Raw genomic sequence first — 72,089 nt, 5'->3', positions numbered from 1 at the left:
CTGCTCTGGACACATTGAGTCTGGGGCTAGAATGAGGGAGAAACAAGACAAGGCATGATGAGAAACAGAAAAAAAGGAATGGAGAGGACAATACTGACTTGGAAGGGCACTCTGGAGAGCATTTGTTCTAAACTGTTGAAGGTAAAGTGTTAGGTTAGATTATCAAGTCCCCTGACAAGCCAAGCCCTGAATAATCCACCACTTCCGTGGCTAACATGTTGCTAAAAAGTTAGGATTAACTTCATGGTATTAATGGTTACTGAAATGTGAAAGGAAATACTGAAGTATTTTCATAATAACTTCACAAAATTTGCTGAATTGTTTATAGCGTCTTTACAAGAATGAGTGAGCTGCAGCATGTGTAGGAAGTAAGACAAAATATATTATTCTTCATCTCTATGGTGGCCTCTATAGCACTTTAGGATTAGTGTTTTTCTTTGCCTCATGAAGTTTGCATTTCAAATGGAACCCTTGTACTAACTCTGGAGGGGGAAAAAGGGGAAAAGGACAGATAACTGTCATCCTAGCATGGTTTATAAAATTCAGGACTAGGGGCATTTCAGTACTATTTTTCTCACAGACTGGATCAAAGGCTGTAGGGCTGCCAAAACGCTTCCACTTTATCTCAACTACTAAAGTGTTCAAAAGGAAAAGCCATGTTTAAGGTTACTAAGACACAATACTTCCAAGAAGCTGCCTGTCAGGTTGTCTGCACTGAGCTTTGAGCTCACTTACAAATGTAGTAGTGATAACAATTTCAAACATGGCTTAGTTGGTCAGATGACAATGTCAAAGTTTCCAAAACTCTTTTCAGGCATGCTATTTGAGCTCCAATGATATGTAACAGAGACATGGAAAATGTGTTTAAAATATTATAGCCTATTTAAGGTAGAATTACATGTCAAGTAAGTTCAAATTTGTTATTTAAATATGACTCAAAGCAGACTGAAAGAGACAGGCTGTCCCATAGTAATATGATGAAATATTTTCTTTAGTGTTTATAAATGATGAGGAATAGACAAAAGATACATATTTTGAAAAAAATACTAATTTAATAAATATAATTCATTGATGGCAAAATTTTCAGTCTTTGAAAGGCAAAGAATTTGCTGCAGCTGTTCTTCTCCATCTTAATAAAGTTTATGTAGTTCAGATGTTCTAAAATATTGAGACCTTCACTAAGGATGCCCAAAACTCCTCTGATTATTTTTATGTTCTACTTACTGATCTCTAATTAAGACCCTAAATGGTTTCAAGTGACATACACAAAAGTAAAGGAGCACTGCTTCCAACATAACTAATCTTGCCAAGGATTTATGAGATGTAAGAACAAAATTAAATACCACCAGATATTTTCTTAAATATCAAAATATTTACCTGTTGTAAGTCTCCCACTGGTTTTTTTTGTTTCGAAGCCTCAAGTTGCAATTTTAATACTTGACATTCAGAGCTTCTTAGCAATAGGTTAACTGTTTTTTTTTTTTCAAAAATAGATATAATATATACAGATATAATAAATACATCTTATTTACAAATTAGCAAAGCATCTGAAAGTTTTGGTGTAGTAATGTTCCAAGAAATATATTCTATATTTCAGTCACATGTCAGAAATGTTAGATAGCTGGCATCCTATATTTTTTTAGGCAATAAAGTGAGGAATTTAGATGGATTGTATTGATAAGTATGAACTTTTAATATATTTTACTGATTAATACTTTTTAGTGCTACGAATACATTTTGGATAGGCCTGTCTTTTATAATACATTTCCTCTCAGGACTGTAGTATTTTTACTGCAATTGTACATTTGGTTTTTTTATAAGCATGAAATGTTGTTTAGGGCTCTAAGTAATCAGCCCTAAACAGAAGGTACAATAGGTACATTAGATACAGAAGGCACAATGTGCTCATTAACATAAAATGTGTATTTAGTCATCCATTATATAAAAGAATTTCCAGGTTAAAAGGTTAAAAACACGAGCATAAGTTCTCCTAAAAATTTGTCCCTGAATTAAAAAAATAATGGAGAAAGAGAAAAACATATCACATTATTCATGACACAATTTGCTTTGGAAGAGACTTTTTTTCCTGCAAAGAATATATCCAATCATTTAGCATATAACTGTTATGTGTCTGTCTTCTCTTCGACAGTTGCCTGCAGGGTGAAGAGCCTCAATAGATGTAGGATTGAGCAGGAATTACTCAAGGGAACAGAGAAAAAAGGAATTATTATAAAGAAGCTAATAAAAAAAAATATCAATGTGCTATTCCTCTCAGTCTATAAATGTAAATTTTATTGTTTAAAATTTAGAATTATAGTCAAACATAGCTTTATATTGGAAAGGTTGTATCACCTATCAACAACTGTCATTGTGCAAGCTGACATTATCATCAAGGCCGCTGAAACAACTGTGGCACATCAGACCAAATGTATATAGTCATCCATCCTACACTAAGTACACAGTAAAAATACAGTCAATTAAGAGGCAGTGTTAATTGACTGGAAAATCATTCTGCTGCCTGTGTGTCTTCCAAGCTAAACAAGGTAGGATAAGAGACATCTGTCCCTTGCATAGTATTCAAGTGGCCCGTGAAATATCACCTTCAATTCGTAGTCTGGTTCTCATATCCAAAGGTCTTTGGCCTATTTATCTTGCACACTTTTCCCAGCACTCCAGCCATATCACAACTCAAGTGTTTTATTCACCAAATTTAAATGTCAGCAACAAGAATCCTTGAGTTGGAGACTGCAGCTACTCAAAGTTATCAGTGTAAATTAGCCATATTTTAAAACAAATTTGAAGCTCAAAGAATTCCTGGAGAAATGGTATGTAATGGATATGGCCAATCTAAATTGATAAATAAAATAACATTTTAGGTAATACTTAAGACTATGTTTTAAGTTGTAGAAGAGAAACATAAACATTTTCATGAGATAGGGGCAACTGACTGTGCAGCTGCGTAACAATTTAAATGCAGCAAGCCTCAGAACATTGCCCTGTTCTGACCATTCTTCTGATCAATTTTTGCTTCAGGGGGAGTTGGCATGCAGTGTCTGGAAATGATGGCAGTGATATTTTGGAACGTCTAAGTTTAGATGAAACTTTTTGAACTTTAGGGCTAAGTCAGTATAGCAGAAGTATTTTAACCCAGCAGAAGTCCAGGCAGCAGAGTGAAATAATGTTGATCCTTGTAAGGTGACAACACACAAAATTAGAAAAGGGGTACATAGAATTTTTAAGCTGAAAGTTTTTGTATTATCACTGAAAACAGTGATGTTCTCCCACTGTTGTTTACTTCTTAAGATGAAGCTTTTAAAATTCTAGTCAGCAAAGCTCTTATCAGATAAAATGACACTACACAGAAATAATTAGCTGATTCTATCAGACAAAGTAAAATTAAGATCTGATTCAGGCACTGCAATTGATACATTATAGGTCATATTCAAATGAGACAACCTACTGTTGTGTCAAGTATAAGTCTGGAAAAACAAGGACTTCAAAATCCAAGAAAAAATTCTCATTTGGTCATATATGTTCTAATTCAAACTTTAATATAACAGTTGGTAGTACTATGAATAAGGTAAATAGAAATAAATAGAAATAATAGAAATAAAACATGTGAACGATTTATACTAAAAGTAGAGACTGTACCTTCTTTCAGGAATTGCTTTTAATTGCACTGCCAGTGTTTAAGGGTATTATTTGCAACTTTATGAATTGATGATATTTATGTTAAGAGAAAACTTCTCAATTAAAGCCCTAATTAATGAATTTTATCCATTCAGAGAAGAGAAATATTTTCACAATGACCTCCACAATGAAACCTATAATGAAGAAAGAACCCTTACTTGGCCATCTCTCACAAGGCATCTAGAAGATGGTGTCTCACCTTCATTTTAGGGAAAAAAGATGTATAGCTACGAAAAAACCCACAAAGAAAATCTCAGAAATAAAAAAATAGTCAATTAAAACTAACCCTTAAAATTGCAGATGGATGCATAACTAAATTAATTTACTAAACTGGTACACTGGTAATCTATAGGCGAGATTTTTCAAACATTAATATCTACTAAAAACTAAAAGTTAAATTGACATGCTAAAGAATGGATTTCTCTCTTTCTGGACAATTAAGCAGAGTGAGCTTAAATTTGGGGTCATACGGAATTCTTGGTTAGCCAAGCCAAACTTCTCATTTATTTGTCATTCCTGCATATCTTCAGAATTCAACAAGCATAAGTGTTATAGCATGGAAATATAGACTGATGTTATAATAGCATTTTGCAAGGGCATAAATGCCCAATGCTGAACCAAAATCAAAATTCACATTTTATGTTAAACAAAGTGTTTTTCTGCTGACACATTCTGCTGGACTCCAGCTCTAAATAATACGCGAGTGGTAAATTACTTGCCAAGTTACCAGGCTGCTGAAAGCATTTTAGACATATTACTATAAGCAATAATTTTTATACTGTTGTCAATGAAAACATATCAAAATTAATCAAAGCATGCCAGTTCTTGTGTTAGATGCAGAGATTTTTCAAATCCCAAATATAAATTTCCTTGACATTTGACATCTTTAAAAAAAAGAAAAAATGAAGGAAAGAAAAAGACCAAGAGGCCATCACTATCCTAAGCTGCTTAGAGATAAGGAGGTATTAAAAAATAGAGTTCTGTGACCTGGGGTCATTAATTGATTGTTAGACCAAAAATGAATCTGTGAATAACTACTTTGATTCCCTGTATCATCACAAAAGCATCCTTCCCACATAACGAGTATACTGATAGGAAAGTTTTCATAGCCGTTTTATCACTCCTTTTACCTCAAGCACCACAGGTTTTGGGCTAACATGAGGTACAGTTCACTAATATACCCTGTATCAATGTACTGACCTTTTACTGTGACTCCTAGCTCCAGGAAGAACTCAGACTTACAATAAGAGTTTAAATTTGAGAGAGGTTATTTTCCAGATCTCTCTTGTTGCTGTTTGGAGGTCAATTGGTTGCAGTGGGGAGAGTAAAGGGTATTTCTAATCATTCTTAGAGCAATGTATTCTGTTAGAGGGCAGTAATATTAAGAAGGAATGTAGGGAAACAGATAAAATGTAATGAAAGTTGCACAGCATAAAGATTTTAACTAAACATCTACTACTTCTAGATTGTTGAAATGGCTTAACAAGCTGTGGGTTGACCTGTGAAACCCGATGTTCCAAGGGACTGAGATTGACAGTTGGGTTGGGAACGGTAACCCTGTTAACCCAATGAGGTTTTCAATTCTGAAGCACACTGCAAAGTATCAGTCCTTCTCATTTTCCTGGGTGGAAGTAGCAAGAAAGAGAGCACCCAAGTTTGAGCAGCCTTGACCATTAAGGAAATGTATAAAATTGGTGCATAATGATGAACATTACTGGAATCTATTACCAAGGGGAGCATGCAGTACATATATGGGATAACACTGTGGACACTACTGTTGAACATCTTAGACAAAGACACCACTATGTAACAGAAAGTTACATATGCATTTCCACAGGGATTCAAAAGACTATTATGAATCATCTTCATGCTAAATATTGGAAAACCACTTGAACCTTTCACCTGCTGTCATAAATAACTACTAGATTTTTATTAAATTTGCAATGAATGTGCTCTGACGTGATCATATTCATGATCTTAAAGAATATACCAAATATTTTTTCAGGAGTAGTAATCTAAAAAGTGAGCTGCAACTTATTAATGTGGTTATAGATAGTAGAATACACTTCTGTACTCAAATTCAGTCATTCCATCATTTCAGTAATAGCTTTGCCAAAATTACCTTTGCTATAAATACCAAGAGATGCTGTGTACAGAGGACCAACTCACTGGGTACATTTAGAGAATCAAAGTGGTACTCAAGAGTAATCAAGTATTTGCTAACTGATGGATTAAATGAAGCTTCATCTCCTCTTTTAAAATTAGTGTTAAAGTGATGTTAAAAACCACAACGCTGGGAAAGAAGTGAAACAGCAGATAGATATCTTCCTACTAATGCCAGCAGTTATGCACTTTATATCTGATAATCACATTATGCATCCCCTACATCTGGATTACTCTGGCAGGAGCACAGAAACACAACTGCAATTTTCCACACCTTTGAGATGAAACATTCTTCTGACTAAGGTGCTTTTATATCTTCTCTCCCAGAGTCTCTCCTCCTGTCTATCTTCCTTGTACAATAAATAGCTGGTAGCCACCTCTACATACCTCACATGTTGGGATGAAGGAAGCAGAGATAATGATCTTATTTCTTATCAAAGAAATAGGTCAAATGAAGACAAGTTAAGGAAAGAAGTAGAAGGGTGAAAGTTTCTTTACATATTCACCTCTTATGCCTTTCTGTGGGTTGATCACATGCAGCAAATGCAGCAAATGCATGCAAAAAAATGATAGATCTAAAAAAAATTACAGGAAAGGAAGCATTTACCAGTTGAAATATGAGTTTCTAGTTAATCACTTTGACTTCAAGTGTTTCAAGGTAAAGTTTATAAACCATATTTTAGGAGCTTTTCTTTAGCATCTGTAAATCAGATACGTCACAGAAGAGTTGGGAAGAGACTTTTCATTTTCTAGTCACTCATGAACCATTAAGACCATTTGCAAAACACTTTTTGCTCTTCAGTGTAGAAGACATACTTGAAATAAAAATATACATACTAACAACTTTAATCACAAAAGGCATTTTTTTGAAAAGAATATTTTTCTTATGTGATTTTAATGCTCAGTCACTGCATTTGAAATATAAAAATATGGAATAGGGTATTTTGCGACTCTGATGGAGAATTCAGACTCTGTTTGCTATCAGACACTATCTTCTCAAAAACTGTCTCAGTGGAGTGGGATGTGGAAAGTTAGTAAAAATTAGGCTCTTCTGCAAAAGAATCTGTTGTTTACCTGTTCCCTTCCAGTAAGATGGTACCCCCTCACAAAAATTTGCCATTATAAGGAGTCCATTTGAGCAGTGAGACTATTTTGTAAATAGCCACCAAATTGTGTATAGGACAATATATCTCACAATTAAATAAAACAAAAACGATATGTTCTTGGAAGATTTTTGAATCCTGAAAATATGACTTTAAAAAATCATCAGTCACCTCAGATTAGTCTGATGTGAACATTTCATTTTTATGACTAGGCAACAGAGAGAAAAAAGGAACAAGGACAGCAATGTCAGAAGAGAGCTGCAGTCAAAAAAAACCTCTCACTGCAGACAAACCCAGCAATGAGTGGTAACTAAGGACTTGCTACGCTTTAGGCCTCTAGGCTGAATGAGCAAATTGTAACAGGATTCATATGCATACAATAATGGGTAACACAATTAATGTGTGCAATTGTGTTGTGCTGGCTGGATCCCTCATGAGCACACGTATAAGTACATATATTCAAAAAGCTGTATGGACATGCCCCAGAAAATTTGAAGAATCCTTTCCAAATCAGCTTTCCACAGTTTCTACCTTCTTCTCCCTTCTGAATTAAAACTATTCAAACAATTAAACTTGAATATTATTATTCTCAGATTCTGATTACTAAAACCAAATTTATGAATCCTCTAAAATTTAACCTGACATTACAAAGGGCTATGTGCTTACCAGTACAACTCATTATTGCAAGTCATTATAAAGGTAAGCATACCAAATAGCTATATTCCATATTTTATATTCCATTACTTTCTGCTTGGTCAAACATATAATAAAAATAACTTTTCTTGCTTTTTTTTTTTCCTGAGACTGTTTCCATGAAAAAGGACTCACAAAACACCAAGAGAGGCCCAAAAATTCCTTTTAAGAATGTTTTATTTCTATTTGACAAAAATATGGCTTATACTTTTTTTTTGAAGCAGAGTTCAATTTACACATGACTTCATTCCGCTTCTCCTCGTCTTTGGAAGGTAATCACAGGGTCCAGATGCCAAGCTATGAAAGATCTTCTCCTTTCAGTTTCTTTCTGAATTAAATTAGATTTTGACTTGAGAAATGTGACCACATTATCTGTTTGAACATAAGGAAACTGCACAAATCCCTCATAAGACCTATGTAAAACTCCTTTTATGTTTAAGAAGGAGCAATTTTCTCATGTTCACATTTCTTAGAAAGGAATCTATGCTGCCCTTTAAGGAACTTGCATTCCAGTGCATATTTTTCTGGTGCAAGTTGAATTTGGAAATCAGTAGGAAAATGCATAATCAATTGGTTATGCAGTGTAGCAATTAGATCAAGTTTTGTGAAGATTCCTAGTGCAATGATGATTCCATAATATAGCTAAGGTGCCACAGTAAGCTGTAAATATAACTAGGGCTATGCATTTTATGTAAACCTTACTTGAAAAAAATGTAAGACTTGTCAAAACAATAAATAAATAAAAACGGTAACCCCCAGAAAAGAACCCCAGGACTTCAGTCTGAACCTCCACTGCACCTCTATCAGTGTTCACTCACATTTTTCAGTAGCATATATTAGACCTGTAGAAGAACAAATGCATACTCTCTAACTTCATTTAATGGGAGTTTTGAGGTGGACCAAAACGTAGTAAACCTGCAGTAAAAAAGTGTAAAATGATAGTTTCAATACTTCTATTGCATATAAATCTTTAAGTAGTATCTCTGTATTAAGATAATACTTGTAGTAGGGAAATTATAACTCTCAGAGAAGAATTTCTATTTTTTTAATATATCTTTCCTTTTTTGCTGTACACTGATTTGTTCTTGACAGTTATGAACTATGCTGCCCAATAGAATTGAAAAAATATCTTTGTGAGGATTGTACTCATAACTGTTTTTAAACTATATTTTTATTTCTGAATTCAGTTTGATTTTATTGAATGCTTCACATTTACTACCTCTAAGTCTGTATTTTTTTCTAACAGAGAATACAATTTATAAACATAGAGGTTGAAAAGCACTTTTAGTATCACTCACAACGTTATTGTAATTGTGAATTTTAAAGTATATCTACGACATGGGTAGCAGAAAAAAAAATCATAACAGTGTGACAACCATTCTCTGGTACAGTAGTATAACAGATAAAGGTTCAAAATAAAAGATCAAGAATAATCATGGCTTTGTTTTCCATGATCCAATAAAGGTGAAATAAGCTGTGAAAGCAAGCATTATAGACATATGAGCCAGCAGGAATATTGCCAAGAATAATTCACGGGGCACTGAGCAGATGGATAAAAATCACTGCTTTTTCAGAACCTTTGGACATTTCTCTAGGCCAGGGGCTCAGAAGCAACCCTACCTAGTTCGTGTTCCTTCAAAGTACAGCTCATAAATATAAATCAGCTGCTACTTAAGTTGGAAACAGCAACAGTTCAAAATCGTAGAAGTACTGCATTTACTTGTTGGCATTTAAAAATGCATTAATTGGCTGATTCTTGTTCTGGATGAGAGGGAGAATCTGGGCGGAGGTGATGCATTGAAATTATATAACCATTTTTCCCAACCTCCCAGTACGTTGTGCACTTCTAGCAAAAAACATTGAGTGTGACTGATGAGCTAGGCACCTCTCTGCACCAAATGTCCCAAGGAAATCAGTAGCTAAAGGTTGTGACTTAGTTCAGAGCATGTGTATCCAACAGGTGTGATGGAGAAGCTTAGAATTCAGACCTTCATTGTTCCTAAATTATGTAAAAACACTTATAAAATCTGTGCAAGAAAGCAGATGAAGGCAAATTCTCAACATTAAATTCTTAGTCCCCATAAAACTCTCCACACAAAATAGACAGTCATTTTTGAAAGACAGGATCCATAAAAAAATACTACAATTTGATAAGTTAAATAGTAAATATATTTACAAGTTCAGTGAGTAAGCCAGAATAATTTGCCTTTCTCAGCCATATAAAATCAACAAACTAGAGGACTGAATGTTTGAGGAAGACATGCTGCTCTGCAATCTTCCTGAATTCCTTGCTAGATAGATTTGTGTTCTAGCGAGAATCTTTAAGAAATATTTAGTAAGAACTTCTAAATAGCAGCTCCACCATCCACAGTGACAATACTTCAGTATCACACCTTAGGTAAAGTTCCATCTCTTGTACAGGCAGTCACCAGGCCCCTGGGCTTGGGCCATTCTTCACTATTTTCTGAAATGTTCATGCATATTATAAATCACTTTTTCTAAGGATCAATTTTTACAACAATCAACAATATTTCCAGCATCATCAAAAGAATAGCTATTCATTTTCAAATCAAAATCAAAAGGTTTTCAGCCTTTGTAATGTTAGTTGACTTAATTATAGAAGAAAATTAGTATGTAAGATTAGCAATTTGGAGTCATATCTGTACATATCCGTTAAAGAGGAATATGAAGTAAAAGAAAAACTCGAATTATTGGGATAGATTAAAATATTCAGAATTAGAACAAACCAAAATTCTATGACTGATCATTATCTTCAGGCCTTCAGTTACTTAATAAGGCCAGGAAATTTAATTTGCATTGTATAAATGTTATAGGATTCTAATCATTATATGATACAAACCAAATTTAAACAACTACAACTCATTAAAAACATTTTAAAAAATTTACTGGGGTGAAATTTTCATGAACAGTAATATAGTTGGGGAGGGGGAGAAATTGTTAATGTGGTTGTACCTGCTGGCAGTCTTTGCCTGAAGACTTGATAAGACCTTTTAGCCTATATTGCTCTGTATTATTTCTAAACTCTCTGAGTTTAATATTGAGACAGAATGCATCAGCTGTTATATTAAAATGCAAATCAGAGACAAAATAGAAAGAATGCAGAAACAGTCTCAAGGCTAGCTCTGTGCGTGGATTGTATTTGTACATGTTTATGTTTGGCTGTAAACAAAAGTCATCTCCCTAGCTAGCATCATCTGGAAATGTGCTACAGTATGAATGGAAGAAATAAAAAAACTGGAAAGGAAAGTACTTACAATTATTTTAACCATGCTGATAAATATCACCCAGAAAATCATTATATTATTTCACTCTTACTGATTTTCTTTATGAATTCCAATCCCAAACCCCCCAAAGCGAAACAATTAATGACCACCAATGATTACTTTCATATTTCTAAATTTAAAATGAAAGAAGTATCTAACACATATAATTCCTGTAGTGTGATAAATTTCCAAAGGATTAGTTTTCTTGAAAACATATTTAAAATTCTTGCACAGAGATATTCAATTTGATCAAATACCTTTTTATCATAAATAGATAAAAGGTGACAGTACTAGTGTAAAGCTGAGGCTCTTATAGATTCATACAACTTATGGAGAGAGGTGAGGCAAAAAGTTCTTTGACTTTATTGGCCAACCTCACTTTTAATCTTTTTATGACCTAGAAAAAGTTATTTCAAATGTGACTTTACTTCAGCTACCAATACTCATCAATAACTAAATAACAGGAACCTATTGCCTTATCTAAAATTCTCATCCTACACTAAAGATCAAATCCCCACAGAATCCTTTATTTTTGCCTTTCTTTATCAGCAAAGTAAGTGATCCAATATATCTGTTCTATGTTTATTTGAAGCATGGGTAGAAAAGTACTCTTGGTTACTTTATTGGCTTTTATACACACTGACTCATCTAGTCACCCTATGCCTATGTCATGTTCATATTTTGAAAATGCTATCTTCTTGCTAAATGCAGCCTTTAAAGGTAAATGTTCTTAAGAAATATTCTACTTTTGATTCTAATTGTGATTTATTTTACAACAATCTGGATGATTTATAATTTCTTCTTCTGTGTCATTTTGTGTATTCTAAAGACACAAAGATGTAGATGTGCCCTCTTCTGATAGTAACTATGTCAATGAGAAAGTTCCAGTTACCTTACTCTCCCTGTGACATTTGGTACCACATCCTTCTTCTGAAGATTATCACAGGCTGGTGTCTGCTAGCTGAGGGGTGCATAGGGTTTCTTCCTCACTCATTTCAATTAAATAAGGTGGTTTCGTTAAGAGAATTTAAATAACGACTCTGTACTTGCCCATCAAATTTGGATCAAAATGGATTAGGAAGAAATCACACAAACATTTCTGCTGGCATAGCTGATGAGGCAGTAACCTATTCAGACAGCCCAGCTGCAGGTATGTGGTTGTGTGACAGCATTGTTGAGAGTCTGAGAACTTTCTACAACAATAAACCATAGATTAAATAACTCCTATTTACTTAGAAAACATGTCAACCATCCCTTAAAAGCACCAGACACCAGCCTTACAAAATAAAAAAATATAGAAAGAAGTGACAGATTCTGACCCCATTTACATTCAGGCATATATAAAAGCTTAAACATTTAAAGTTATACTTTACAGAATTACAATTAGGCAGATTTTACAGTGCAACAGTCTGGATATATTGGTCTGTATATATTGAAAATATACAAACAGCAGTCACAACACTCAGAAACATCAAGATGGTGGAAAGGTTTTGCAAGCACTTTAAAATTCCCATTTGCTCTATGATATGAAAAATCCTTGCTCATTTGATGGTCCCATGGAAAGTAATGGGAGTGTTGCAAAAACTAATGACTGCATAACAGAGCTGCTAAATGTGCAAGAGAGAATATAGCAACTTAAGATCATATACCATTTTGTTAGGTGCAATTTAATATTCCAGAATTGATAATGCATATCTTTAACTGAGTTAATAATGACAGAGTTGGAGTTGGTGCACGTTGTGTTCAATTCTTACAATAAAAAGCTTTAATCTGAAAATAAAATACATTGAGAAGCTACTATTAAGTAAATATTCATCTTGATGAACCTCCATGAGCACCATAGAAATAGCAAAATAATCAATGAACAGGATAAATTTACTGACAGAAAAGGAATATAATCTCCAATTATGGATTTCTAAGCCTGGATTAAGTCTTTAAATCTTAACTTGCATTAACTAACTTGCTGTGATTATACTTCAAACGTAGGAAACTCCACATGTCCAGTCATTTACTGAATGCATTTTTTACTATAGATCAAGCAGATATATTTTCAGGAATAAATAATAAGCTTTTTTCTTCTAAATTATACAGATAAAACTATAAGTAGCACCTATGACTAAAAATAATTTCTAGAGCTTTTTAAGAATCACTCCATAAATAAAGTAGAATCTGAAATCATTAATGCACTAAAGCCACTCTTCACTTTCTGATTTCACGACAAAACTTCCATCCAGTAGAGTCAAATACCAGGGCTCCCATTAAGGTGGAACACTACCAGGTGTTTGAGAGAACAATTCCAAAAATCACGTCTGGTGAGTGCTGTTCAAATATTTCTTGTTACAGCTGAAGATTGTTTAAACTTAGTTTCCCAGATGTATCAATATCAATAATTTGTGGTGTTTTCTGTCCTTAAAACTGCAGAGTGTAGTATTAGCTACATTTCTGAAAACAAAAATATGAAAGCTTTGGGGATTTTTTTATCACTCAGAATTTTAATCTTTGAAAATGAAGAAATTCAAAAATTTTAGTGCACCACATTTTCTCCTTAAACTTTAAGTTTATTTTTTAGTGGTTTTTTTTGGTGCCTCATATTTTACCACTTGACTTAGTAAATAGTTTAAGATGTCTGATATCACAGAGGACATAGGATAAGCTCTAACACCATCTTTTTATCATGTTTAAATTTAATTTATCATAGTATTTCATACTGACAATGACATATTAATGGAAACTTGAAATGTGTGATTCTTTCTTGTAAAATTCTTCCTAAATATAAAGTTATTTTATCTGTTATACAGAAAAAGGGTGAAATAACAAATTTCAATATTACTGTATGAAATATTCTGCTCTTTCAGGCATGTTGTAAAAGTAGCCGTGGCATTTTGTTGTCTTTCCTCATGCATTGTTCTAATACCCATTTATACCAAATTAAGCACGCTAATTATTGAGGTGACTGTAATGTGGGACATACTGGTTCTCCCAAGCAGACCCTTTGACTCACAGAGACCATACTATAACTTCTGCATATGAAATGGAATATGTCTCAGTACTCAGCCTCTCTTCCTTCTGAATTTAGGAAATTGTGAAATAGATTTGGAAGTTAGCTTTTGCTTCCAATTTTTTTTGTATAAAATAATTAAAATTTTACACTAAAGGTATAATCTTCCTTCTCCTCTGCATTGTTTTTTCCTTTCACAAATTCCAAATAATATCATTTGCCTATTAAATACCAACCCTAGCTCTTTGTATCTGCCAAAGAGGTGACTGGGAAGTTTAAAAAGCAGCAATCTTGGGGTTTATGTCCTTTTTCTAAATAATGCAATCTTTTTAATTAAAAACTGTAAATGGAATAGATATGACCAACATACCAAAACAGATATGTATATGGAATATATTTTAAATGGGATAACATAAATTAGTAATTTAGTACTGGTACTCAATGGTTGAAATTAATTCCACAAAGAGATCTTCTGTTTGAGGAAACTTTGAGTTGGAAATTGTCTTGTTTATTTTTAAAAGCAGTTATTATTGTCATTAGTCTGACTCAGCCTTTATAGATTCCATATGAGAATTTGAAGATTCTAATTTATAAAAGTATTTTCTTTTTATTTGCACTGATAAGAGACATTCATGACTTCTGAAGAAATAGAGTTGGCTATGTCAAAAAACTAATGAGTTTTTACCCTCTTTTTTACTCCTAAATGCAAAAATGCTTCCAATTTGGAAAAGGGAAAATGAAAACCATACAAATGTATATGGAGGTAAGAATGCCTTGGAGTAGAAAGAAAGCTTTGCTTCAAAATTGCATGCAAATGCTCCCTTTTGCACCTTTTAGCACTTCCTTTGCAAGGGATACTCTTCTGGCATGCTTAAGATGCATCCACATTACTGCAATATTTCTTGCAGCAATTTAACTCCAATACTCTTTTTATTGCTCATGACTTGCTTTGAGCAATCTGTGTGAAGGAGCTCGATGGGGACTGAAAGTGGAGGGGAAGTCAAGGATAATGTTCTTGTTCCAGATTCAGCATTATTTCTGAAAAAGCAATTGGCAAAAAACTGTTTGCAAAATTAACTTCTAGAATAAGTGAGAAGCGTGAATACTTTTTGCAGCTGATTTTATCTTTTGGGGCTTTGCGGTGTCTGTGTAATGGGAACTAATGGTCTTGGAAAAAAAAATAGCTTTTATTACTGCAAGTTGACTTGCTGCCAGAAATTCTTCAACCTCTGCGCCTTGCAGTCAATCAGCCACTTGAATAGCCTGGACTTACAATCTTAGGAAAATTTTGCCTGAAGGCACAGTAAAAATCCTAACACACTCAAACAGTAGAAATACTTTGGTATTGCTTCCCTTTCTGAAGACATAAAAAAAATCAGAAACAAAAAACTAAATAAAGACCCATCATGCCTAAATAAATAAGGAATACCTGAAAAAAAAAAAAAAAAAAAGAAAAAAGAAAAAGAAAATAAGTTTTTTAAATGTAGTGGAAGTAAAAATTATTACATAAACAACATATCTCATTACTGTTTGGGAGTCCTTTCCAATACACTTTTTACAAGACCACAAAGGCAAAAATAATCGTGGATGGAGGTCCTAATCTATCATGGCAGGTGTTAGAGAGCTTACCAGGAAGGGACTGGTAACTCTGCCAATAGCTAGCTACAAATTTAACTAACTTTAGAAGTCTTCAAATTTTCCCAAACTTCTTTTGTAGTACTCTGATCCCTGATTTGGATTTAGCATCTGGAGTCCCTGCTTGTAATTTATTATTTTGTCGGTCTGAAGTAACCCTTAAGGAGCAGTAAGTGAGTTGCCTTGGAAGCCTTGCTATTGATGGCAGCAAGACTGAGTCTCCTCCCTGATTCCTGCTCGTTTGACTTAACAGGTCTGCACAGCTGCCAAGAAGTTAATTGTACTCAAACTCTTTGCTGGATTGCAAGCCCTAGCAGCAGACCCGTTTTTTGTGTTCAGGTAGTTCATGATACTTCCTTTCTCTTTTATCTGCTGCATAAATTAACTTCACAATTGTACAGGTTTTGGTTGCAATAGACCAAATTCTCTTCATACTAGCTTGTAGGATGCTATGTTTTGGATTTGTGACCAAAACAGTGTTGATAACTGTCAAGATTTGACCCAAGCTGGCCACACAGCCACTTGCTCACTCCCCCCAGGTGGGACAAGGGAGAGGATAGAAAGAGTAATAGTGAGAAAACTCATACGCTGAGATAAAAATGGTTTAATAGAGAAAGCAAAACCCACACGCACAAGCAGAACAAGGAATTCATTCACCACTTTCCATGGGCAAGCAGGTGCTCAGCTATCCCCAGGAGAGCAGGGCTCCAGCAGGCATAGCAGAGGCTTGGAAAGACAGACACCCTCACACGGAACATCCCCCACTTCCTCCTTCTTCCCCCAGTTTTATACGCTGAGCATGACGCCATATGGTCTGCAATATCCCTTTGGTCTGTTGGAGTCAAAAGCAAAATGAAAACATCCCTTAATTATCAACACCGTTTCCAGCATAAATTTAAAACAGAGCCCCATACCAGCTACTGTGCAGAAAATTTACTCTGCCCTAGCCAAAACCAGCTCAATAGCTCAGAGATATTTTAGTTACTGCTGAGATTGCACAGCATCAAGGTCTTTTCTGCACCTCATTCCACCCCACCAGCAAGGAGGCTGGGGGTGCACAACGACTTGGGAAGGGATACAGCTGAAAAAGATTACTTCTTCTGACCAAAGGGATATTCCATACCACATTGTGCTTTTCAATAAAAGCCAGAGGAAGAAGAAGAAAGGGAGAGACACCTGGGATAAAGTACTTTTCTTCCAAACGAACCATTATAAAGCATAAATTCCTACTTTCTTGGTGGGTTGATTTTGAACAGTCTGGTTTTGGGTAGCAGGGAGGCCACAGAGGTGGCTTCTGTGAGAAGCTGCTGGAAGCTTCCACCATGTCCAGCAGAGCCAATCCCTGATGGCTCTGAGGATGGACATGCTGCTGGTCAAGGCTGGGCAATGAGAGACGCTGGTAACACCTCTGTGATAACATAGATCAGAAGAAATCAAAACAAAGGGGGCCAGGTGCAGTTTTTTCCTTCTAGTCAAAGAAAAGGAGGAGGTGATAACGTGAGGGAAACAACACGGAGACATGGAGGTCAGTGCAGGAGGGGCAGGAGGTGCTGCAGGCTCAGGAGCCGAGATTCCTCTGCAGGCCATGGTGAGACCATGGTGAAGCAGCTGTGCCCCTGCAGCCATGGGGATCCATGGGGATGGGGAGATCCATCCACTGCCCATGGAATCCACAGGGATGCAGAGATCCACCCACAGCCCGTGGGGATCCACAGGGATGCAGAGATCCACCCACAGCCTGTGGGGATCCACAGGGATGCAGAGATCCACCCACAGCCCATGGGATCCACAGGGATGCAGAGATCCACCCACAGCCCGTGGGGAAGGTGCCCATGCTGGAGCAGGTGATGCTGGAGGAGGCTGTGATCCAGGGGGAGACCCAGTGGAGAGAGGGGCCCTGCTTCCAGGCTGGAGCAGCCTGTCCTTGGAGGGCTGCACCCCATGGCAGAGAGACCCACGGCACAGCAGTTTTGGGAGGACTGTGTGCCCATGGGAGGGACTCACGTTGCAGCAGTTTTGGCAGGACTGCTGCTTGTGAGATTGGAGCCACGCTGGAGAAGCTCCCAGGGAACTGTCTCCTGTGGGAGGGACCCCAGGGCCTCACAGGGGAAGGACTCCTCTCCCTCAGCAGCAGAAGAAAACCTCGGGTGATGAAGTGACCAGAGCCCCCATCCCCACTGTCCCTGTGCTGTCGCTGGGAAGGAGGGAGGGGTTGGGGGAAGAAAGGGTGGTTTTTAAGGGCTGATTTTAATTCTCATTATTCTCATCTATTAGTAATAAATGCACTTTTTGATGAGCCTGTTTTGCCCTTGGAGTGCTTTCTCCTGGTGCTTATCTCCTCATGAACCTTTCGTTAATTTTTTTCTCTCCCCTGCCCAGCTGTAGCAGGGGAGGGTTAGTGAGAGGCTTTTGTGGGTGCCTGGCATTTGGCCAGCATCTCAAACCACGAAACTTAGAAATGGCTAAACATCTGGAAAGCAGTAAATAGATTCTTTATTTTGTTTTGCTCGTGTGTGAAGCTTTTGCTTTACGTATTAAACTGTGTTTATTTCATCCCACGAGTATTCTCACTTTTACCCTTCTGATCCTCTCCCATATTCCACAGGGAAGGTAGTGAGAGATCAGGTGCATGGTGCTGAGCTGCCTGCTGGGGTTAAACCACAATAACAATTATACAGTTTTATTTAAAGAAAAGTTTCATTGGCATCTACTATGGAGTTGGGTATTTTAGTTTTGAAATAAAATAATGAAAATTTTCAATTCCTACATTTTTATAACAATCAGGGCCCCCATAGAGGAGGTAAATTTGAGTGATCACTTTAGGATGCCAATTAAAAATTAGTTTGCTGCATTATATTAATAACCTGAATATTATAACACAGAAATGTAAAGAAACTAATTGCAAAGCGCATCAGAAGGCACATGCAGATGCAACATGGCATAAAAAGAAAACAGTAAAATATTTCAGAAATAATGACAAAGATATATAAAATATTTTTCAAATTGTATAACCATTCTCTTTATAGCAGTGTTTTGCATTTGCATGTAAACACAAGTCTGTATGGAAATGTAAGCAAGAACCTGGGTGACAAAGTTGTTTAATCAGCAATTATTTTCCTTTAGCTGAAGAAAGAAAACCAGCATCAAGGTTAGATATGTATAATTTTTTTGCTCCATACAAACTGTGCTCTAAAAGACACTTTTCTCCTCTCAAGCACCAACATATAACTACATTTTTCAAAGTAACATCATTATCACATGCCAAACCTGATACTGTATTCCACTCATTAGAGTGAGACATTTGTAGTGAATCTCAAAAAATAAATTTTTGTCATGATTTTTGCCATGTTTTATTTTAATTTGACGACTAGAAAAATAGTTTTGTTCTATTCAGTTCCTCACTTATAAATTATACTGTATTCCTTTAAGATTCTGAGGAACCTAAGAATTGATCCCCTGTGACTGGAAAAAGGGAAAAATCACACCCATTTTTAAAAAGGATTAAAAGAGGGCCCTGGGAACTACTGGCCATTCAGCCTCTGTGCCTAGTGACCTCATGGAAGAGATCTTCCTGGAATCTGTGTCAAGGCATGTGAATGACAAGGAAGTGACTAGAGATGTCAACATGGCTTCATGAAACAAAAATTCTGACTAATCTCTTCTATAATGGAGTGGCTATGCTGGTGGGTAAAGGGTAACAGATCACTTCAGTAAGGCCTTTGGCACAATCCTACACAACACTGCTAAACTGGACATATATGGTTTGATGGATGGGCTTTTCAACAGGTAAGGAATTGGAAGGAGGCATCCAAAGAGTCGCTGTCAATGGCTTAATCTCCAAATGGAGATCAGCACCAAGTGGTGTCCCACAGGGGTCCACATTTGCCCTGTCACATAGTGGGAGTGAGCATCTGCAGCATCTGGATGACCCCAAGCTGAGTGGTGCAGTTGATATATTGAGGGAAGGAATCCCTAGGGACCTTGACAGACTTGAGGGTTGGGCCTGTGTGAGCTCCAAGAAGTACATCAAGGACAAGTGCAAGGTCTGCAGCTGGGTCAAGACAAACTGATGTATAGGCCAGGTGTTGAATGGATTGAGAGCAGCCTAACAGAGAAGGAATCCCAATTACAATAGCAGTAGATGTTGGTAGCTATTTTTTAAACTGAAAGAGGGTAAATTTTGATTAGATATGAGGAAGAAATTTTTCACATTGAGGATGATGAGACACCAGAATAGGCTTCCCAGAGAAGTTGTGGTTGCTCCTTCCATGATGGCAAAGGTCAGGTTAGACAAGGCTTGAAGCAACCTGATCTAGTGAAAAGCATCCCTGCCTAAGGCAGGGACTGGGGTGGGATAGGAACTTGGTGATCTTCAAAGGTCCTTTACAACCAAATTTTTTCTATGATTCTATGAATCTGCACGAAATATCACATGAGGCTTTATGGTGTATTTCGTGGAGGGTTTTCTTCAGATTTGTTTTCAGCATTGTGCTGGAAGACTATAGAGTCTTAACAGAGCCAAGTTTTCCTACATTCTCTTAAAATTATTATTTTATTTATACATATATTTTTTCTTTCTACATCCTTGATATGTAACTGTAGTCAGTTGCTTTTAGTAAAAACTCCTTCAAAAAGAAAATAAAGCAGTAAATCTTAAATTCATGCACATATGCATTTACACACATCATTCACAAAAAAAGTAAGCGAGAAACAAACTTTTGCTTTCTAGACAATCTGAGAGAAGAATAAGGTAGTCAGGAATTATTTTAGGTATCAGATGATGTGAAATAAAGTGTAGTGTGTCACAATGGGCCAAATCAGATTGTCAAGGTGCTGTGTCAGCTTGGACCACCAGTCTGATCTGACAGTGATCCACCCAATACTCAGGGAGAAAGGGCTTGGTAGCTACACACTCACTGTACATGGCAAGTTCAGACAATGAAGCCCACTCTATGAACTGCAGCTCTCCAGTGGCAAATATGAATAGAACCCTCATTTCCTACTTAGAAAGGATTCTTACTGAATTAAAGATGAAGAAAATACACTGAACTCTGACAGCAAGTCTGCCTGTTAGGCTGTTTCCCTTAAGGACTATTTTACTTTGCTCAAACTTACAAATGACAGCTTTAAAATACACAAAAGTGTTTAACTATGGCACACATGCCTTAGTTTAAAGGATCAATACAACAAAGAATTGCTAATATGTATTCTTCCTAAGTACAGTCATTGTATGCCAAACTGCTTAATTTATTTATGAACATCAGCTGCTTTTGTAGATGTTTTCATTTCCATCTGTATTGCATACTTTTTTTTCTACTTCATGAAAATTCACTAAAACAGAATTCTGCAAGACCAATAATTGGCACATAATATAAACACCAACTTGCTGGGGTAAAAATTAGCAAGAGCATGGAATTAAATAGAAAATTCATAGCAGTTCCTTTTCACTTCTCCTTTTTCCTGCTTTCTCTAGCCCCCCACTTTTCCTGAACTGTCCTGTGACACATGCAGGTTTAGCAGCACTAAATGCTTGCCTAGCAAATTACCCTGGGTGCACTGCAATATATTTGAAAGTGCTGCAAGCAGTAATCTGCAGTTATTTCCAGTACCACTGAAATGCATCTATTACAGTTTTCAATTCTCACTACCACAGTTCACTTGTGTGAATTTTGGGTTCAGTCCCCATTACACCACTGATTGCAATAAGAATTTTCCTTGCTGTCTTTAGTGTGAATATAAGATAAAGATCATGGTCAGTGTAGCAGCTCCACAATCCATGATCTAAAAATCTCTATTTCCATTAAGAGTACTGTTGTATAGAGTGCACAAAACAGTTTCTGAGTCTCCATGATGACAATAAGTGAATAGAGAAATTTTGCAGTAATACTAGTGGCAGAGAGCCTAGTGGTGTTTCTTTATTATGTGAGAGAAGGGGTGAAGTTATAGAATATTTTCTCAGAATAGTTATGAAAAGTCTATCAGTAGTCCAACAGCTGCTGTGCAAAGGAAACATGAACATGCTGAAAGACCAGTTTTGGAAATATAGTCCTGGTGTCCTCAGAGCAAAGCACTTAAAATACAAAAATGGCCAAGTTGGGTGTCCTATCATAAAAGTCATGCAAACATTGGATTTTAACAGACTTGAACTAAATACAATGAAAATTCATAATGCTCAGTGTTTTCATCACTGGATTTAATCTCTAACAAAGTCCAGACCATAAGCAAGAAAAAAGTAAATTCTATTAAAAATGACACTGAAGAATCCTCATAAGAAAGACACAGGTGATATATTTCAATATCACTATATGAAGAAATAAAATGGACATATATAATTTTTTTACTGAAATCAGTTCTGGTTTTTGTTTTCTTTTTTCCTTTTTTTAAACAACATCTCAGTTTCTATTTGCTTATAAGCTAAGAGAAAACAGACGTTAAACTAAATAGCACACAATTGTGGGGGTTTTTTTCTGTAAGGTCAACTGTCAAAATCTTTTCGTGCAGTGCCAGTCCCAGATATTTATGCCAACCTGGGCTATGTCCTTTCTTCCTCTTTTCAGCTTACTGATTAATAACCAATTCCGTGGCCTGTGGTGGTATACATATCTGTGGTGGCATGCATGCACTCCATTACTGTCTGAGATATCAAAAGTTTGCTTAATTTGAGACGTGGTTATTTCTAAAAGAATGTGAGCTGTGGTAACACATGTACATGAAATTGCATGCATTGCAGGAATGTTTCCAGTTACGTGACAGAGGGTGTGCATCTTTCAAAGGAAGGGAGAAATACATAAAGGAGTGGCAGTTCCAAGAGAAAAGAAAAAAAAAAAAAAGGGAAGAAAAAGGTTAAATAAATTTGAAAAGCAAATACTTTCAATGAGAAAAAAATAAACATAACTTACAGTTGACCCTGGCCAGCTTTAATTTATGGGGTGAAAATGGGACACGCTCAAGCTATCTTATACAACCATAACAGTGAAAACCATACACACATTTAGGACTCAATAAGTGCACTATTTACTAGGCAGGTATTTTCATAACTATACTACATGCATATCTTATTTCAGTTTAACATTACTATGACTACAATCAACTAATATCAGTTTGGAAAATATACACACACTGAATCATAGTATGTGGTGTCCAGAACAGAAATAAAAGCTTGTGAAATTACCTTGAAAACACTTCTTCAGAGTAAACTTGATACACTGAGTAGTATTAGAGACATTGTTTTTCAATAAGTAAACACCACAGTCTTAGTACCTAACACCTCATCAATATTACTATATAATACTGTTAAATGTGCAAAATGACAGAAGAACAGTTAAACTAAAACATAATGAAGATGGAAAGTTGCACAAAATGAAGCAATACGGAAAGAGTATTGCTTATTTGTTCATTCCATAAGAAGTACGAAATTATATAAAGCAGCTCTGCTACTCAGAAAAGTCTCATAAAAGAGAATTTAAAATTGTTTTGTGGACCCGATGACCTCTAGATCTGACCAGTTTCCTGATGAAATTTGCATCTTTAAAAAAAAAAAAAAAAAGCTCTACTTTCTCCTCATATCATTCTGGTCTTTTTTTTTTATTAATTGAATTCAAACTAAAAAATAATATCCAATAAAAAGATGACAAGATAACATTTCTAAAAGAAAAATTCTGCTTCTAAGTATGCTTAGATAAAACCTCATCTGCAACATTATTACGTAAAATATTGCAGCCACATGGGACGCTATAATTATTTTGTAAGTTCCATGGGGTGCTACAAAAACCCAGATGGCATTAGGCTTTACATCTTTGCAACTCATTTTGTTTTATACATTTTACCACAACGTGTTTTGATAATACCAAATAAATATAAAAAATATAGCCACTGACATGCCTTAAAAGAAAATTAAACTGTGTCCCTTCAGATTTTTTCAGGAAAGCCACGAAGAAACAACTTTCTTAAAAAAACCAAACAAGCAAGGAGGTCATTGTTTAGTACACTAAAGGTCAGCTCAATGTGCTGAACTCAAGGGAAAAGCTTGAAAAAAATTAAGCAAATTTGAAATTCTTTGATCTCTATGGGAGCTGCAAATTCTTAGTAGATAAGACCTCAAATGAAGAATGTTTCAGACAATGAGTTATGTTCTAACCATTAGGAAATACACATATTTGAACTCTCACAGATAGAAGTATTCCATTATAATATAACAAAGCATATTCTCTGCATGGTGTTTCTCATGTATTAAACATGACAGTGTAATGATTTGTGCACTGTTATTTCTGTAAAATTATGAGCTGCACATTCTCACTGAACCAGTCCATGTCCTCTTCTTCAAACTTTCAAATGTGTGCCAAGAGCTGTTTGGTTGAGAAACTCTCAGGCTATTTTTTTTTCCTTCTACAAAACCAAATATTTCTCATTAATAGAGCAAACGTTTAAAACCTAACTAAAAGTGGTAAAATACTCTCCTGATTTAGTATCTCTGGGTGATGTTCAGAGTTTATATGATAGGAAATGTTATATAGTTTGTGGAGTTGATACAGCTTTAAAGCAGCTTTACAATATATGACATTTAATTGGGGCTGATTTTACCAAGTTGTACCTTATCACCTTGAATTTTACCTAGGTCACCTTAATTCTACAAATTGGTGCTTACAGATACAAAGAATGAAAAGTGAACACAGGACTTGTATTTTTATCCAAACATTTTTTTAAAATTCAGTACAACAACCTATGCACACCAAATTACTTTCCAGTATTGTAAATAATATTTATTTCTTGTCAAATTTAATTTTTAGGCACTAGCGCATTTATCAATGAAGAAAAGAGCTAGAAAGCCAAGCTCTGGCTTTTATGGATGAAAATAACATTTATGAGAAGTGAAGAATACAATACTATAAACAGAAGTTAACACTCTTAAAAGCATCAAGGTTAAAGTTATATTTTAAATAAATTTATGTCAAATAAAAGAAATTAACAATCATTACATAAACACAAAAAAAAATCCATATACCGTTTAAGAAGTGCACTGATTTTCAAAATGCTACCTGCAAACTTGCTTACTGAACAACTGTACGACTGTATTTCACATTGTGACAAGGCGAACTTCCTAACTTCTTTGATATCAGTTTAACTCCACTCTAATTCTGTTTGAAGCTAAATGTTGATTCATGTTTGTTTCAAAGCTGACTCTTTTTAAAAATCTCTATCCTTGAACAGCCTACTGACACATCTGGCAGAGTCACATGAATGCAGATGGAATTCTCACTGAGCAGACATGTTTAAATGGAAAAATCAGCAATGTTAAATGTTTGCAAGATCACTGGTAAGATGCTTTCTGCATTTAATATAAATATGTCCTCATCAAAGGAGCAGGAATTTAACAAGGGTAAACTAACCACTTGACTCCCTAGAAGCTCATAAGGTCTAAATTTAGCACTTTGTCAGGCTAAGGTTTTCCTCACAGTGTGATAAATACTATTTAATCAACAATTTTAATCATCATGTTAGCTCATTAGAAATAATAGAGTTATATTTTATTTTCTCAACATTTCTTAAGCTGTTCATTCCATTATGAAAACAGCTACTACTGTGGAAATTGATATTTTCTCAATACAGATTTTAACACACTTATAAAGCACTGACAACAAATTGCTTTGAGCTACACTAGCAAAACCAATTTTTTTAAAAAATGAGGACAAATATTTCTATAATTTGTCTTGTACAACTATACTTTGGGTTGTACAACAGACTTTTTTCTGCTCTTTACATAAGAAAACCCCAATGAAATATGATAGACTATCCATCATAACCTGATTTTGAAATATAGTCTCTGAGTCTTCTTTTGAAAAGCAGAATCTAACTTGCCCAAAGCAGAACAGGTTGCACTACTGCAAGAGGGGCATCAGACATTCTAATCAGCCCAGAAATCTTGATCAAAGACATCTATAGTAACCTTCATCTCTAGACCCACAACGTGCAAAGACTATGATGAAATCCTCATTAGCTTATTTACTGAATTCTGTAGGTTTGGGAGAATATAAATGGAAATTTAACATCAATTATCAACACTGGTTAATTTTAACTCTTCACAGTTGATCGTCAAAAAATGTGTCCCAGCTTCCTGGTATAAATTTGGTTCAGTTCAGCTGAAGAAGGGACCATCCAATACACTTCTTGACAAGGAAGAAGTCTGGATTGTTATACACAGGTAATTTTTCAACTGTAAGACCTAGTGCTGAATGGGAAACAATTTCATGTACTGACATTCCAGTGTACCTAGAGTTATGGTGTCTAAACATACTAAATATATGTCTTGTATACATAATTTCTGCTATTCATCAGCCTGCTTTTACAATAGGGGATGTCTGAGGCATCACAATCTGAGACACCCTAAAGTAACATAAGACTGCAGATAGGACTTCACAATAGTGTAAGATTTACATCTTTCCTTTGCCATATGTGTCAGCCCTGTATGTCAGAGATACTGTCATACATGTAAAATGGAACCAGATAGACATGTGGGCAACCTCATCAAGTTCAGTCGAGTTCAAATAGCAGTTCAGCTTCTCAAATGACAGTGTCTGCTTTACTGTGGCCTGAATAACTAGAACAATAAAGAATATCACAGAATTACAGAACTGTTGAGGTTGGAAGCTGCCTTGTGAGATCATCTAGTCCAACCTTTCTGTTCACACAGGATTATCTAGTGCAGATTGCCCAGAATCATGTCCAGGGTGGATTTGAGTATCTTCACAAGTGGAAATTTCATAACCTATCAAGGCAACTAATGCACTAATATTTGACCACCCACGCAGTAGGAAGCTTTTTCTTACATTTAAGTGAAACTTTCTGTATTTTCAGTTGTGTCCATTGTCTCTTATCCTATCAGTGGGCTCTGCTGACAAATCTGGCAGTCTCTGTGTTATACAGCATCAGGTGACTGTATGTGTTATTAAGATCCTCCTGAGACATCTCTTCCCCAGGCTGAATACATACAGGCCCAATTCATTCAGCTGCTTCTCATGAGAAAGGCTTCAGTCTCTTCTTCTTGTGCTGAAGAGCCCAGAACTGAACACAGTACTCGAGATGTGTCTCACCAGTGCTAAGTAGAGAGGTAGGTTCACTATCCTTGGCCTGTTGGCAATGTTCTTCAAAATGCAACCTAGTACACAGCCTGCCTTCTTTGCTGCAAGGATACACTGCAGTCTTCTGGCCAGCTTCCTTGTTTACCAGGATTCCGAGGTCTTTCTCTGACAAGCTGCTTTCCAGCTGGTTTTATATGGGTGCCTGGGATTATAACTCTACAGGTTCAGGACTTTGCATTTCCCCTTGTTGAACACCATCAGCTCAATTCTTCAAAGGACCAACAGGTCCTTTGTTGTATCAGTCATTTCTCACACTTTTTTATCATCTGTGAACTTGCTGGGGGTTCACTCTGTCCTGCTGTTCAGGTCATTAATGAAGGCATCAAACAGTATTGGCCCCAGTACCAATCCCTGGGGTGCATTACTAGCTACTTGACTCCAACTGGACTTCATGCCATTATCATAACCTCTGGACACAGTTGCTAAGCCATTTTTCAATCTACGTCACTCTCCACCTATCTAACCTGTGATTTGTCATCTCGTCTGTAAGGATGTTATTGTAAACAGGGTTAAAGGCTTTATTAGAACCAATGCAAAAAATACTCACTGCTCTCCTGTGGTCCTCTAAGCTAATCACTTAGTTGTGGAATGTTGGTTAAACGTGACTTCCCCTTTGTAAATCCATGCTGACTACACCCAATTATCTTCCTGTCCTTCGTGTATTTGGAGATGGTTTCAAGGATTAGTTGTTCCATCACTTTCCCAGGTTCTGAGGGGGTTGACTAGCCTGTGGTTCCTCAAATCTTCCTTTTTGCCCTCCTTAAAGAATATTTTACACTCAAACACTTGAATTTACATGTCTTAATCTGTGTCTGAATTCCACTACAGATGTAAAAAAATTGCAGGAAAACCTAACAAAGTACACAGGGAATCAATTTAGTTATAGAGCCCCTGAACACTATAACCTCTGTATTTCATTAAATAGATTTTTATTAGAAGGCACAGTTTATATTTAGTTGATATTCATCTGGCAAGAAAGCCATGAGGCAGAAATTGCTCCCATACCCTGTTGCCATATAACATCATATAACCTGTACCCAAATTCATGTAAAATATTGTTTGGGAACAGAGAAACTCCAATCACACTAATACACAATGAGCTCCCTAGGATCTTTTCAATTGCCTGTCTTTGGGTCACCTGCTTATTAGATACTTTCACTCTCTTACAGCAGCATGGCTATCCTTAAAGCATAATGACTACAAAAAACATGAGAAGATTTATTCAAAATTTAAGTAAAAATAACAGACACTAGGATCCTTCATTTAATGTTACGATTGAAAACTTTGTACTGCAATGTGTTTGTATGTAAAACACATTTACTTGATAAATATTGAAGCAGCACCATTTTATTTCCCCTTAAAAAAGAAAAAGCAAAAGGATCTCTTGGTCTCTTTATTGCAGCATCTGATTTTAACAAACCACAAAATTTCACAGTGCTCACTAGCACTCTTGAGAAATTATCTTCCTCCCTGGTATTGGTACAGCTTGGAGATCACATCTTCATGGGATCTGAAGCACATGATTGGTGCCCTCGGGTTTTATGGTTACTTACGTCTGCAGAGACTATTATCTGTCAAGTAACATTGCAGTTTAAGCTATTCTTTTTTCAATAAAAGTTGCAGCCTTGGTCTTTAAACCAATTGTTAGCATGCTGTGTATTCTGCTTTCACCTTCCACAGTGGCACACACATTGTCCTGAGCATTTATACATAGCTTTAGTGTTCTTTTCCACAGCACAAGCTGTGCAGCCATAAATTAATTACATGACCTCCTTAAACGAGGTAGGCCAAATTGCACCCTCAAAAACACAACCAAAACTTTCATTGGTTGCAGTCTCTGTAGATTCAATGGGAGCTGATCTCAGATTTGTATCTGAGGGCAGAATGTGACCCAGTGCATCCATTAACTGGCTTAGTCTGTATAGCGCTTTATCAGTTTGGGGAGGAAAGACACAGATTAATGGATGGAGAATGAAAGAGTGAAAAAACCGAGGTTCTTAAAGGTTTCTGATGAGCTGGGAAACTGAACACAACAACAGCTTTAAAAAAGATGCAGATAAATGCTCAAATATTTAAAAGGTTAGCATTTCTCATGGTTAACACTTTGAATTTTTAAAATAATGATTTCATTTTATTAGTATTATAACATTATTAAAATTAAGTTTCTTATATTTCATCTTAGGGAGAAGATTGCAATAAGTTTAGGGGTGTTTTTGGAAAAAATAACAGGGTTTGTCTCAGAATGGCTTGGGTTGGATGGGAGTTTAAAGATCACAAATTTGATATTTATCATCTAGTCTTGATGGATTTGGTTCTATTTATTTAAAGTAAAATAGCCAACATATGCTGTAGTTACTAAACCTTGTAAGGATTCAAAATTAAAATCCAAAGATAAGTTTCATATAAAATAAAAATATCTTAAACTTCAACATAAGGTTTTTACAAAAAATAGGTAGCTTAATGGATCCAGGTTTCTAACAGAAGAGAGTCTGAGTTATATTCTGGGCAATCTGGGATAGTTTAAAGCAGTTTCTTGCAAGGAGATTGCCCTAATAAAACATTAAAAGAATAACAGCACGTTTTGTGCACTTTACTGTTCTGAAACACTTAGGCACTGTAAAATCTAGAGAACTAGCTATAATCAGGAACTCAGACTGAAAAGTCTGAAGGTGTTCAAAAAGGACATTCAGATAATCTGCTTAAACCTCAGACATGCACTTTGTTTGGAGGACTGAGGTTAGACAATTTGATCCCTCATGGGTCACCAGGGAGACAAACAGGCATTTGTGTGAAAATGCTTCAAAAACTTTCCTCTCACCCGTTCCTGGGTCCAGCCTTTAAACCAGTAAATCTTGGAACAATAAATTAACTTATGCGTTCATATTATGACAGTGAATAATTTCAGAAGCCCCAACCTAAAAACCCTAGTCTCTGCTAATCCCAATGGATGGCCAAAAAGGGAAACAACAATCCCCAGCCAACTGGGGACCATATCAAAACAACTGAGTTTGGGTTTGTGTCTTTAGCTCCCCTCTCTCAGGGTTCATTTTCCCCTACACTTTTCCAGAAGCAGGCACCTAAGACTACATTTTCTTGCAAAAGTGAGATGGAGCAGGAAGCACTGAGGCTGAGCTGCACTAGAAAAGTGCTCAAGCAGAGAAAGGAACCCAGCAGCAAAGACCTCTTCCACTCCTTGTCAGGACAAAGGTGAACCTGTGTGGTAACTCAGTGGCCTTATAGTAGTTGCTAGTTGTCCAAACCCACCCAGCTTGTTTTGCCATCTGGTTATACTACGTTTGTATTAATTCAGAATGAAATAAACACCTGTAATATTCCACAAATGATGGTCTACCTTTCAGACAGTATTGAAGTTTACAGGAAAGAAGGACAGTCCTTGTCTCTTTCCACCTATTCTGAATTTTCTGTTGCTGAGATGCAATGCTTTAGGAAGGTGTATCACAACAGCACTGAACATCTATGGGAGCTGTACATGAGGCATGAAAATTTTCAGTTAGAAAAAGGGTATTGGAGAGATGATTGCATTGAGTTATCACAGATTCCAAAAAGGTTGTTCAGGTCATTAATGCCCTCTCAATAGCAGAATTATTCTTCATAAGAGGGAATAAAAAACTTTAAAATAAAAAAAGTTGCTTTACCAGATTATTGTAGAGTGGAGTTTTAGCCATTATACTTGAGAAAAAAAGAATAATTTACTTTTTTAGATATCACTGATAAGTATTTCATATCTATTTTTTATTCTTATTAATTAGGAAGAAAACATTTATCACGCCCCATTATATTTAGACCTTCACTAACATTTGAATTTTGAGGGAAAAATGCACCATTACAGCCTTAACAACCTATCAAAAATAAAGCAACACCAATTTAATTGTTTCTGAGGATTGTGCTCAAGGGGAAAAAAGAAACATTTAAAAGCTTGTTATAGAATGCATGTGGCTCAAGGTTTATATTTTCTGGTTTCAAACATAAACATGTTGTCAAAGAAACATTCATGTATTAAAGTGTTTTCAATAGAATTACTGCCTTCAGTTTGTTTTCACACAAAATATGGGACTCTTTTCAAGTTAATGGATAAATTTGCTCATCTTTTTCTTTATTATCAGGCAAAGATAAATAAGTCTTTTTCATTCAATCTGCTGAGATAACTTGTGCCCATGCCGAAAGGTGATCTGTTCTAATCAACTTCGTGAAGTCTGATGGAATTACACTGAACATATTTCATACCTGACACAACTACAGAATGATACAGTTCAGGACAAACATTGGTGACCTGAATAATACATGACAGACAGATGACCGGGTGAGAAAAGTAATTTTTCACCTACACCACTTGAGTTTCTTTATTAAAGGCTGAGACATATTTGATGGAAAGAAGGCTGCTTTGCCAGCTAAAAGCTGGTGTGTTTTATTAATAGCTCAGTCAGTATTCCCTTACCATTTTACTATTTGAAACATTATTTTGACAATAAAATACTACATGTATCTAGTTTGCATGGAAAGCACCATGGAAAATACCACCAGCACTGCTAAGATGAAAAATAAAGATTTAAGAAATTAAAGTTGTTAATTATTTCACATTAATTCTTAATAGATGCACGTATTTAAAAATCAGAGTAAAAATTATCATGAAGGAGAAAGGTATTCTGGAAATAAAACAACTACATAATCACAGGAGAATATATCAAATATCTGTAATGGATAGAAATTATCTTTCCCATGAGCTTGCAAGTAGACACAATACATTTTAAAAGAAATGTACTTCCCATAAAAGACAAGTAAATTTGGCCTCAACAATACAATTTTTTTTATGTGACTTAAATAGTGTTTTGTCAAGGAAGGTTAAGGTTAGGACAAACAATAATATCTTAGAAGTTGGCCCATGAAAAGGTGGACTACTTCAAATATTTCTGTGTTTGAAGCCATACCAAATTTTACTCTTGGCTGTATTTTTCCTCTGCAGACAGCAGCCAGGACAAATGGTTTTCTACAAATTCATAGTGTGTGACACCAGTGATCCAAAGGCTAGACAGAGACCACATGCTCATATTGTACTAATGACTCTTGTTTCATCAACTTAATAAGTGGGACCTTCCACATGTCACTGTTATCATGAACTCTCCCTAATCTCATTTCTGTGCTCAAGGAAACTTAAAACCTTAAATGAAATCTCAGAAACTTCTTGTGTTGTTGTTTTACTTGCTGTAACAGAAGAACACACCATATATATTTAAACAGCATTTCTTCAGTTCTTTTTTCTATGGTAGCCTTTTGAAGCTAATTGAATGCACATGCCATACTGAAAATAGTCTAGAACTGCTACAAGTTTAAATGCGAATACAAAACTGCTCATGGACCTAGCAAGAAAATATCACTATATAGTCATAAATATTTCACTTGAATGAATAAATGCTTGCTCCTTGATACTAGAAAATGCACACAAAGTTAACTGAAAGAAATAAAACTAAGTATGCAGTGTATGATATTGGACAGATTTTGTTAACATTAGAAGCATTACATATTTATACAACATTTACAAACAGCTTTAGAGATATGATGTTTAATTAAATTTAAAATTAGACTCAACAATAATCAGAAGTTTTCCTATATTTGCAAATAGTTTTAAAATCCTCTGCTTTTCTACATATAAATATATAACACAAGCACCCTTTTTCACCCAGAAAGATTAGCCTTTCAGGCTTTATTAAGTTGACTTTTCAGACATGAGTAGAAGAACAACAAAGACATTTTTTCCTCTCATATGCCCATAAAGCCCTATCCTAACTACAATACAGATTCCTTCATATAAGTAATCCTCAGTATCTCTGATGAAGCTCACAGGCCCTTCTAATTTGGATCAGTTTCACTGAAGCTGAAGAAGGGGTCTTATTAAATATAACATGTAGACATTACCTGAAAAAGTTGCACTGATATACTTTCCCAGATTAAATGTTTCAACAGCTGCTTGTAACATTGTTTAATAGTCCAAAAACATCACAATCAATAATATTGTATAAAGATATTGTCAAGCTAATATTCAGAATATTTTAAATCACAAACTTGTTGAGAGGAGATAGACTGCAATGCTCAAATGGTGATATCCAGATCCAGGACAGCTACAGGGAAATCAGTGACAAAATCTTTGGTGGGGCTTTCAGGCTAATGCAGAACACAATATGTAAAACCTCCCAGTGGTTTTCTGGATGAAAACTTGAGCCTAAATCTCCTGCATCCTCAGCATCAAACATATACTCAAATATGCACTTGTAAGTCAGAGATATTGTTGGAAAACTCTTTTTTATCAAAATGACACAAGCAAGTTAAAGCCCTTTTTTTTTTTTAGAATCTGTTTTTGTATATATTCCTCTAGTTGTTTTAGTTAAACAGAGTGATGTGCAATTTTTTTAAAAACTTTTGTAGCTTTGACAGTTCTTACCATAGCAGCCATGCTATTATGGGCTACTGTTTTTCTGAATTGAACACATTCTTCACTGTTCAAAAACTACCTACACAAGAATATTTTATTTGTGAAGATTAGGTCTAATTTCTTCTCAATTTGAATGAATTTGAATTCTTTCTGGAATGGTACAATTAATAAATGTCTTTCCAGGAGAACAAACATGAGGTTCATTAATTAAGCTTTTGAGAGTTTTCAACAGCAGTGACTAAGCTGAGATGTTGATGACTTCCTCCAAGATTCAAAGAAACCTGGCATCAAGCCCTCATACCCAAATATGGGTAAAAAGAAAAAGCAAAACTTTCCTAGTGATCTTTGGAAGTAAATTTTTTTCCTGCTGTAAAAACTGAATTTATATATGCAGCAGAAATATCTGACTTCCTGTGAAGTAGACAAGTTATATTACATTATACCAAATAGCTGGATAGCAAAAAAGGTATTAAGTTAAAAATTCTTGCGACCAATTTGAGGACCAAGCAGAAAGAATTCTCAGATCAATCAGGCCCAGAGGTGTCCTGTGGAGAGTCCTGGTGTACAATACAGTTTTAGAAGGGCATGAAGTGACAGAACAAGAGGAAAGAGATTTAAACTTAATGAGGGTAGGTTTAAATTAGATATTAAGAAAAAAAAATATTTACTCAGAAGATGGTGACACACTTGAACATGTTGCTCAGAGAAATTGTGGATGCCACATTTCCCAGTGTTCAAGGCCAGGTTGGATGGGGCTCTGAGCAACCCTATCTAATGGAGGGCTCCCTACCTATGGCAGGGGGTTGGAACTAGATGATCTTTAAAGTCCCTTCCAACACAAACAATTCTAAGAGTCTATGATGTGAAAGCATAGCTAATATAATAAAATATATACGTTTAGAAGCATAGCAAAATGAGCCCATTGTTAGGATTTTCAATATTGGTCATATGCCTTGATGTTCTGATTGGGTAATACAATTTTCCATTGAGCATGTTGACATATCTTTCCTCTTACTATTTTCAATTTGACTTATGGTGGTCACTGTTTAGTAGTTGCAAAAATGTTTGAAACCAGGAAGTCACAAGGAAGACTTTCCACCTTCCATTGAACATGGGGCTGTGCTATTCCAAACAATCCTTAATGTATGAATCATTCTCTGTGTTGCAGCCATTAGCTGCAAAGCTATGCCTGTGCTATCATACTCTCATCTCATAATACAATATTCCAGCATTTTACCATTCAGGATCTAGTTCCCAGCTGCCATACAAGGAACAGTCCCCACGTCCTCTTCACATGATAGGATTAGGCCCGACTTGTAGAGGTTTCAAGCTTTTGTTTATGACACAACTTCATTTATGTTACTGAAGGTTGAGTTCTGGCTTTGTATCAGAGGCAAGAATAATATACTACTAAATAAAAATCTTCAGGTTATTGTAACTAAAACTCTCTATCTGGAGATGGGAAAGAAATTTAAGAAAATGTTCAAAGAAGTTTGTGTCCTTACCTCCTGTTGGTCAGCAAGATATAACAGTCTGTTGCCACATATTAAAAGTTTCAAGCCTTGTCTTGAACAGGTGCTGAGATCTTCAGAGCATTACAGTTTACAAGCAAGCTTAACAGACTCTAATATAGAACAGTGGCTGAACCTCATTCCTCAAGATACTTCAGTGATTTTTTGCTTCTATGGTGTAGTTTAAAGCTTTTAAACAGCAGTAGTGAAGAGCTTCTGCAGAGCAGAAGTTTCTGCTCTTGGCAGAATTAAGTTTGTTTACCAGATTATTTTTCCTTTCTTTTGATATTCATCTTTCATTTTAATTCTTTTTGGCTCTAGATTTTGGGTTGACTGACCTTCACTGTTATGCATTGCCAAGAAACCCACTTGTGCTCCATACCAGAATCTGAAATAGGAGGGAACTGTGTAGATTCTTTAGCCACACCTGTGAACATTTTAACCAGTAGCCACTTACATACACAACCATAGGGCAATTGTCTAGCTAAAAGGGATTCAGATTAAACTGTGAACTACAAAATTATCCTTTAAGTCTGTCTTCATCAGTTCAGTGGAGGAAAATCAAACACCTGTTCCTTTACAAAACATTAAAATGCTTAAAGGCTTTCAATATTCAACCAATAGATATATCTAACATGTAAAGCAAGAAAAATAGTAACATTAGATGCTCAAGGAATACCAGATACATTATGCAAACTGTTCATCAAAACGCTTGCCAAAGAAAATCACAACCTTTTCCAACAAAATTTGTAATTCCTGTTCCTGGAGTTTGACGAATGACATTCTCTTTGCTGATACAGCCTTTGGTCTTTCTAGCTGCCCTCAATCTATACTAAGCAAGCAAATAAAATTAAAATTACAAAAAGTAAATGAATAAAGTAAATTTTCCATTTCCATTTCTCCTAGAGGGATTCATGTTACATATATTTGATGTTTCTTCTCTTCTTAGGAATTAGCTTTCTCTTCCTGGTTTCTTCCTCCCAAGAGTAATGTTCAGATTACTGCATGCCCACATTTGAGAAAGAAAATCTAACCCATAGTATAAATTTCTACAGACAGAGAAGTTATCCCCACAGTGCATGTCATGCCATGCAAACTCTCTTTTCTCTTTTCATACCATTCTTGGTAAACATAATTTTAATTCTATTAATTCTGCCATTTATAATAAAAGCATTATCTTCTGAGAAAGGATGTAAAAATAACAGAGGACTAGAGACTAGAAAAGGATGGGGAAAAAGAGATTTAGAATTAGGTGTTCAATCACACTAAGAAGATATAATTCCGAAAAATGGGGGATTAAATTCCTAAAATTCTAAGTGTCACAAATAATTGCAAAAAGACAATAGAAAAAGATCTGATAAATTAACAAAAAATATTAACCTATTTAAATAAAGAGTTAAATGTTCAGTTGCTTGAATTTTGGGCCAAACTATGTTCTATGATACAGTTCTGTAGGCTTATAAAAAAGCTAATAAACCAAACTAATATTAGAACATAACTGACAGGAGAAACCAACCCCTTGAAATCTATTGCCTCTTTAACCTTCCTCTCCCTTTTGACAATTAACTATAATTGTCAAGAATGTAAAGGAAATTTTCACATTTGAATGTAAATATAATCACTACAGAAAGAAAATACGTGTATGTATTCTTCCCAAATTTGATAGGGCAGTGCAAAAGCAGCACACAAAATCCCTACTTTAAATTTCACTCTGAAAAAAGGTTCCTTCTCCATTTTTAATCAACATCTCAAAGTGTCTTGTTGACTTGATAGAAAAAGCGCCATAGAAATCATCTCGTTTTGCAGACTGACTACCAACAGTGCACAGCTCCTACAATTCTTTCTGTAAAATGTTCTGCTCCCATTCCAGAAATAGTAATCTTTTCCTCTTTTTTTTCTTGTTTCCCTAAAATCTTCTACTCCCTTGATATATAGAAGTCTATTCTTAAATTACTTATTCAAAATAATCATGACTGGAATTAACATAAACCCAGGAGTGGTATTGACATCACTGAATTGATGGAGGAGGTTTCACAGCCCACTTTAAGGCCTCTCCCTTATGGTTAACACAAATATGCCATTCAGAACACACTAAAGCCTTAGGCCACCATGATAGCAGCACACATGTATATGTTGATTTCTCTGAAGTATTCTCCCTTACTCAGGCCAGGTTTCTTGCTTCTTTTTTACTATTTTGTAAAAATTAGATGGGCCTTTTTGCTAAAAATGCAGCACCTGGCACATTTTTTATGCCTTTTTCAAAATTCAGAAAGTTTCTATCATCTGGTATTCAATATCCACAACCAGTTCCTGTATCAGACACTCCAATTTCTTAACTATTTTGTTTATTATTTTGCTTTCATCCTCATGCGTATAATTTTCCATTTGGTACTTAATAAATTTAATCCTGCTTCTACTACTTTTAGTGCTGATATCATACAGTTCTCCATGATATTCTGTGCCTTTCCTTTGGCATGGCCGGCCAACATTCAGAAACACACAAATTTCCTCAGCACACTGGTTTTTTTTTTTGAAGGCATGAGCTAAAATATTTAATTAAATCAGGCTCTTGAAAAACACAAATAATAGATTCACTACATCTTTTAAACCAACTCTTTGTTCTTAAATTCTTTGCTTTTTTCCATGACTCTTTCAGTCCTCATGTAAAATTTAATCAATCTGTCCTCAAGGCTTCAAACTCCTCTTTCTTCTTGAAGGAAGGTTTCAGCAGCAGAACTCTTTTTTTCAGAATACTTGTCTTGTAATCATGCCTTCTCTCAGTGTTTGCATCTACACAGAGCTCTTTAACATGTTAACAGTAATGCTCTGCATCACTTCATATACTAATTTCCCTTTCAATCCTCTCAAATCAGAACCTTGTCCTTCTGGAGATCTCAATGAACAGGATAACCTATTCACAGCCAAGACTTACTCCTTAGATGTATTTTCTGTTCTTTGTTAGAGATAATACCACACCGACAACTTTCCTTTAGGCCAGATCTCTGTAGAGGGGAAACCACATCAGATCTAATCTCTGTGCTCTAACCAGGCTGATGTTACTCATGTCTTCCACCTTGTCTGCCAAGGGAGCACAGGAAAGACTGCACGATGGACTGAGCTGTCAGTGAGGGTCTTTCAGTGTCCTTCCCCACGTTTCTTATGTGCATAGTATGGGAACTGGCTTCATTCAAGCACCCTACTATTCACTGAGATATTCAATAAAACTTCCAACCAAATTCTGACAAAACTGTGTTATTTGAGTTGCACAGATTGTGGAAGAGATTTGAGATTTCCTATCATTTTCCTATGCTCTTCTATTTTTATGGATAAGAGTGTTATGTGATTGTGTGCAAGTCCAGTGTTTAATACAACACACTAATATAAACTATATATTTAAAGGAACACATAAGTAAAGTTATGTAAATGTCACATTATAATAAAGGAAGCCTCTATCCACAGAAAAACATATGGATATATTCATAGAGAGCATACACTTCTGAAATACTCTTCTGAGCAACATGTCTGTTAGGAGACCAGAGTAAATTAAAAAAAAAAAAAGAAAAAAGAAAAAAGAAAAGAAAAGAAAAAAAGACAGGAAATATTTACATTGGTAAAGATAGCTGCTTTTCCAAAAATTTATTCTAAAAATAAATTCTATTTGTGATGAGATTTTTCTCAAATTATTCTTGAATATTTTATCACCGGAGTACTTTAAGGAGAATTACATGAAGGCTATGGTGACCTAAATATTATTTTTTTCCTATCCACAGGATGGACGACATCCATCCCACACATGAGCTGGAAATGTTTCTTTTTGAGGAAATATTTGCTTAATTTTATGAGCTGTAGCTACATTGTTAATTCAGATCTGGTTCTTAAGTTTCCAGGGTAAGTGGTCACCTCAGGCTAATACTCTATGCTGTAGGTCTAGTAAACGAATAAGTACAGATTTCCACTATACTATACCTGCCAGCTCTCAACCTTTTTATCTGATACATAGTTTTATAGAAGTATTTCTAGTCACAGCATAAAGTCTTGCATTTATCTCAACTTGTACCCTTCACCTCCTCTTCTGCTGTATGTTGTTTTTCATGCAGTTCCTGGATATCCCTTTTTAAAACCCAGGACACCCAGAAAGAATGTAGATTTTTTTTTAGCGTAAAGGAAGAAAATTTCTAATTAAAAAGTGTAAATCCTTCTTTTACACATATTTTTAAAAAGGGTTTAGCGCCAACACTCACAATTTTCCGAGAACTATCCCTCCAGCTACTGTGTGTACTACATAAGGGAGTAGAGCCAGTTTTAACCACTTATGAAACTCAGTGTATTTGCATAGAGGCCAAATACAACAATCAACTGTATGAACTACAGAAACCTTCTGCAATCCAGTGGTGAACCAGCTGGATTTGAGCCATTTTTCCATTTAAATGTAAGGAGAAGTAGTGGAGTTTTTACTCTTTGCACTCTGAGCTTGCAGAAGTTTCCTGTGTATATTTTCTTTATTTAAGGAAGTTTTAAAAATAAAAAAATAAAAAGTGGAAAACCCCCAAAATAGAAACTTCACCAGTAAGTCAGTATCAACTTATGACAATGGGAAGCTCTTTCTTGCAAAAAGTACTTTTGAGAAATGAAATAATTCTGACTGTGACATACATACAATTTCTGCCTCTCTTTAGATAGATTAAGCTGAAAAGATGACAATGTATAATTTCTTTCTTCTAATCTGAGGAAAACAACAGGGTTCCCCTGACTCTGGTTAGGTCCCAGCACTTGAGCATAGTAATCACAATGTATTTGTTTACTTAACACAGCTTACGTTGGTATCGTAACTGCAAAATCTGAAAAATAGGTGGGTAGAAAATCAGAAAAGCATTGAAATCCTTTCTCCCCCAACACCTAGATTTCTTCTAAAATCTCCAAGGAATAACCTTCCTAATTTTCTTCATGAAGATAATTTATGTTGACATGAAATGTCTTTCTTCAACTCTAGTGAAACCTGAGCTAATAATTAAAAGCTTCTTCTCTTTCCCCAAATTCAGCAAAGCTGAACTGGCAGTATTAAGATTTCAAAGGGAAAACACAGTGAATTTAACAGGGGGAAAAAAAAAGGTAGCGTGCGCCCAAAATTAGAAAAACACCAACAAACACAAAAAAAAAGGACTCACACAATGACAGAAGCAACATGGGAACTGCTACTGTAGTGCAACATAAGATTTTTGAGATTGTTGTATTTTAAACAATCCCCTTTGGCCTGTATTTTTTTAAATTCTTTCGACAGCCAAGTTCCTGATACTTAACTTTAAGAATAAAGAAGACATTCAAAAGCTCGCTCAAATCAGAGCTAGACAGTAACCACAGATGTTGTCAGTTTCAACACCAAATTCTAAGATCAATGCAGTTCAGTCTGCAGTTGGATCAACCCATTCTCATAACTTGTTTATCTTTCTTATTGTTTGGAAAGCAAAATAGGAAAGATTCAATGTAGTCACACCTGCCAGATTTACTAATATTATAGAACACTTGTAATTAATTTTAGGTGTGAGGTCGACTAAATGTCATCATTTGATATACCTGAGATATATTCCATCAAAGTAAACAGTCATATGATGAAATTTGGACTCCAAAGTACTTTCACTTATTTTTTATTCTAAGGGACTGACTCCTCAAAGTATACTGTGAGTCAAGGATTATTCTTATTCTCTGTCTTCTCGTCTTCCCTCTACCATAATGTATCCTAAAAATCTACCAGTAAGACACAAGGATTCTTGCCCTCAGACTTCAAGATCTACCTCTGTGCATGACATGTAGCACTCACTCGTGCAATGCAAGAGCCAATACAGGCCTTTGTTGGACATTTGGATCAATGAACAACCATATGGAGTATTTTGTGGTTTAGGACTCCATGACTGTACTAGATCATATGGTCTTATGTACTCTTTTTAGGTGGGACCAAACACTGCATACCAAGAGCACTAAAAATGAATAGTAAGTGTATTGGCTGTCTAAGGACTTGATCACTACTGATTCCCACAGTTTTCTTTTTAATTTGCTTTCTCTGGATAAAACACTGGGATGACAGATAATGTTCCTCAGTAATAAGTAAAGAATTACTGTTCACTCTAGTATTTTTTTTCCTTAGGGAAAACAAAAGAAAAAAATTGAACTCTTTGAAAAAAACCCTAAATAATGAATAAGGACTAAGATTTCTAAAGTATCTCAATACACAATAGCTTCTTTTTAGGCATCAAAAAGACCCTGAATTTCCTAAAGAATACCACCCCTGATAAGCAAAGCAAATGAAAATCCAGATGTCTTTGAGGATTCAATACGTCCACTGAAATTTCCCAGAGGATGAAACAGAACATAAACAAAGGAGTAAGAATAAAGAAGAGTTCCAAAACCCCAGAAAAAAAATGCAGATTATTTAAAAAATTTGTTTATATCTCCAACAAAATCAATGAAGAATTTAACTAGAAGGGGATGCAGGGATGCAGACTACAATGGTCTTCCTGGATGCCATGGTGGCTCAGATGAACAGTAACCAGAATTAAAAAAAAATAAAAAATAAATAAACATAAGGAAAACTGTTAAGTTGCAGTGTGACAAATGATGCCAATACTGGCCTCTTTAAGTAGCCAGTTCAAGCTATGTTAATGAAAGCTAAAGCATGAACATTTATGATCCTGATAGAGGAAAAACCAGGATGAGTTATACTCCTGCCCTTGCACATAAGGGTCAGACTGGAAATGATTTGGCTTAGGTGATTGTCTCTTCCGAAAATAGTAGGTTTCTAACTAAATCCTAATAATGCAAACATAAAGGCTGTTAATGTACTTATTAGCCATCACAAAATGCATTTCACATTGGATGGTTACAATACATTATATCAGCAGCAATCACAGCTCTGTAATAACAGTAGCAGTTCATTTAAGGGGAGCAAGTATAGCTCTTCTTCCAAACCATTATGTGAACATGATGAATGATGATGGCACTAGACTTATATGGGAGGGAACTGGAGCTGGAAGGTGAAAGAACTGCCTTTGTAAAAAATGGATGGAGTAGCACATATATAAGCATATCTGGGTATACTCAGGTATGAATATTTGAAAAAACACCACAAGATGCCCCTAGAACCAGACAAAAGCAGTTTAAATTTGAAGCTGAAAAAATCCTCAAAAAACCCATATTCAATTTCAGAATTAAAAGAGATAAAAGGGGGGGGGGGGAGGAATAAAGCGAGGCAGTATTAAATGAAACCTGTTTTAGCAGGGAGTAGCTCTCAGCAATTGGAACCAGCCACTTCACAAGGGGCAGTTTTTCATAGTCTTCACACTTGAGCTTATGCTCACTGAAAAGTGGGTGATATTTGAACAGCATACAAGTCTGAAACCCAGGTCTTGTGCCTCAAAACTAGACCAGAACTATGCTGTTATTTAGTTAAAAATAGATGGTTGTAATAAAAACAAATTTATGGCACAAGTAGACAAGAAGCATAAGGTTATTTGAGTTAATAAGTATTAACTATAAGGGTTTTGCTTCCTATTCAGAAGATGCTATAATTTACAGGGGTGAGGAGGACATCAGAATACAGAGGTTTATCTTCTGCTGTCACTATAGAAGCTGAGCTCTGAAGTTGGTGTCTCCAAAACCTTCACGTGGTTCTGGAGATTAATAGGGATCACAAACCTCTTCTCATGTGAGAGGATAGTGCATATTTTATTGACAACAAAGTGATGAGGAACACAATTGAAACTTTGCAAGAGAAGAAGGGAGGAAAATAAACAACACTCTCACACAAAGACAGAGGTGGAGTGGCCAAGGTGGATTCTTTATGGCACTCAGATTTATCTTTACAGCACACACTGTAATGTCCCTCAGAGATCCACTGTAATGGCATCATGTGTTGAGGCTCGTCTCATACTGATCTACCTTTTCTTCTGTTCCTAATTATTTGTGACTGTGCTATCACGGATAAAATGCTAATGTTTTATAGATGATTTGTGTTAACAAATATAATGCTGTCTTTGTGTAGGTATTTCTTCATACAGAGGATTTAATTCCTTAAAATGATTGTTCCCAATAATCCTTGCAAAATTCAGCAAGAAATTGATAAAACAACTGTCTCATTAGAAAAATTGATAAATTGATAAAAGAGCTCTCATATGCACCTGCACACATGCCAAGTTCTTAGCTAGTATTACATAAACAACTGGGATTTTAACAGCAACAAGTACTGCACTGTGCAGGGGAAACAAAGTTACTTGGAAAACAAAGCCAGGGGGGAGGACACTATAATTCCTAATTTTCGTATTCCAAAATTCTGTATATCAGGGTATATAACATGTACTTTGGGATATGCACTGTCAAGCAGAACCTTTTCTAGGAAAACTCACGGCACTGATTAACCCCAAAACCCGGATGATTTAGAAGCACTTCTCAAGTGACTTTGCACAGCAATATGGCTCTAGTCCGAGAAGGAGACCCTATTTCACTCTCTGCCACTTATGTCTGTCAAATGTCCACTACCATTCACTGCAGAGTACACCTTCACCACCCAGAATTAGTAAGGAGAATGGCTCTGAAATTTGGGTAGACTTAATTAATTTTCTCATGGGTATTATGTTTCATCAATACATTATGTATCTTCAAATATATGAATGAGCACATCTTTGCAGTCTATATTTCTTCAGAATACATATTCCAAAATCATCTTGTGGAAACCCAAGTCATCTATTAAAAATCTAAAGAAAAAAGAACAGATTTATTTTTCTCTAAGAAATAATTTATATATTTCCCTCATAACACAGGATTTAACAAGCTGTGACAAAAAACCAACAGAATCCTAAGGGTTTGCATACTTGTATTTGTTCTTATGCAAAATAAAATTATTTGTCGACAGAGACTGAGAACAAACTAATATAAAATAAATCCTTCCTAACTGCTTCAGCAAGTTATACCACCAAGCTTCAGTTTAAACCTAAACCAGAAACATATAGATATATGCCCACACAGAGGTATTATCATCAACAACAATAATAAAAACAATATTATCTGAGACCTAAAAATTGTTGAAGGCAAAATAGCTCAAATGATTCTTAATGCCTTTCAGGCACATCTGAATCAAATAAGGTAATTATTCTTTAAAATGCTTACACAAAGTCTGATTTGCATGCTAGTAATTGCTATGCCTTGTGGCATCTAGCAATTGACACAGCAATGATTTTAATTATTGTAATTTCATCAGTATAAATACTTCAAAGTTATGCAAATAGTACCTCATAATCCACATAGACAGTTCAGAGTATTTGATTTACTAGTCTTGTAAGGCTCTTTGTCTATGCAGTTTACTCTCAGATGTGACTGTGCATTGCAATTGAAGCCTTTCACTCACATCAAAGCTCTAAATCATAACAAGATGAGCTAATTTTACAAAGACTGACACTTCAAACATTAACTTGCAAATACAATTATAAGATGAAATATATAAAGGACTTTACTAGGATATCATCTGGCATGGATACCTGCAGCTAATCATATCTAATGTTTTCTATGACAGTGGTAAGCAATGATATTGCAAGACCAAATGCCTTGGTGTGAACAATTACAGCCACTCTTGCTTCTGAACAGCTGTGAAAAAATACTTTATCCTATTCTACCATTTAAAAGTTGTGTATTCAAAGTATATTTTAAAAAAACACAGTAGTTTTTTTAATAGTGTATAATAGGGGCACATAACTTTTCAATAAGGGTGCATAACTTTTCAATAGGGGAAACTGTTTGCTCACACTACTGTTTCTGATATGGAAAAATAAATATATCACAGGTAATGTTTTCATGTCGATAATAATGCAAAATACATCAGAGTGAATGCATCTACAATCAATATCTATGACAATTAAGAGGGGGGGGGGAAGGTTATGCTGTCATCAACTTGTCTTTTATTTACAGAAACCTTTCCAAACCCGTGTTTCAGGCCAGATGTTTAGATGCTGTAAATCATAGTTTTCAATAAATCTTAGATGTTTAAACACAGCTCTCTTCCTTTATATACCAAGTTCTGCATCAAATGCACAAAGAGTTGAATATCCATAACAACAAATCTGAAAACCAATGTTGACCATCAATATTTACAAACCTGTCACTAATAATTGTTTTACTGAAGAGCTGAAGTACAGCACTAGCTATCCCCAGCTCAAGATCCACACATGCTGAATGAAAAAAAATCAGACCTGTTGCTTTTTTTTCTTCCTTTCAGTTGGTTTAGATTACAGCTTACCCTGAAGACTGGAGGTAAACAAAATTGGAAGAAGATCACCTACAAAGAAAAAACTTCAGAAGTGCTCTGCATGCACAGGTATCTTGGAGGGACTTTGATGCCTGACCTGACAAGAAGCATATGTAGACAAAATGTAGTAATGGCCAGAGGAAATTCACTAAATAAAGATATAGTGGACTGTTTAACCTAGAAATGACATTACAATCAGAGATAAATTCTCCATAACAGAAAACTACAAAAGTCTTTTTACAACTTCTTTATAAAAACTGCCATTGAATTCCTTTATTTCTTATTGATTGCATAATATTTATAATTCAATCTTGTAAAGGAGAAAGCACAAATATAAAAGAGGAAAATAAGAACTCTCAAAATTAAGAAATAGCCTTTATAAAAGTAAACTTAATTTGGGAAAACAGATCTGAGCCAAAATATGAGGAAAGCCTATTTTGAAAAAGCATATAGGGAGCAATTAACTCTTACGCTAAAAGAAAGAGAAAAAAGCTGATGAAAAATAGGATAAAAGAGATTTAAAGTGAACCATTTTTTTTTAAATGCAATGTGTCTTTAAAAGGCAGAAACAACTGCCTCAGAATTTTTTAAAGGCAGATGCAATAAATGGGCTAAAAAAATATTAATTTATAGAAAGGAGGACTGTCCAAAAGTATAAACACTGGCTAGGATTTGGAGGCTGACCCACGAGGTCCCTTAAGGGACTTGGTACTGGAACTAGAAAAATACTGCCTCCACCATTTCTCTTTTACTTGTGAAGTATTTGCTATCAGCCACTGTCACAGATGGGAAACTGGCAGAGAGCAAATATTCTGAGAATTCAACAAAAGTCAGTGATTGTAATAGTTTGCAAAATGGCAAGCATATAAAACCACAAACTGTAAAAATTAGCATGGAAACAGTGTATGGAATGAACATCTCAGAAGAATGTATAACCCAGTCTGTTTGTGGAATACGTATTTACCTGCTTACACATTCAAATGTAACTTTGGCTCCTACTATTGCTCCACAAGAAACAAGAGGAAGCTGACACAGGAAAAAAGCAGGATGTCAACATCAAGCATTTCAGCCAAGCTGTAGCCTACACAGGCAAAGAATGACTTGCAAATCCACTTCATGTAAGAAAAGGGAAGGAATCACTTGAAAGGAAACACAGAAAATCAGACAGCAGCATGAACAGCTAAATAAATTCCACACAACCAACAATGAAACACTGAATGATAACAATGTTGAATCACACTACAGAAGAGCACTGTGATGGAAGTGACATACCAATGGAATCACATGTAAGAAACTGAAAATATCACAAAACAGAATCAGTTTTACATTTGCTACTAGAAGCAATTATTTCAGAGGATAATATTTTTTTTTCTTTGATTCACTTATTCACACCTTCCCATTGTTTTAGTAAATTTCCTTCAGTTGATGAGGATATTAAATGATTTAATAAGATAGAAAATATTTTAGTGGGAGGAAGTAACTTCCTATATCTCTTCCTGACTTTCATGTGGAAGCAAAATAATTAGTATTTATAAATATATAGCTGATTGTTCAATGTATGTTTCAGTCAAAACTACAAATAAATGCACAACATTAAATTAATCAGAATGCATTTCGCACCTAAATTTCCACTCACTCATCAAAGTTGGTTTTTTACAAGGTCCTACCTGCTTTCAGCACAAAATTCAGTGGTGGCTGTAGTAGGCCATCATATGACCTGAATAAAATTATCTGTTCAAGAATTCACAGTATTGTAAGCAAAAAAAATATATTTTATATCTTCTGGAAATACTGAAAGGATATTAAAAAAATGTAGATTTGATGACCCAAACTATTTTTTATTCCAGCAAGCAGTCCTTCAACAACAAATGCAAAATAGAGTGAAAAAGTTCGATGAGAAAATGTTGCTGCTGAAACAAAAGGCAGAAGTCATTGCATTTCTAGAACTCCTTCACTGGTACTTTTCCAGCCTTTATAAGTTTTTGGAAAATAAACCAAAATATTATTACTGCCAGACTAGTACTAAGAAATCAATATACACAAAATATAATTTCCATGCAACTCAAAGGATGCAATATACATACTTGGGGTGTGCTTTTCAGGAGGGGAAAGATGTATGACCTGCTAAAATGTATTAAAAAATCCACAAAACCTAATAGAATTCAAGTTTAATTTTTAACCTCTTGACTTTACTTTCTGTTAATTAACATTGGGATTCCATCCAAAAGTATTTGCACAACATTCATTTGCTAATAAATTAAATAATCTCAACTATTTCTGGGAACAGTACATCCTTATAGTCTGAGAAGTATGTGTTCCAGAAATACTTTTCTTGTAACCATTAAAAGTGACTTGGAGCGTGATTAAAAACCATGTAACACTACATTCAAATTAAACACATTGGTAATTAGATTCACATGTGTTTAGAGCAACACAATAAACCAGTATGCACACAAATATTTATATGATGAAACCAAAGTAAACAAGCAACAGCGGAAAGAGAACAGGATGGAAATTGAAACATTACAGTCTTTATATTATACCACACAGTACATTGACACTCATAAGCAGAGTTAGTGTTCAGTATTGCAAAGTATGCTACATTAATTTATGAAAACTTAAAAGAATCTGTTCCTGCAGCTATGGTGAAAACCTCAAGTTGAAGTATTGGTAATTATAGCATCATCTAATGGAAAAGAAACCAGACGCAAAAACCCTGTTAAAAACTTATTTTTTTACCTTGTTTGCCTCTTCAAATCCCAGTAAATGTTTCAGGTTTTGCTCAAAGTAATTTTGTCTTACATCAGGCCTGAGTATTCTAAGTTATATGATTTACTTATTTAGTGAGAGGAAAAGTTGAGCTATTGACAGCATAGGCCAGGAGCTCCATGTAAACCTGGTGATCAGTAATTTGCACTCTACATCTTACCAGGAATAATTGAAGAAAATGTCAGAACAGATGAAAAAAAAGGTGTGGGTTTTTTTGTTTTTTTTACTAAAAGCTCTCACTGTGAAAAAAACCCCAAACAAAAACCAAATCAATCAACCAACCACAGGAAAAAAAAAAAACAAAACCAACCAAACAAAAAAACCCCAAACAACAAAAACCAAAACAAAAACCAAACTAAAACAAAAAACAAATCCAAAAAAAGAAAAAAAAGCAAAGCCAAAAACAGATAAACAGAGAAAAAATACCTTTGGACAGATCATTCTCCATGAAAGAAAAATATCTGCAGCATTTTAATTTAGAAGTCATAATGTAGATCAAGTGTTCCATCAGGTAACTGTATTTTTATTCTCACTAGCACATACACACTACAATGAAGTACTTAATTGCTGCAAAAAAAAACCCCAAAAAATCAAAAAAAACAAAACACTTTGTTTTGCTCTTACCCATGCCCAAAAAACCAGTGAGATGAAATAAGATTCTAATCTGTATTACCTGCAGGAACTAGATTCCTAGGAATTCTGTATGCAAGCATACATGTCAGATCCATGAAAATAAAATGAGAAAATGAATCCAGTTTGAGAGAAATGAGGAGCCTTTCAGTTTCAATTGAGTTTTTGTTTAGGTCTCCTCTTAGTGGTGTGAAGTTACCATCAGGGGGTTATTTGGTGGTTTATTTGAGAAATACGGAATGATATTGATCCAGGTTAGGAGGACGAGCAAACCTCACTCTGTCCCTTTTTTATAGATTCCCCAAATTCAAGCAGACTTATTAAGAGTTAGTTACAGAACCTTCAGAATAAACAGAATAACTTTAAGAGAGAGAGTAAAAGAAGCAGCATTCTTCCCAGCAGCCCCACATTTTGATTTCGTCGTGTAATGGAAAGAGATCAAACCTATAAAAAAATAGTTATAAAATGTATTTCTCAATTTACAACATTTTTGGTCAGAAGAATTTCCTCACTCAAACTCTCAGGCTGCTCTTTGGAATGAAATAGGTACAGCAGAATTTGAAGAGCCTTGATTATCTTGTACATGTATTTCATGTCATAAACATATGAAACATTTAAAATATGGTATTAAATATGTAGCAACATTTCCTGGCACGGAAAGAACAAAGGTGTGAGAGAGGATTTTTTTAAAAAGCTTTTAAATAATGCTGGTAAGAAATGTCCCAACATGATAAAAATCCTGTCTTAGAATAAGTTCCCCTTCATAGTATTCTCTTTGTTGTAGATACAGCCTGTACCTGAAAAAAGGCCTACTGGTTGCTTTGAAAAAAGAGGTTTTAACTATTTAAGCTGCTACATAATTATTTTTAACCGTTTGGCAGAAAGGTGGTTACAGCTTAAGTGTTAAACAGTTGTTGATGTTTATGAACAACACTTTTGAACAACACTTTTAAACAACTGTAATAGTGACAGATGCTTAGAATTTAAAAGAACTTTATGTGTAATTAAAAAAATAATCACCATCTTATCAACTCTTTCTTACTGCTTCCCATGGCTTTCCAATGACATTTCCTTGAGTAGGAAAACCACTTGTCTTTCTTGTTACAAGAGGGAAAAGGAGGAAAACAAACAAAAAAAAAAGGAGATGTCTGAAGTTTAGAGATCTCTGAAAATAACCTCCTTATATAAAAATTTGTTCTCACCATCAGGCACTCCTGCTCTGCCAGATGGAAATTTCTGCTTCCTACATCATCCTTTTAAGTGGACTGGTCTCCCTCATAACTAGAGACAGAGCAAAAAAAAAAAAGAGCTAAATCAGTGGAAAGTGGGTCAGACTTGGATCTCTCGGCAGTCATTTGAAAACCTTATGGAATAACAAACTTAATACTCTCTGTTTTCACTTGAAGATGCAACCAACCCACAGAATCAATCAGAAATCCGCTTCACCAACCAGGTTTGAAGCAGTCCCTAAATGCCTCACTGAAGAAATAACTGGCTCAACTTCCAGCACCTTTCTCTTTTTATTTCCACACCACCTATTCCTTTAGATTCAGAGAACACCATGCCAAAGACCTGCTCAGTTCAGTCCTAAGAAGCAGGGGGAAAGAGTGCATGCCTTACAATCCTCTCCCAGAAAATCTCTCCCTATGTGGCTGAAGTAGCCTCAAAGAGCCAAGCCCACTGGTAAGTCTGACTAACATATTGTCTGGGAAAGACAAAATACCAACAGCATGAGTTTCTGTTTGCCCTTAGAACTTAGGCACTGAAGGGAAAAAAAGGTAGTTTTTTCTTTGTCTGGCTTAAGAAGTAAAATTCATTCAGGCTAGAGTGACTCCTGGGAGTTGTAGTATGCTTTTTGCAGGCAGGCTCCTTCCCTCTGGGTCCACCTGGCAAGGATGCAGGTAAGCAAGGTAGGCCACAAGGTTCACTGGTGGCACATCTCATCAGGATACTAAACCTCATAGGGAACACTTGCCTTGTTTTTAATTTTCTGTGAGCTCAAGTATATTAGATCAGCTTTCCTAGTCTTGTAAGAAATTTTTCTGCCTGCACTTTGAAACAGTATTGAAACAAAAATATTATATATTGCCCTGGAACAAATACAGGAGTTTCATTTATTTTTTTGGTCTGTAGCACTGACCCAAATTAGCCTTATTGCAGTTCTCTTTGTATCAGTGAAAAGTCTGATATTGCTGTTTTGCATCTCACGTTTTACTACCCGCTTCTCTAACCCTGCATGCTGAATTCTCGTTGGCAAAGAAATTTGGCATTCTCTTTTCTGGAATGGAACTAGCCTACTTAAAGTACTTTGCTTATATACATGGGACAAATCTCAGGAAAAATCTGGGAAATTTACTAATACCAGAAGGAATATTTCTATTGGCCATATTTAAACAAACAGGAATAAAACAATGTTAAGAACTCACCCAAAAAGCAGCATGGAAAAATTTTTTGGATACTTTCTACACAAGCTTGAATGGGGAAACCTAATCACTACAACAGAATTCCCTGTTTCCCAACACTGCCTGTGTGGAGCAAGGTAGATCAACAGGCAGCACTTCTGCCTGATAGGTAAAGAGAGGCTAGAAGAGGCTGCCTGTAGCCATTCTCTACCAAGAACCCCAGAGGATGCTGCAGAGGATCTAGTCTGCAATGCTGAATACACAGAAAGGCCCACGTGGCCTCTTTAGAGAGCTCTGCACAGCAGACATCTGCCTCCTCTGCTCTGAGCCCCGTGCCTGCTATGGTGGTGCACGCATTCGTTCCCACTGGTACTCTCTTTACCCTTCACTAAACATGCTTGCTTAATGCAGTCTTTCAGCTAGTGGAAAATAGGTCCCTTGAAGGCTGTCATTCCCTTTCGGTAACCCCCTGGAACAAAACAAAGAGGTGATCTGACTTTCTGCTCTCCAGAGTTCACTTGGGATCAATTCTAACAACTCTCATAATGTCGAGATTAGGCAGCTTTTCCTCCTCCTTGTTAACAAGGCAATGACAAAGAGAGAGAGAAGTCAATTTCCTTTTCAAATAAAACTAAGAAGACACTCGGCAGTAAATACAAAAGTTACAAATAAATAAGTGAAGTTTCAGACTGGTGAAGCCCTGCAGTACTTCTTACTGGAGGTACTGGCTTCCGGGCCAGAGGGAATCATCTTTAGGAAGATAAAATTTAGATTCCATAGGCTTTAAAGAGCAGATGCAAATCCCAGAAGACTCTTTTTCAAGGTTAAGCTTGAAAGCTGCCCTTTTGAAACAGGCAGTTGCCAGCCTGACCACTGACCCTGTTGTTTCTCTGGACAGGGACCTAAGCAACTGGGGAGCTGACAGGTCACCTGCCCTTCTGCACAGTGGTAGCAGGCAGGACCTGACACCTCCAGAGCCAGACTGATGAAATTTCCTCTGAGCTGACTGAAAAGAAGAAAGCAGACCTCAGAAATCAGTCTGGATCAAATTTGCTCTGAAGCAAAGTCCTCTAAGCCATGGGCTTTCAGAGGAGAATTTGGCCAAGTTGCATTGGACCTTCCCACTTGTCATCTCACCTGAATTCAATGCCAGGAGAACATCTTTCACCCTGTTCCCTTTGGTGTGAGCACCAGTGGGTTTCCTTGCAGCCAGGCAATTTATGAGATGACTAATGTCTCTCCTGGAACAGGGCAGCAAACCCCTGCTGTGCAATCATAGGAACTAGAAAAACCATCAAACGCCACACAAATATAAAATCTAATTGTTCTTAATTGCTGAGGGGATTACAGGAAAAAAACCAATCAAGAACAACAAAACTAAACAAAACAAGAACTACAACAAAGCCCAAAAAAACATGGAGTATGGCTCCACCATTTTAGTGGCTATTCTCATCCAGTGGCCACATAACCTCCACTGGATGAACCACATCCATACTAAGCTAAACAGAGAAGATATGAAAAAAAACCCAAACAAAACCGAATGACATGTTTCATGCACTTAGAATCTTATACCACTGCTGTTTACATAACTGACCAGGTGGATAAAAGCACCTGTCCTACTTAAAATCACTTTACCTTTAAGCACTCCTGATCAGTTATCATTGTAGTCCCGCATAAAGGACAATTGCATTCAAAAGTTTTGTGGATCATGAGACTAGATATTTTTGGAAAGGGGTATTAGTTAATGCAGGTTTCCATTTATTATTATATCATTGAAGTAGATCTGATTTCACAGAGGCCTCATCTAAGTAGCCATTGCCTAATGTGAGATGCAAATGGCTCCTGAAGGAGCCCATGGAGAAGATGAAGGTACTGTTACCTGCAGGTTCATCCAGAGAGATGTCCTGCAGATGGCCCTAGAGATGCAGGAAGGGGGAGGATGCAGGCAGAAGACAGAGTAAAAGTAGGTGAGAAGCAATTTAGCAGCTGTAAGTGATTCCCAGCTGCAAAGAGACTGACATTTTAGATAAACATTAAAAATAAACAACTCTTTCAAAATTTTGTTAAAGGCAAGTCAATGGCCTGATCTTCACCAGACATGCTATTTGCTATTTTGCAAAGAGGAATACAAAAGGAAGGATTGAGCCTAATGACTAATTTTTTTAAAAAAGCATCAATTCTGAGAATAAATTGTTTGATTTAAAGAGTAAAACGTGGAGTCATTTTAAGTTAGTAACACCAGAGTAGGAAAATAACTGGATTTTCTGAATCAGAAAATGGTCTCACAAGAATTTTGGCTTCGTGGATATGACCAGTTCCCACTTCTTTGAGCAAATGTTCAGGCAAGACTGCAATATTTTTAAGGACAAACATGGGATGCAGGGTAAGAATTCCATTTGGTCCTCCGTGAGAAGGGCCAACCACAGCAGCTGCCCATCAGCCAAAGAGTTTAAAGTCCATCTGGCAAGTTCTCTGTATTTCCCACTATCTCAGGATTTGCAGGTTGTTCTGGGCAAAAGACCAGTGTTTTGTTTTTACACTAAGCAGAAGCAGTATCAGCAATGTGAGTAATCAAGGAAAGGCCACTTGGCTCAGCCTTTTAAATAAGAGCCAAGAAATGGCAACATTGCTATATCCCAGGTAGGGTCCCACAGGTCTGTGGCTGGTACCAGGATCTTATACAAAAATATAACAAACTCTAAAGCTCCAGTATTTCCAAGTATTACCAGTATTACAGCCAGTGCTACACACCTCAGCTACTTGCAGGATGCCACTGACAGAATTAGATACACAATAATGTACATAATTATCAGGGAACATAATGCAGCCTGGCTTTTTAAACTCATTTGTTCCTTCTTCTCCTCAGAAGAGTTACCCAAGCCTTCACACAGTCACAATCCCAGTTGCACTCCTTTTACCTCTAAGTTATGAGACAGTACTACTGTGGCATGTGAAAAAATTGTGAGTTTATTGCTTGAACAATTCCTGGAACTGCCACACAGGAGATAAAACTGATGTTTCTCTGGCCTTCTCCTTCAAATGAAGTTCACAAGGGTTAATCCAGTACTGTGTTGATTTGGATATATGGCAAGTACTGGAGTAATTGACTGAAAATCACTGTATAATCATAATTGTATAGGAATTCATGTTAGAAATAGATTGAAAGAGCATTAAAAATTGTCTTTTATCTTTTCTTCATTACAGTCCAAACACCCAATCACATTTACCAAAGGTTTAGGAAAGAAAAATTGTCATATATTTCAAAGGAAAAAGATAAAAGCCCCCAAACCAAGGAAATTTAAAAAAAAATCCAAAACATCCTAAATGCCAAACCCAAAATCTAAAAAAAAAAAACCAAAAAACCAAACCAAACCAAAGAAACAAACAAAAAACACACACACACACAAAACCAAAACAAAAAACCCAGAAAAAAAAACCACAAAGAAAAGCAAACATGTCTGTATGAGTTATTTCATTTAGCATATCAATCATTTTATTCCTGTGATAGTTTAAATTATAAAGAGAATTAGCAGGAAGAAGTAAATTTCTCTCCCATTTGCAATAAGATTAAAACGTGTTCTCTAACTAACTGCTTAAAACACTGACTCAATTAACCCAACACAGCCTTTAAATTTCTAGACCAAACTTTAACACTTTCTCAAGAACTAAAATTATTAGTATTAGTTATCAGACTAATTTATGGTACACACACTCAAACTGTAGGATGGTAAATGGTCCATCCTTTCTTATATTTCACAGTGACAACCTTCCACAGAGAGATTTGTTAAAACATTATTCTTAAATTCCTTTTTTTTTAATAAATTGCATACACATGTAGAAGTTTGCACTGTGCATGAATTGTATTTTCTCATATGTTAAACACCAGTAAAATGGGCAAATTTTTTTATTTCTCAAAAAAATGAGAAAGGGATGGTTTAATTCAAGTATTTTTTCCTTTTCACACATACCCTATCTTGTTAAAATTACAATTTATTCTTAATCATACCAATGTTACCAAAAAAAGTATACTGATTAATATGTAGGTTTATAAATATTTGTTCAGAAGAATTTTCTTAATATCCAGTATTCTGCCTCTTCTGATAGTTCCAAAAGGCTTTTTCTACAATATTTTACCCATGAAGCTTTGGGATTAAAAAAAAGTCCAATATATAAATTCATATTTTATTTCTTACAACACAGCTTTGATTATGCTATAAATGTAACTGTGTGTTGGAAAACATGTAAGAACAAAAAAAAAAAACTCAATTAAATGAATAAAACTAAAATTATAATGAATCTGGAATATTAAAACAATGTTACTACAACTTTCAGTGTTTCTAAATAAAATTTTTATTAAAAAGTTCCATCTTTACAATATTTTACTACCATTCAGAAAGTGAACAAATGCCAGTCATACTTACCAGCCACCATAATTTTCAGAAGTTACAGATCTAGTTTTTACCAAATTTATCATTACTCAGCCTACAGATTCTGACCTTGATTAATATATTTACTTCTCTTTCCTTAGGGAATTTTAAAGTTATTGGAAATTTAGGCCATTTGAATATGTGCTTTCTCTAAAATTCACAGTAATAAAACGTTATGGCTATTTATTTAAGATCAAGATTTCAATATTTTTTTTATTTTTTTTGTGTGTGATGAGGGATTTGGAATGGCTGCTTTTGATCAATCCCAAGTGGCGAGTATTCAGCCTTTGGGAAGATGCATATGGGAACTTATTCTGAGAGACGTACGTGCTCCTTCATATATTATGTTCAGAAGTAAATAAACCCATAAATTTGTGGGGGAAAAAAAAAAAAAAAGCACTCAGGTCTAACTTCGAGGTCCAAAATTAAGCACAATAGGAAATAAATACTAAAACCATTATGGGTTTTTAGTTGGTTTTTTCCTTAGTTTTCTTTTTACTATTTCACAGGTGTTATTTTTAAAAAAAGCACTGCCCAGCAAGATAGGGAATGCTAGAGAAGACATCTGTGATAAACCATGAAATAAATGTTTCAGGAATCCAGTAAGCTATGGGAAAAAAAATCAACATTTCTGAACCCTGTAATTTTGTTATAAGCTCCCCTTTTAACAGACACTTCTATTTCTCACTCCTCACTCACTATCCTCAGCTGATAGTGCTCTGTTGGCAAATTAATTGAATTTGCAACAGGAGGTAAAGGAACTAGTACTTTTGTTGTGGTAAGATGTCTCTCTATTCCCTTTCTCTAGGAGGCTTTCTATACATAACTAACTGTTCATCACCCTCTATTGAAGTGCTAAAATAGTTGAATCTCCTTGCTCAAAGTCCCTCAGTTGCAATATGAAGGAATAACCATTATAAAAGTATCTGAGGGGGAAAAAAACATACTTGTGACCAATTTTTGGTTAGAAATAAGAAAGAAATAAAGTCCAAACTGCACAAATGGAAAATATCAACACACATATGTTTCCCCTACCAGAAAAGTTTATGAGTATTTGTACACAAACTTCTCATAAACCAATTTACACATCATCTACAGTGCCACATCATGTGTATCAGTTAGGTGAAAAGCTGTATTTCCCCCTTCCTAAAAAGCAGGCCATGTGGACTGTATTTATTAAATAATTTTCTTTTTTTTTTTCTCTAGAAATATTGTTTCAGACCCTCCAAGAAGTTCTAAAATTACCAGCATAAGAGAGGGATGGCAAAAGTGCAACAAATTATTAGGTCGCACTAGCTAAACACTTTGGTATGTATATGAAAATTAGAGAAATAGATGCATACATATGTGAAAATCGAGATTGTTTTCAGCAGCAAATTTATGAGATGTCTAAACTTATTAATAAGTTCTAAGGAACAGGCACTTAGGCACTGGTTATGCATTATTCATTTTGCTGCTTCATACTGCCTGAAGCTGGTCATCCTCACCCAGGTCAAAAGTCTACCTTGAGAAGTATCCTGACTTTGATGGTAGGTAGCAGTAAATCCTGACACAGAGATTCTTTTTTTTTCCAATAGGGAGGGGACTAACACCAAACTGACTTCCAGTTCCTGCAATGAGAATTTGGCCAGTCTCAGAGCAGTAGTTGTCCCAGGTTGCTTTGGTGGCCATTTTAGAGCCCTTTGGAAGATGCTCAGTCTTTGGACCTTGTTGCCCATGGCACAGTATTACCACTGCACTTATGCAGCACACACTCAAACACACAAGTAAACCCAAGTGTTTGCTACCTTCAGTTTCTTATATATCTGCTATATATCCTTCATATAGCAGGATCAGTATAAATCTGCTATGAAAAGGCACCAGTAGTATGGTAGAAAGCTATATCATTATCACTTCCTAGGCAGTTTTTTCGAAGTTATCCCAAAAAATCTCTCCAAAAACTCAGATACCTACTGTCACCAAAAACTGTGAGAGAAATGTCAGGGAAGAGATTTTTGTCTCTGCTGAAGGTATCACTTTTTGCTTTTCTAAAATCAATTTTATTAAAATGAACTACAGGTACAAAGTTCTTTTTCCTTGTGATCACATTGAGTGCTTGAAAATACTGCCTTGAAAAATAGAGGCACTTGCCCAATAGAACATGATTTATTGTAACACAGAAAATTCAGTCTGTGGTAAATGTTAACACTGCAAACAATTTCTATACTAATGTTTATAGATTTCAGTCTTTTAAATCCCTGAATATATCTATGTTCCTTATTCCAACAATTGTAATTGTACTAGCCTTTTCATTTTCAAAAACTACAAAACCATTGTTTTAACATTGATATTGATATATTGAAAGGGGTATATCTGTAGCCAATATTAATGTAATTTTCTAAGAAAAAATAATTTATTATAATTTTCTATGGGTCATAAATGGTTGAAGGACACTATTCATGGCAGCAAGCATGAAATATATACAAGATAATAATTTTTTTATTCCAAATTTTTCTTACATTATAAACACTTTTTGGAAATTCAGAAATTAAAATTCTCACAAAGGAATAATAAAAAGCATTATAAATAAAGTTTACAAACAGTCAATTCAAATTCATGTCCTAGGAATCATGCCTGCTCTGCATATCTTAAAAGTGAAAACAGTAACATGAAAATGAATGCAACGTTATGTCAAAAAATGTAGTATTTCCATTTTGATCATCAAAAAACCTGATCTATTTATTGCAAGTATTTTCTAGTTGCTGTGTCTTGTCTATGATTGTACTCTTCTAGTTAAATAAAATTTCATTCTGTTGCACCAACATTTTTAAATCCTGTCTAAAGAAAGTATTTCATTTTTCAGAAAACTAGTTATTACTAATATAGTTCATAAATTAACACATTCTTTTCAGTTTAAACAATTTGCCCTGCAACTGCACTTAGACAAAAAAAAAAAAAAAAAAAAAAAAAAAAAAAAAAAAAAAAAAAATAATAAAAGCAGGATAAGAGATAAGGTAATGAAATATAGACCTGAAATAAACAAAGTTCATGAAAACAGTTAAGTAAAACAAATAGTACGGTAGGGACTGAATTAAATTTTTAAACGCACACAATAGAATACCTGTATAACACAAGTGATTTCCTTTTTACAGTCATAAATTCAATGTACAGAAACAATGCATTGCAGAATGATGCACTTTATAAGGCTTTTTTTCTTCCCTTCTTAAAATATAGAACTATTATGATTCTCTTGTGTGGATGATAAATCCAGCTCAAAATTCTACCCACTGTGAGTTCTACCAAAACATAGTACTGAGAATGAGCTGTGAGGGAATGAATTATGATATACCAGTGGTTTGTGCAGTGTGTGTATTGAAGACAGAAAGGAGAGGAGGAGAAAGAAGGGCACACAAAGAAAAAGCCCATTGTTTTAAAGGTAATTTTTTTAAAAACATGGTAATATCAGAAGCAATATTAAATAATTTTTAATTAATTAAAATATGAACCTTATAAAAATTTTAATTAAAGAAGCTGCCTATGGAAAGTACTGTATAAATAATAAAAGATATAGGCACAACTTCAGGTTTAAGCTATGGATACTGCCATTAATAAAAATTATTCCTTAAATTGTTATCTCCAAAAGCAATATCACAGCTGAGTTCATCAAAGCTCCTATATGTTGGAAGCTAAAGGATTTCAAGACTTAGTTAACTCTGAGACCTCTGAAAGACAAATATTTGGACCTAAAATAAACAACAAAGGAAAAATCCGAAATAAGGAAAAGCAGGATAACAGGTGCATACTCAAAAATTGAAAATATTGGAAATATTAAAAAATTTTAAGAGTATTTGAGCAGGAGGAACTGAAAATCCTAAAAACACGAACCACTTGAAGCACTCCAGTAATTTTCAATTGCTTTGCAATGTGCAAGCAAGGAACCTTGATCACTTCCACAATGAAACACTTAAGCTCTCTGATAATTTTATACTCTTATAGGCCACATATTTCTGGAACCCCATCATTTCCTAGCTGAAGTGGTTTTAAAAATATGTGAAGTGCTCCAATAATTTTAAATTATTCTGTGCAATGCAAGCTCAGAACCCTGATCACCTCAAAATTTAAGAGCTTATAAAAATTTGAAGTAGTCCAATATTTCTGAATGATTGGGTATTGTGATTTCACTTGTTTTATAAAGTGCTTCCATTTGCAAGGCAGTCTGGTGATAAACTGAAATATAGCTGTTGGCTAGCAAATATAGCCAAGTAAAAAATGTAATATTAAAAAAAAATAATCAGAGAGCATGCTCCTGCCCCCCACAAAAATCAGTACTCAAGCAATACAAAGAAAATGAAAATGTATCCTGAAACCCCAGTTTCAAGTAAAGGAGAAAAATCTGCCCCAATATTTCAGTCACAAACTACACATACAGAAACAGCTAACATGAAATTTACAGGAGATACACTAAATCAAACACTGCATTGTTTCCAGGGGAGTTATAATTATTCATATGTCTAATAGCCTTTACAGATATATTTTGTGAATATCTGTAATGAATATTATTTGATCATCTTGTCAAAGTGTAGAGTACTTACACACATCTCACTTTAATATGTGCTGTCTGGATTTTTTTCTGGGTTATTTTTCCATATAATAAAATCAGACAGGAATATTGTCACTTATCGAATGGATAATAATGAAAAATATGTTTGGTTTCTGCTAGGAGTTCTACTCAAAAATACACTGGTTTACTGAAGCAAAAAAAAAATATTCTTATCTATTGAAGATTTTTAAATTATTTACTACTCTGAAAGGGCTTGGATTTTAACTAATAATGCATACAGTTTTGGGGGTAAAGATGCTATCTACCTGGTTTATCCCCTTATAGAAGGGAAAGTGAGGCTTCTGTACATCATCATTTAAGTTCATAATCGATACAAAAAATGAACCCCTATAGTAGGAATTTCAGCACTGTTTGTCAGCTTGCATTTCAGTGGGTGCCCATGCATACTCAAAAATATATTTTGCAACAAAATAATCTTACATTTAACATTCATTGTCCTCCTTTATACTTGCTTTTTCCTCCCATCTTCTGCACATATACAGCAGGATTTCAAATTAGAGGGTTCACAGACTCAGTGTTGTATTTTTCATCAAGTTCCCAATTAATATTTAGTTGAAGTCTGGTGGTGGACAGGAGGTTCCTCTCACAGTAGAGCAGTGTCTTTGGAAAAGACAGACTGCCTGCTGAAGAGACAGGGAAAACAGAGGAGTTGCCAGGATTCCTGCCCTTTCCACCCAATGCCAGGACCTATTATGATTATTGGCAGTTATTTTGGTTAATGCAATGGTTTTGCTGTTGTATCACTTTCCGAGGAGCCTGAAATCCACTCAGCAGGGTGACCCTCTTGTCTGCTAAGGTGTGTGTATATAACTTCCATTAGGATTAAGAGTAGTAATGTTCAGCAGTGGAAAAGCAGCTAATAAGGTATGTAACCCTTGAAGCAACTTTTTTCTAAACATTTCCACAACTAGGTCACAAATTCCATCTCAAAGAAGCAAGGGAAGACACTGGCATCATACAGAGGCTCTTCTAAGCTGCTTCAGCAAAAAGGCTAATCATCAAATTGAATGAACCATCCAGACTTCAACAGAACTCTTGTATCTGAGGAAATTTATCATCTTTCATAAATAGGATGCCTCCTATATTTTATAGCAATAGTGGTGAATAAAGGAGGAAGAAAATAATCCATATGTCCTCTCATACAAACAAGCAGAGAATGATATCAAGTAATTCTTCTACTAAATTGATATCCAAATATTCTATTATGGCAAACAAAAAATTCATTAAAAACTAAGGAATTTTTCTTCAGGTAGCAAAACTGGAAAAGGACTGCATCTTTTTTCTTAAAAAAATATTTATTACTTTTTATTACTATGCAGCAATAAAAGTATATGTTTTATCTTTAGCTCTGCCTTCTTGGAGTAAGAGAAAATGAAACTTTATTTCAGGAATTCTTGACATGACTCAATAATGAGATTTTTGCCCAAAGTTTTCAATAGAAGATTTACTCAATAAATGTCCCCAACTTCTTTTTCTTGGCCACAACTTTTAAGGGCAGAATATCTCGATTATTAAGAGAGGTGCAGGAACTCAATTACTATTGGAATGAAATTTACTTTAAGCCTCTAGATGTGTATTTTCAAACCTGACCAAAAGAAAAGAAAAGAAAGGTTGTTTTGTTCTCCATTTTATCCCCAAGGTTTTGCACATCTCTGTTTTCTCTTATATGTTGACATAAAGTGAAAGATAACTGGGTCAAGAGAGGCAGGCTGTAAAAGATCCAGCTTAACTTAACAGAAGCAATAGGAAATACAAATAATCTGAGGAGGGAAAGCTCTGTTAAATAGAGATTTCAATCATCATGATTTAAAGAACTTTGATTTGGAATATGTTGGATCTGACATGCCATCAGGATGACTCATTGTGCTGAAATACATCATGTTTCGCTATTATTGCAAAATGTGACATATTGATATAATCAGATGAATTGTCAAAACAAGATGTCAAGTATGTGAAATTCAAATTAAGCAAAGTTTGGAAAAAGTCCTCAAAAGAGACTACATGTTATTACTTTAATTACATATTTTACTCCATCTTGCAAAGCTGGTCATTCTATATTACTACCTCTTTGGACTTGTGTTTAGAATGTCTTTCCTTAATTTAGCCACATATTTTTTGCTTTGTAGTTTACAGTTGTATGGCCACCTGACTAGAGAACACACTCTCAAAGTAAACATATCTCCCACAAGAGTATGGGAAAGTCCTTTTCTTTCCTCAGTTTCTTGTCCTTTTTTTTTTTTCTGGAAAGTAATTTTTTAATTTGTTTGTTCGGGTTTTTTCTAGTGTCTCAAAAATGTGCTAATGACTATCACTTCTAGAAGAGTGCTGTAAGTGACCCTGCTTGAACGGGGCATTGGAAAGGATGACTGCCAGAGGTCACTCCAACCTCAGCTATTCCACAACTCTGTGAAAAATTCTACCTTTAGCTTTGAGTCTCCATCTGTTTCTAAAATCTTTGTAAGCATTTGAAAGAGCTGAGTCTAATCTGAACCCTATTGCAAAACCAGATGTAGCTGATACGCCACTTCCATACTCACAATACTTCATTAGTCATAAGAATAGTCAGACTGATATGGAACAGACCCCTGCTCAGATCTGAGTATCTGTGGCCTTTAATTTTGCCTTGTAGTTATAAAGTTTGAGGCTACAGTACTCCTTACAAAACTTCATGCATTCATAAGAAGTGCTAGTTTCAAAAGAAACAAATACATTTTTTGAGACAGAAAACAGAGAGAAGTCTACACTATTCTCAAATTCTGTTACTCCTGCAAGGAAAGACTCTTTCCCAAGGGAATCACAGGTACATAAAATGTAATACAAGATGTCCAATTTCTTGGAGTTATAGAGGTTTTGAACATACTTAAGCATTCTTCCATTGTAACCCTTGTCCATGCCATGACTGGTTTCCTTGCAGAGGAGTTCCCATGGCTCACTGGGGCGGGATGCCTTCCTTTAACTGACTTATCACTGAATAGTGTGTGCTGCTTTTACTGTAGACAAAATAAAGGTTAACCCACAGAACATCTGTCTCACCTCAGGCCTCCTGTTAAAATGCTAGGTAACATCACATTATTATTATTATTATTATTATTATTATTATTATTATTATTATTATTATTATTATTATTATTATTATTATTATTATTATTATTTTATATTCCGAAGAAAATGTAGAAGACCATTAACAAATATAATAAAACCCAAAAACTTTCTTGTATATAAATAAGCTAAAACATTTGGAAGCGTTTTGTTTTGAATATTTTAAATTCATAAAGATTTTTAAAATGACAAAAAACCCAATACCCCAAAAGGATACCGAAAATAGTTTATTGTAGTTTATTGCTGAGCAATAATACGATTTCCATGCTGAAAGACAAAAACTCCCTATACTGAAATACTACTGGTTAATTCAAATTCTGCCTGAAGCATGGCACACAGTAATAATGATGACAACATCTAGTCCAATAATACAAAAATCAATAGAATGCATTGAACTGCTATCCAAAGCAAATCTAGAATGTCATTTGGTTGATTATTAATTAAATTGGCACCTGCTAAACTACATACAAATGAACTAAATATCAACAAACTTTATTTTACATGGAAAATTAAAAGGTTAGGCAACTATTATACGGAGCAAGAAAAGAAGTAGAGATTTTGATGTTACTAGCATAGAATCCTGACAACTTTTATGCCTTAGGCTTTGAGATATTTAAAGGAAAGAAAAAGTGATTGTTTAAATTGTATAAATATAGCTTTTGAAAATGGTCTTTTAATTCTTATTGATCACAACCTTGGCATTCAAAGTCTAATTATACTAAAAAACTCTGCTATATACCCAGTGTACCTAGAAATCATTGCCTGAAATTAATCAACAATACAAGCACACCACTCCTAATTACAAAATGATCTTTGTAGTGCTTCTTACACCATTTGTTGATGCTCTTAAAAATGACCTGACAAACCTCAAACCAAATCATAATTTCTAGGTGACATTTTTATTGTATCATTTATGATACATAATGAAAGTGTTCCACAAAGCATTCAGGCAAATAATCAGAACGTAAGAATTGCCCTAGAAATATATGTTTTGCTTCAAGCTTCTTAAAAAATCCAAAAAAACCAATCTAGAAATATTCCTTTCTAGTCCCAGTTTACCTGCTTCTGGAAGACTTTTTTCTGTAAGTTATTTCTGAGCTTTTTGCAAGTCTAGGTTTTGAAATCCATTTCTCCTACTCGCTAATAATAGAGACTGTGTTTGCCTAAATACTTACCTGAAAACAGTGTCTTGTACTTTTTATGAACATACCAGCTATGAAAGCTAGGAGCTTTCTACAATTTAAACAGGGAAATTTCTTTTCAGATGAGAGGCTTAAATCTGGCTTAATATAGAGATATTCCTGCTTACCTCAGTGATGAATAGGTGGAGTTGTTGCCTTCATCAATCTAATGTATTTTATTTACTGATATAAATATCATATCCTTATATAAATTATATAGTAATTTATATAAATAAACAATGGCATTGAATGTTTAAAGCATTATGAGTACAGCTAATTTCACAGGGTGATGTTCAAATAGAACAATGAGTTCTATGTGGCCTATATAAAATAACTGAATTAGATCACACTTATCACCACAGTGTATTCACATTCATGCAGCAGCACCACTGGGGTTTTCTGATGTTTAATTTTAGTTCAGGCACCAAAAGCCTTCCTAGCTTTCATTAGTGTGTGAGAAAAAGGAAAGAAAGTGAGTGTAAAAATCCAGTTAAAAGAGAAATTATATCATAATACACCAGATAGGGAAAAATATTTTTATGAGCTATTTCAGAATTTCTGCCAGTAAGAATGGAATTATTTTCCAATAATTTTGACATATTTTCTGGAAACATAAAACAATGTGGCCAAGGACCTAAGGAGAAACAGTAAAATGGTGGAAGCAAATGACTGCAAATTTTTTTTAATTATATCTGGCAGAACCCAAATCAAAGTCTAAAAAATATTCTTGAGGTTGCAGTTAATAAGGCTAGACTGAGATAGTAAATCAGTTGCCGCAGCTGTTTCCCAATCTGAAGATTTGCCTTTTAATTATACTTAAAAGACAGATAAAAATGCAGTAACAAACATTTAGTTACATTCACAACTACTTTTTCTACATTGAGCATTGAAGTACATTGAAGTAGTCTCATTGCTCATGCTCTGGACTCTCTGTCCACTCTACTCCAGCTGCTGTAACACCATAAACTTGAACAATTCCAGTGTAGCCTCTTGTAAGGTCTAGCATCTTAGTTACACATTTTCATTTAAAAAAACAACAAAAAACAAACAAAAAAAATTCCATACATTCAGCTCCCAGAGTCATTCAAGCTCTAGGACATTCAGTTTAATCTTCTGTACAGGTGTTTCATATTTCTTATATATCCATTTTAAATATTCAGTGAAATTAACAATGTTTCCCTCAATTATTAAAAAAAAAAATAGCACATTGTAAATTCTCTTCCTAGTAGTCCAAGAAAAAGTTGATGCAATAAACTTCTAGTTCTAAATTATGAATATCCTATGAATATCCCTTAATTGCTGAATACAAAAACTAGGTCATTTTAATAGACTACAATTGATCCAAAAATTTGCAAACACATTAACTACCCCAAATCTCTGGTACTCAAAGAAGTGTTTGCTGTTTCTTTGGATGATTAGCTGTAGAAAAGGCAAGTGCAAGTACAGTCTCCTCTTCAGATTTGGCAAAAAAATTTGTCAGTCTGGTAAGAGACCCACAAGATCCTCCACCATTTCTTTATTTAAGCTGTTTGCCCCAGAAACCTTGGGAAAGGCATTGCATAATTTCTAACACACTTCATCAAAACCATACCTTTTACCTCACTTTTGTTCTAAAAAGCAATAACGAAATCCTTCTCCCTTCGCAGAGATTTCTCAGTCTTTAAACAATAATTTCACAGAATGGGTGATTGGTTTGTTAGAGCATGGTGCTAATAAAACCAAGGTTATGGGTTTAATCCCTGCACAGGCCATTCACTCAAGAGCTGGACTTGATGATCCTTGTAGATTCCTTCCAACGCAGAAGATTATGTGAATCTGGTCCAAGCTCTCTCCTTAAGCAGGATCACCCAAGACCATGTGGCATAGGGTTCTGTTGAGATGGTTCTTGAATATCTCCAGTGAGGGAGACTCCACAAACGCTCTGAGAAAGGTTCCAGTGTCCCATCAGCCATACAGTAAAGAAATTCTTCCTCATATTCTGATGTGCATTAGTTTCTGCTTGTTTTGTCTTGTCCTATTGCTTGGAAACACTAAGAGCCTGGCTCCATCTTCTTTGACACCCTCCTTTTGAATACTTACAGACATTGATGAGGTCACTGATGAGGGTAACATCTTTGTTACCCTCTACTGGTTCTGCTGCAAAAGCCCCATGTCTCTCTTGTCCTGAGGAGCCCAGAACTGGACACGGCACTCCAGATGCAGCCTCACTAGGGCTGAATGGAGGGGTAGGAATTCTTCCCTTGATCTCCTGGCAATGTTCTCTCCGACGTACCCCACAGTACCATTGACCTTTTTGGCCAATTGGTCTCCACAGAGTTTATTTTCAGCAAGCCAGCTCCCAGCCTGTACTGCTGCAGGAGGTTGCTATCCCTCAGGGGCAGGACCCTGTGTTTGCCTTTGTTGAGTTTCAGAATATTCTCTGCCCATCTGTCCCACCTGTCCAGGTCCTTCTGAAGGGCTGCACGGCTCTCTGGGGTATTGCCTCCCCCTCCCAGCTTTGTGTCATCAATGAACCTCCTGAGGAGACATCTGCCCCTTCATCCAAGTCACTGATGAATATGTTAAACAATACTGGCCTGATATTGAACCTTGGAGGACACCACTAGTGACAGGACTCCAACCAGACCACGTTCCACTGATTACAACCCTCTGGGATCTGCTGTTCAGCCAGGTCTCAAATCACCTCACTGTTCACCTCCCTTTCTTCTTCTTCTGACTCTCTTCTCACAGAACATAACATCAAATGGGTTTAAAGGGTTTCTATGTTCAATGGGCTGTCTGTGCTGTGATAAGTGATCTTTTGTTGCATAGACTTTTTTGTCAATTTTCCTTAATTTTCTTTAGTTTGCCAGTAAACTTCTGTATATTTTTACCTCTTGAGAATATTTGGTTGGAATTTGCTCCATTGTGTCTACCCAGAGCAAAAGAACATTGGTTTAGGGCTAGGTTTGAGTGACTGGCATATAACAAGTGTTGCTGACATACAACAAAAAAAAGCTGTTCTAAGTGGTTTCTAAATACATGCTGAGCTCTTGACCATGGAATAATTTAAAATTACTTGCATATCATTCTGATACTCTTGTATTACCACAAGTATTTTGTTGATTTTCTCCATATTTTTACTCAAAGAAGAATGGCTGTGAAGCATACTCAGAAAATTTTTCTTAAATATTGTGTCAGGGATAACCTGCAAAATTCTGTCTGACAACTGTTTTAGTGGTTTTAGCTGCTCAGAAGAGATAACAAAAGCCTTTCTATCACATATATAGATTATGATAACGAATGAAAGGCAAATAAATTTAATGGAAAACATGGAACAAAGGAAGAAAAGGCTGCCATTTGGAAAGGCTGTTGGATCTTTGAAGTCTAAATCCTTTTTAATTTCATTATAAATATGACTGTTGTTTTGGAGGGGGATAAACTCATGTGAGACTTGGTCAAAATTACTGTTATCTGAAGGCTCTTGGCTGTCTAGAGTTGCTTGATCATTCTGACGTGCTTAATTCTAGTGTGCTTCAACTTTCTCATTTAAATATCTCTTCCCATCAATCATTAGTGCTTTCCTTCCTGGGTCATTGAGAGCATAATACTTCATTGTGTCAGCTGAAGGTGTGCTGACCTACTTTTCCTGGTTAATTTCAAGGGTAGGATCAGATGTTCCACTGCTTTAGTAATTGATCTAACGATAGATCTTTACTAGAGCACCCATGACATGGTCTGAGGGGCATTCCAGGCATCACTGACTTCAAGGTCATAACTGAAATGACAAATTCTCCAATCAATTAGGTAACTTGGCTGCATAGTTTGTTCTTAGAAATAATTCTCCTATAAACATATTTCTTTTCTTTGATAAAAACTGGGGTTTAATGCAGAGGATCATGTGAAAGTTGTTGCTATCTTTTGGTGTGTAGGACTGTTTTAATGTTAGTGCATCCTTAGCAATTTTAATTTTACATTAACTACCTTGTGCAAGTGGAAAGACACAGTGCTAAGTGACAAGGTTTAAAGCCAAAAAGATATAAAGGTGCTAAAACAAAAGAATTATCAATGACAGCAAAACCAATAGTTCACTGTAGAAGGTGTGAAGAAACAATTCCAAACAAAATAATCTCTCAGGAGCAGACTTCTAAACTGTTAAGGAGGAGATACACTATTCAGTTCGTTCACACCTTCTTCCTTTGGCACACCACAAAATTTGATTTTTCAGCTTGGACTCTGCAGTGTGATTTCATAAAGTGTTACTTCCATGTGCACACTCCCACAGGTAGAGGATACACACATCTACCAGGCAACCTTCAGATCTGCCTGGATTTTGACAATGGTCTCAAATTATTACCAGAAGGGGGAAATCTCTCTCTAGTACATGACTAAAACCTGCACAATAAGATTCTCATAAATACATAGATAATGTACAAGTAAAATGCAAGGTGAGGTATATTTTGATAGCTTCTAAAATGTATCGATTTTTAGCTGTTGATTTTTACTTATTTTCTATTATTTCAGATAATGCACATTATACAATCATGGAGAAGACTGAATTCATGCAGTGTCTAAATTAAAAATAAATAGCATAATTCACACAGATAAGTACTTTCAGCAGTTCTTTTCCTATATTAGTTGGCCTGTTTTAGAAAAATGATTGGTTTCTTGACTACCGAAATTTACTTTTTAAAATGAATGTCTGTATAAACTGGTACCATGCTTCAGCTATGAAAACATCGTTGGCTGAACAGTAATAATAATAAAATCTAATAACAAATACTTTATTTAAATTCTTATATAGGATATAAATATGTATTTGTATCTGTACAAAAAAATCTACTGTATATATTTACCAAAAATGTTAGTTTACTTCATGAACAATTTCTATTAAAACCCATCATGAAAAAAATCTTTTTAGAAGTCTACTGTAAAAATTCAGATTAAAAAATATTTTCAAAATATATATTCAGGGTGTTTGTCTTTGCATATAGTATTAAAAATTATTATGAAGTGCTTTCAAAACCAAAATAATTTCAAGTTTCTACAAGTTTTGTTCATGCAGTCTGTTAATAGAAACAAAGCTATGTCATATGCAACCAATCAAAATAACTCAAGTTTCTTATACTTACAATATGATAATCCCCACAATCAGTTCACAGACAAACCTGTGGTTGAAATATAATGACATAAAACTTGGTGAATAAAACAAACATGACATAACGAAAGAAAGCTAAATTTAGTATGGAGTGCTTCATCTAGTGTATTTGAAATAGATTGCATTATAAATATATGATTATGAATAAGAAATATTTCTGGTTTATATAAATTCATATTTTTTCTACATTGTATTGTACACAGTAGTTTCTTAGTGGTTTCTCATGGTAAGACTAAGGAACAACTTCAATGAGACAATTATCTTCCACTTTATTGAGAACTGAAAAAACAGTAACAACCGCCACCCAGAAGACAGACACCTGTCAGTAGTCTTAGAGCATTTGCAAAGATTTTCTGGGGTCTCACAAAAAAAGGACATGAATTTCTGCAACATTTTGCTGTGCACAACTGTCTGAGAGAAACAGAGAAAATGAAACAGACGGATTGCCAGGGACAGGAAAAGCTCTGGAAATGATAGCCCTGAGAAAGAATAATGGAGAATGATTGACGGCAGTGGAAATAGAAAAAAAAAAAAAAAAAACTAATGGTTTTTAAAGAGATCGTTTCTATTTTTGTGATTCCTACAGTATCTAAAGAAACACTTTTTATATCTAAGGACTCCAGGTCCATGAAGAGTGAAGGAGTTCTCCAAAGGAAGATCTGTCTTCTCTGTATTATCCCCACTGGAATAACAGCTAATATTGATATTTTTGCTAGTCTCTCAGGTTAAGTCATGTAATTTTGTAGATGAAAACTTTCCCTGCAAAATTATTCATGTGTATAGAGTTAACTACTTGTATACTTTTTCAGAAATTGCAGCTGACGGACACACCGACTTTTTTTTTAAAATCTCCTAAAAAGAGCAAACTATCTTTCTTCATTAGCTGCAGGTGAAGCAATCATAGTTCATTTTATGTAGAATATAAAATAATTCCTATTTAGATTACTTCCAAAAGGAATACAGTGGATGATATGAAATCTTGACAAGCACTTTCTATAAATCAGCGTTACTAAATATCTGATCAATTTTAGCATGAATTATATTTGGACCTCTGTAGCAACTGAGTAGAAAAATCAAAGATTTGTGAAATGCTTGAGGTTGGAAGAGCCCCCTAGACCAATCCCCCTCCTCACACAGTCTCAGCTACAGCAGACTGCTCAGGACCCTCTTCAGTCAGGAGGGCACTCAACACCTCTGGGCAGCCTTCTTCCCTGTTTGACCATCCTGTGTGACCATCCAACCAGACTTTGCCTTTGCTTTAGTGATCAAGTATATCAACAAAACAAAAGGAAAAAAATAGCACAGAGAGACATAAAAATAATACACACACACCAAGTGTAAAATTGCGTTGTAAAAAACATACATGTTTTTCAAATTCCTTACATATTTTGAACATAACAAAAAATAAAGCATTTTACTTCTAATGAACGTCTACTAATGAATGCTTAAACGTTTTCTTAGAAGTTAGCAAGGGGACCTTACTAGCTTAAAACATTTACATTTTATGATTTTCTTTATACTGTCAAATAGATCTTACCTTAGAAGTTAAGATACCTTCGAGTATACACCATTGATAGTACTGGTAATACCATCAAAATAAATCTAGAATATTTTAAACATTTGTTTCAGTTCTTGAAACAAAACTGTACTTTTACACATCAATGATATGGCCTAGTGAAGCACCCAGAAAATGGGGATTCATGAGTCGTGGTGGTAGAACTGAGATTCTCAGCTTGTCTGAAGTCACAATGTCTGCATCTTCACTACTCCTTGGCCACTGCAAATGCAAGACAAATTTAGTTTTCTTAACATAGACACCAGATTTTATGTCAACAAATCACAGCAATATATCTCTCACATCAGTCATTGCTGTGGCTGGGCTTGGCATCAATTTCCACCTATATGCCACTAAGGACCCCTTTGAAGTCTGCATTATTCCTACCCAGACATTAGAAGTGTTACAAATTTTTGCCTCAGTCCATGCAGATGAGGATGCAGAAGACAATTTTCACAAAATACCACTTACTGAATACGGTAAGTATATACAAAGACAATGAAAAGAAATAAGAACTTCCTTCCCATCGGAACGGTTTGATGTCTCCAGCTGACAGGGAGGATGGCCTTCCAGAAATTTCCTTGAATCTCTGCCTAGAAGCATCACTTTCATCTTATGTTTATCATGAGCCAACTGCTTTCTCTCAGACTGTATATATCTTCCAGGCACTTCAATATAGTTATAGAACTGACACAAAGACTTTTAGAAATAAGAATAGTTCAAAATACATCTTTGAATATTTAAGGAATGCATCAAACAGAAAGGAGTAGGGGGAAAGGAAGGAGAAACATGTTTTGGTAAAGTTGGCAGGATAAAACTTTTAACCATCATGGTTTTCTTATTACAGTAAGTATCTCTTGCTGGTTTATTGGTGGGTAGATATTTTTAAAATTAGGCAGTGCCAAAGGCACCATGTTTGTTTTCTTTGAAGTTGATACAACCAGATATAGTAGACCTTATGTTAGAAATAAAATATTTTTACAGAAGAAACTGCAGCTAGCCAAAGAGATTTCAGTCTCCACATCCTGATCCAAGCTTTCTGGTGTAACCATCAACTTGTACTATTCTCACTGTTTATTTCAGTGTGTACCTTCACAGTTTTCTTTAAAAATATATGAAGACATTAGTGAGGGTCTGATTCAATAAAAAGTATGTCCAGACCTCCATGCCCTGGAAGCTCAAACAATGCTGCAAAAGCTGCAGAAATGGGACATATTTTCTATTGAATTGGGTACTGAGAATGCTCATAAGTTTTTTGTATTGATTTTTGTAACAGCCAGCAGTGAAAGACACAGACAATATTAGCTTCATCCACTACAGGCCTGTGGATTTCACTTTCTGCATGCA

General features: G+C 35.3%; 1 long non-coding RNA gene across 1 annotated transcript; it reads left to right on the top strand.

Moving 5' to 3' along the window:
• Positions 1-24,658: 24,658 nt before the first annotated feature.
• LOC148225503 (uncharacterized) lies at positions 24,659-45,037 on the top strand. The gene is made up of 3 exons (XR_015804465.1): positions 24,659-24,879; positions 25,649-25,764; positions 44,913-45,037. It is a non-coding gene; the product is annotated as an uncharacterized LOC148225503 (long non-coding RNA).
• Positions 45,038-72,089: the final 27,052 nt, after the last annotated feature.

This window comes from Sturnus vulgaris, chromosome 1 (assembly GCF_052056855.1).
Source record: "Sturnus vulgaris isolate bStuVul1 chromosome 1, bStuVul1.hap1, whole genome shotgun sequence".
Lineage (NCBI taxonomy): Eukaryota > Metazoa > Chordata > Aves > Passeriformes > Sturnidae > Sturnus > Sturnus vulgaris.
The sequence above is the reverse complement of the archived record's forward strand: the minus strand, read 5'-3'. Positions and strand labels throughout refer to the sequence as shown.